At 41.8% G+C, this 72089-nt stretch overlaps 2 protein-coding genes across 2 annotated transcripts; one reads left to right on the forward strand and one right to left on the reverse strand.

The window, feature by feature from the left end:
* The first annotated feature begins 8910 nt into the window (after nt 1-8910).
* LOC142210583 (vomeronasal type-2 receptor 26-like) lies at nt 8911-23987 on the forward strand. The gene is made up of 5 exons (XM_075280274.1): nt 8911-9006; nt 13849-14649; nt 19357-19554; nt 20758-20881; nt 23248-23987. The coding sequence occupies exons 1-5, from the start codon at nt 8911-8913 to the stop codon at nt 23985-23987; spliced, it is 1959 nt and encodes a 652-aa protein (XP_075136375.1).
* A 44222-nt stretch (nt 23988-68209) lies between these two features.
* Nucleotides 68210-70758, reverse strand: LOC142211836 (vomeronasal type-2 receptor 26-like). The gene is made up of 3 exons (XM_075280450.1): nt 70681-70758; nt 69065-69117; nt 68210-68966 (listed from the first exon to the last, which is right to left on the reverse strand). The coding sequence occupies exons 1-3, from the start codon at nt 70756-70758 to the stop codon at nt 68210-68212; spliced, it is 888 nt and encodes a 295-aa protein (XP_075136551.1).
* Between the last annotated feature and the right edge of the window lie 1331 nt (nt 70759-72089).

Consider the following 72089-nt stretch of genomic DNA (forward strand, 5'->3'; position numbering starts at 1 on the left):
AAGATTTTTTTTTTTTGCATAATATATGGGACCTTTGTTCCTTTTTTTGTGAGAGCTTCTATGACAGATTCTCTATTTCTCCATGTGGTTCTAATATGACAGATGTGTCAGATAGTGGAGGTTTTCTCCATTGTGGTTTGGATCTCCGGTATAGACACTGGTCCTCTGATTCCTGTCCCTAGAGACTATGAGTCCGTAACTGCTCTAACGTTTCATGATGATTGGTGGAACTCCAGGTCTCCTTAGAATTACACCAGATTATATTGCCATGTGACCTATGTATGTTCCACACCCTGCAATATCTGTCTCATGTTAGTATATACAGCATGTTATGTTAATGATATTATATCTATGCGATATAGGTCTGACACACGTCTTGTAATGTTCATTTCATGCTGCTGCCTATGTTACATTATTTTACTGTTACTTTCTGGTTGAAAAAAAAAAAAAAATAAAATATATATATATATATATATATATATATATATATATATATATATATGAAACAAAAAAAAATGAATAAACGTTAACCATAATGAGAGCAGGAAAATCTCAGGATAGAAAAAAATTAAAGAGGACCTTTCACCACTTTTGGGCACATGCAGTGTTATATACTGCCAGAAAGCCGACAGTGCGCTGAATTCAGCGTACTGTCGGCTTTCCCGATCTGTTCCCGGTGTACAGAGCTTACGGTGCCGGTACCGTAGTGCTCTATGGTCAGAAGGACGTTTCTGACCATTAGCCAGAGACGTCCTTCTGCCTCGCGGCGCCTATCGCGCTGTGCTGTGGAGCCGGGAGGAACGCCCCCTCCCTCTGCTCACACAGCTCGTCCATAGACGAGTATTATCAGGGAGGGGAGGGGGCGTTCCTCCCCTCTCCACAGCACAGCGCGATTGGCGCCGCAAGGCAGAAGGACGTCTCTGGCTAATGGTCAGAAACGCCCTTCTGACCATAGAGCACTACGGTACCGGCACCGTAAGCTCTGTACACCGGGCACAGATCGGGAAAGCCGACAGTACGCTAAATTCAGCGCACTGTCGGCTTTCTGGCAGTATATAACACTGCATGTGCCCAAAAGTGGTGAAAGGTCCTCTTTAAGCCAAAAGCGAAACCAGGAAGAAAAATGATCCAGAAAGTGTCAGAGTAACCCGGGGACAGTAAGTAACAGGAAGGTACAGGCCGAATTAGAGTTAGAGTCTGATGGTGTAAACCTCCGGATGAGGGGGCAGTGAGCTGCGGGTACTGGGGGGATAATATGGAAAGTGAACTGTGGGGATAGAAATGTAACGGGAAGCAGGTGATGATATACGCAGTAACTGCATGGAGCCACGGAACAACGATATAACAGTTTAATAAAGAAAGGGGAAGGGAATGAGAACGGGAGAGAAGGTAAGAAATAAGTATACAGTAGCTAAACAAAACGTATAACTTCAATATGACAGTGCACACAACAGATTGTGGTAGTTACCCCTCTAGCGTCCTTAGTTAGAACCTGCATGCATTGACTAGGAGAGGCCTCTCTTAAAGTAAGTCAGTGCACCGTATCAATCTTCCAGGCAGGGGGCTGCTTTATCTTCCAGCACACAAAGCTGCTTTAAAACTTGACCGAGCTGTATGGCCCCTCACTCTACTCACACTCCCACATACCTCTGTTTATAAGCTGACACAAGGCAGGAATAGTGAAGTCTCTCAGGGCCCTTGTTTATCAAAGGAAAGTACTTAATGGGCACATCAGCCTGCAGCATGTCCTCCTAGCATGACATTTGTCTCCTTCTGCCTGCAGCTTCCTGTATTCACACGCTTTTCCTCTCTGGAACATACCATCTTTCTCTGAGCTGTAGGGGGGGGGGTTCTTTCGTGAATAGATTTGCCCTGCAATTTAGTCTTTCAGCAGTAGATGGCAGCAGAAGATCAGACAAATGACACAGTTATTCCATAAGCCCATTACAGAATTATGACTACTCCTCTATCCACCCTATACTAAGGTCTGAGGGTGTCAGGTAAATATATAACCCATAGGACAGAACAGGAGGGGAAGCCGTATCCGACTGTTAGATCCAGGTATCTGTAAGGGCCAGCAGGTTGGAAGACTTGTATGAAATAATTCATGACCAAATTCAAGTTTGTTACCTACTGACCTGGTGCTCTGGAGCACAGAGTTACTGTAAAAGAGACAGGAGAAAGAGAAGGGACACAGAGAATGTCAATGAGAGTAGTGGGCGGTGGGTAAGTGGGAATCAGCAGAAGGTGGACCATGGATAGGAGAGATGTTCCCCGCAGGGTAGTATCAGGAGAGGAGATAGAAACAAAAGATGATTCAGTGATTTATTAGAAATGTGTTGGTGTTCTCCAGTGGAAATAGAGGGGTTAAAGGGGCTCTATCACTGGATTGTCGCTATTTTAGATAAACATATGCCTATATAGCCTTTAAAAAGTCTATTCAGGTCCTGCTAATCGTTTGTTAAAAGACCCCCCCCCATTTTCATTAATTATCTTTTAAACGTATATATAAATGAGCTGTCCGTGCACTGTGGGCGTTCCCGTGCACCCCTCACGTCATACTTTGTTCTCGCCCCCCTCTGTGGTTCTTCTATGTAAGTCCCTCCTCCTGTTTTCGATTCACAGCCTCTAACTGTCTCTTCCCTGCTAGTGGTACAAGACCTGTGATGATGTCACTACTGCTGTGTGATTGGCTTGTCCCTGTGATGATGTCACTCACTACAAGGTCCTTCTAAGTAGTGATTATGCAGAGCAGGGGCTGCAGCTTTCTTCTATCATAGCATAGATCTACTGTACACATGGAGATCTATGATAGACACTGCATAATAACTACTTAGAAGACGACAAAGGACCTTGTAGTGTTGTCATCACAGGACAAGCCAATCACAGAGCAGTAGTGACATCATCGCAGGTCCTTTTCCAGAATCAGGGAAGAGACAATTAGAGTCAGTGAATTGAAAGCAGGAGGAGGGACTTACATAGAAGAACCGCTGAGGAGGGCGTGAACAGAGTATGACGTGAGGGGTGCACGAGAACACCCACAGTGCACGGACAGCTCATTTACATATATGTTTAAAAGGTAATTCATTAAAATGGGGGGGGGGCTTTTAACAAATGATTAGTAGTACTTGAATAGCCTTTGTAAAGACTATTCAGGCATGTGTCTATCTGTGATAGAGCCCCTTTAAGGTGGTCTAAGAAAGTGTAAGGTGATGGAAGGAGAGAGGACAGATGTGATAGAGGGACCTGGGGGAGTAGATGAGAAGTTTGCAGAAAAGTAACAGAAAATCTAAAATATGGAAAATGTGCTCCTGGTAAAATAATGGTGACATGTAGTTGGTGGTCCTATAGTTTACCTGCCAGGACATTGACATGATGCCAGAGATGTTTCCTACACAAATGTCCCTGCATAAAGTATTTTGTTATAAAGTTTCATAAATTCTAAAGATTCAGATTAGTTTTTTGCTTTTGACATCAGACAGATATAGATTTATTACATCTCTAAAGTCTACCGTTCCTGTTTCGTTGCCGGCTGCTCCCCGGTGGTTGTGACTTTTCTACCAGTGATAGGCATTTTAGTTATTTTAGTATAAACTCCATTGTATGTGGTTATATAAACCTCTCCCTGCTACAACCTCTGCAGCACAGCTGAAGGATCCCTCACGTTCTGTGCTGCTGCTGATACATTTGCTGATACATCTGCTGGGACACCTGAGGACATTCTGTACAAGCATCAGCTTTTCTCTTCTACAGGACATGTTCTTATTGTTATTGGCTCTTTATGTGATTTTCTGCACTTCTGAGACGCAGAACTCTGCAGCTCAATGTGATCTGGTAATGAAGGATTATACCTTTGAGTACAAATATTCTCAGGCAGGAGATATATCTATAGGAGGGATCTTCACTGTACATTCCTGGGTGACACTGTGGGACAATGGAGGCATTTTTCCTAATCGGGTGTGTACATAGTAAGTAGGAACCGTCATATATAAATCCAGGGGCTAAAAGGAAATACTGAGAACATTCTATATTTGCCAGAAAATAATGATTCTCATGATTTCTCAGGAAATAACACAATGGGATCTGATCTGCATTTCATCCTCTTTTGTCTTATTTGCTGTAAATGTGATTCCACAATAGGATTTTTGCCCACTGACCTGAGGAGTCTCCACTTATTCACTTGTCTCTATTCCTGAGGCTCTGGTGCTACATATTAAAGGGGTATTCCCACATCACATACTCACCAGTCTTCACTTCTGTAACATCTTCTTTCTTCCTGGTTTCTTGCGTCATTTGGTGGGCGGGGTTTCACGTGCAACCTGCCGTTTAGCTCCGCACCCAAATTAGTGTGTAGCTCCGCCCACCACATAGCGTGATCCTATGGGGTGGCTGAAGGGCCTGTGATGTCATCAAAGGTCCTCAAACAACACTATATGCACAATATTGGACTATGAAGTACAGGCAGGAGCAACTCCATTCTGTGTTACATACAGACACTGCCTGTCTCTGCCATAATGAACACAATTGAATTAGTTAGCCTGATAACTGGGAGAACAGAAGACGAGTTCAGAAATGAAAGCAGCTCCTCTCGCCTATCTGAGAGCAGGGACTAGGTCACGTGGTGTAGACACAGGAATAGAAACACAGGCTCGCTCCCTGCACTTAGCCCCTCCTCCCTCCCCTCTGAGAGCAGCAGATATATCACTTGACTTTTGAGCAGATAAGTCAGGGCTGTGGCCACAATGAATTGAATAAAGTAAGATAGTGGACATACAAAGCAGTTTTGCTGAAGCAGTGTATTTAGGAAAAGTGTTACATCCACATTAACAAGCAGTATACATAGGATCCTTGTGATGGGACAACCCCTTTAAGGATAGGACACAGAAAAGTGCAATATTTCTAGATACAATGGTCTCAATGTGCCGTTTCCAGGTCACAGACTAATGTTTTGAATGTTGGCACAGAAGTTCATGTTCAGTTTGCTTAAATGTTATTTCCTTCTTAGCCTTTTATGCCTGAGATTAGAATACCCATCTGTCTATCTGGTCTATAGACACTTCTTCACTATTCTGTAACTTCTATAGACATCCTGTGTCCCTAACTTGGAAGTTTCTATAACAATGTGGCTTGTTGTTCTCTGCGGCTTCTGTTACTCCTATTTCCTTCTATGGGGTGTACAGAGATATCAGTCTGTTTGGCTGTATCGGTATCTCCGCTCACCTCAGACATGTGCGTATTCTGATCTCAGCTATGATAGAGGTGAATATCTCTCTAATGTGTAACTGTCTTCACAACTTATTTATAATCATGTAGGTGAAGTAAATGTAAGTATTTTGGAATGTTCTTTATTAGGTTAGCTAGTAGAAGAAAACATGAGAGGAACATCCATTTTGGACCTAGTCCTAACCAACAAAGAGCACATGGTTAAGGGACTACGGGTAGCTGGGACCCTGGGATTCAGCGATCATGCTATACTTGAGTTTGGGGTTGCAAGAAGAAGAAGACCTGAGAAGACACAGACTTCAAGGCTCGACTTTAGCAGGGCAGACTTCAAGAGCCTGAAGGCAAGGGTTAGCAGAATTCCATGGTGCAAAATTCTTAAGCACAAAAATGCACATGAAGGGTGGGAAATCTTCCGTAGGGAAATCATTAAAGCACAGGAACTAACAATACCTAGAAGGAAGAAAAATGGGAAGCACCTAAAAATATCAGGATGGATCACCAAAAAATTACATAACCTGCTAAAAAGGAAAAAGGAAACATACAAAAAGTGGAAGATGGGAACTATACCTAAGGAAGAGTACACAGCAGTCTGCAGACTCTGCAAGACAAGCATCAAAGGAGCTAAGGCTGAACACGAATTGAAGCTTGCAAAAGAGGCAAAGAGTAAGGTAAAAGGATTTTGGGGATATGTTAAAAGCAAAAGAAAAGTGAAGGAGACCATTGGAGTCCTGAAGAATGACAAAGGAGAAACAGTTAACATGTTGGAACAGCAGGTGGAGCTACTAAATTCATATTTTGTATCCGTCTTCTCCCAAGAAACTAATGGAAATATCGACATTAATGGTTATGGAGATGAGGGGAAGGAGGACTCCAAGCTGACTATAAGCGAAGGTCTGGTAAGAGAGCACTTAGCCAAGTTACAGGAAACCAAGTCCCCAGGACCAGATGATTTACACCCTAGAGTCCTGAAAGAGATAGCAGAGGAAATAACAGAACCCCTTGCTATAATCTTCGGTAAGTCATGGGAAACAGGAGTGGTCCCTTTAGATTGGAAAAGGGCAAATGTTGTCCCCATCTACAAAAAGGGGAAAAGGGACGATCCAGGAAATTACAGGCCGGTAAGTCTGACCTCAATAGCAGAAAAAATCTTTGAGCAAATTGTCAAGGAACATTTACTTCGGTACCTGGATGGGAAGGCATTAATTAACCAGAGCCAGCACGGCTTTATGACCAATAAATCTTGTCAGACTAACCTGATTTCCTTCTACAACAAAATCACTGAATGGTTGGACCAAGGGAATGCCGTGGACATAGTATATCTTGACTTCAGTAAGGCATTTGATAAAGTATCACATAACCTTCTTATTGAAAAAATGATTAAGTATGGCTTTGACAAAAAATCAGTTAGGTGGATTCACAACTGGCTTAATGATCGGGCACAACGAGTAATACTAAATGGCTACACATCGAACTGGAAGAAAGTCAAAAGCGGGGTGCCGCAGGGCTCTGTTCTGGGCCCAGTACTTTTAATATCTTTATAAATGATCTGGACGATGGAATTATTGGGGAACTCATAAAATTTGCAGATGATACGAAGATAGGAGGAATAGCCAACACTAGAGAGGAGAGAGAGTGTATTCAAAAGGACTTAGACACACTGGAACAATGGGCGGAGGCGAACAAAATGGTATTTAACAGGGACAAATGCAAAGTTCTACATCTGGGTAACAGAAATGTAAAAAACATATATAGTATGGGAGGAATAGAACTAAGTGATAGCATAGGGGAAAAGGACTTGGGCATAATAGTAGATCACAAATTCAACATGAGCCAACAGTGCGGTGCTGCTGCAAAAAAGGCTAATAAAATTCTGGGATGTATTAAGACAAGCATTGAATCTAGATCAAGAGAGGTCATTATTCCGCTGTACTCTTCCCTGGTCAGACCACACCTGGAATACTGTGTACAGTTCTGGGCGCCTCAATTCAAGAAAGACATCGATATATTGGAGCAAGTCCAGAGAAGAGCAACCAAAATGGTGGAAGGTCTGCAAACCATGTCCTATGAGGAGCGGCTAAAAGAACTGGGATTGTTTAGTTTGCAGAAGAGAAGGCTGAGGGGAGATTTAATAGCAGTCTACAAATATCTGAGAGGTAGTCACAGTGCAGAGGGATCTCCCCTATTCTCATTAGCACAAGGAAGGACAAGAAGCAATGGGATGAAACTAAAGGGAAAGAGATACAGATTAGACATTAGGAAAAACTTTCTGACAGTGAGGGTAGTGAGAGAGTGGAATAGGCTGCCACGGGAGGTGGTGGGCGCTCCATCAATGGAAATCTTCAAGCGGAATCTGGATAAACATATAGCTGGGATGATTTAGGAAGACCTGCACTCACAGGGGGTTGGACCCGATGGCCCTTGAGGTCCCTTCCAACTCTACCATAAGGTTATTTTATTCACTTTTGTATAAAATCAGACTCTGAAATTTTCCTGTAAATCTGTAAATGAGGGTTACTAAGGGAAACTGTGTTCAGGGTGTAATATACACAATGGATATGTCTGTTACCTACTCTCCTTGACATTACCTATATACACTACATGGGGAACAGTATGGAGACACCTTCACATTACTCCTTCAGAAACTCCTTCAGACATTGTAAATCCCTAGGCCTTAATATGGAGTCTGTCCACCCTTTCCAGATAAAACTGCTCCCACTCTTCTGAGAAGTCTTTAGATTAGATTTTGGAGTAATTTTGTGAGAATTTTTACCCCTTCATCCATGAGAACATTTGTGATGTTAGACAGTGTTAGATGTTGGATGAGAGGGCCTGGATCACAATTTCCATTCTAGTTCATCTTAATGGTGTCCCAATGGGGTTGTGTTCAGAGTACTATGTGGGCCAGTCAAGTTCTTCTACACCAAACACTCCCAACCATGACTTTATGGACCTTGCTTTGTGCATTTGGACAGAATCTTGCTGGAATAGAAAGAGACTAACTAAGGGACTTAGAACAAGACTGGAGAACAAACAACAGGTTTGGGCTGATGTTAATGCACTATACACCTCAGTATTTGGTGCCAAGCTGTGGAGCTCTATGGGGTCTGCCAGCACTTCATGGCTGAGTTGCTGTGGTTCCTCAATGCTTCCAAATTTCAATAATATCGCTCACATTTGATCATTGAATATCTGGAGGGAAGAAATTTCAGAAACTGTCGATGACTCCTATTACAGGACCAGGCAGAATAGGTCCGGGCTATCAGCTAACAGTAAGTCTAGGCTGTGGACGCTGGATTTTACCTTTTTTTTACATTTTTCGCCTACTCAAGTCCTGTAGCTGTCCGCGCCTCCCGGGGTGTGGATCCTTTATAGTGGATATGGTGAGCTGTAGGATTCTACTTTTGTTATATGTCATACATGTCTGAGATGGGAATATCCCAATAAAAGCCCATTCATCTCTAGTTACATCATGTTTCTATATCGTCTCACAGTGCCGGTCCAAGAGAATATTTACATCTGGCGGCTTTTCTCTCGGCTATTGATGAAATTAATAATCGCTCAGATCTTCTGCCCAATATCACTCTGGGATATCATATATATGACTCTTGTGGACATGGGAATAAAGCTATAAAAGATGTTCTGCAGATACTGTCCGGACACACAGTAACAGCTCCAAACTACTCCTGTATGGAGAATGACGCAGTGGTCGGATTTATTGGAGATTTACAATCTAGCACGACTCTCCCCATGGCCCGGCTGTTAACCCTTTATGGATATACACAGGTGAGTACAGAATAGAAGAAAAACTGAATATTTTTATATCCGTATCTAATTATTGATATGAAAGTCACATTTTCCTTGACCACCGGTATACGTTTCAGTGCTCAGCATGTGCCAGCAAAGACATACATCAAATAAAGTGTAGGGCGACTTCTCTCGGGTACAGCAATGCCCTACATGTGGATGTTATCTACTGCTTGGGTACAAGGCAGGGAGCAGAATGGAAAGAGGTGACATGTGCCCGGAGATAAGCTGTGCGTCAAGGTAAAATAAAATCGGGGGATGTATAATATATCCTAAAACATTCTTCCATAAAGAGCTCTAATTTGTCAGGACATGTATCACATTGAACTATGAGATTTTTTGGGAGCGGGGCACTTGTTAGTGGCATGTTAGTATAATATAAGGCATATTGAGGTGGTAACCCTGGACCAGCAATCGATGCAACATATCCAATACAATTTTGGTGTTAACTCCTTGTATGGGGGGTGTAATGGGGGCTCAATTCTGGTCTCCTTCCATTCAGATATCTATCATCTGCAAGTATATGTTCATGTACTCTCACACAGCTTCAGCATCAATCTTCAATCTATATCTCGCCTCTTACACCGCAGGTACTAGCAGAATTGAAGCCTCCCTCCAAAACGAACTAGAGACTTCATGGTGGTGTATGTTTGGGCAAACTGGGCAATAAAATGGTCTTCTAGGAGCTACTCTTCAAACAAACAGTCAACAGTGGGGTCATTTCAGGGTGGATACGGTTCATTATCAATATAATATAAGAAGCAAAGTATGGCATCAGTATGATCCCGGGGAATTGTTGTTTGGTACAACAGGGTGTACTATAAGATGTCCCTCATGGACAGCTTCATCAGAAGATATATATTCAAGAGGAGCCTTCAGAATGTACCAAGCAAAATAGAAAAAATCAGGGCACCAACAGCGTCTTTAAAACCAGAAAATATTTATTCCTTTATCAATAAAAAATACACGCACATTTGGAGGATGATAGTACTAGATGAATAAGCAAGAACGTTTTGTGTTATACACACTTCCTCAGCCTTGTGTATCCTAATATATTTCTATTCAAAGTTTATTGTAATGATCAAAAAGTTTGAACAGGATTTATTACAAAGCATACATTGGAAGGTATATAGTACATTGTCTGGTAAAGGGAAGGAAAGATGAGGGGGATGAAGGGATGTTAGTAAAGGACAATAGAGGTCAGGGAAGGAGGAGGAAGAAGAGGAAGTAAATGATAGAAGAGAAGGGTAAGAGAGGGAAAGAAGGAAAAAGGAGAGAGAAGGAGAAAGGAGGCTTGAGAAAGAGCAGTGTATCCAGAGAGGGAGTAGGAGCTTTGATTGGAGCACCCACCAGACGTCTCATAGACCTTTTAATAGGGGATGAGACGTCAGTCTGGTTGGGGTCTTCATGTCCAGGAACCACAATGACTTCAGTGTGTCAGGTCCATGAGTTGTGAAAACAATGGTTGAAAGTGTGTTAGACTTCGATGGGAAAGCAATTTCTGTGTAAGAAAAATTACAGGTAAGCACATTATTATTTATTATTATTATTATTATTATTATTATTATTATTATTATTGTTTATTTATATAGCACCATTAATTCCATGGTGCTGTACATTATTATATTAATTCCATGCTGCTGTACATTATTATATTAATTCCATGGTGCTGTACATTATTATATTAATTCCATGCTGCTGTATATTATTATATTAATTCCATGGTGCTGTACATTATTATATTAATTCCATGCTGCTGTATATTATTATATTAATTCCATGGTGCTTTACATTTGGGGGTTACATACAGTACACAGAATATACAGGTAGATATAATGCTAACAATGACCGACTGGCACAGTGGGGTAGAGGGCCCTGCCTGCAAGGGCTTACAATCTATGAGGGAATGCTTGACATCTTTTTTTTTTTACATGTCACTTACTTTTATATAATGTCAGTTGTGTTTCCCTTAGAGAGATAGATATTGAATAGCTAGGTCCCCTAAGACCTCTAAGAGTATTCTATACTGTTTTATACACAAATTCCTAGGAGCCCTAAGAGTATTCTACACTATGTTTTATAGATAGGTTCCTAGGAGCCCTAAGAGTATTCTACACTATGTTTTATAGATAGGTTCCTAGGAGCCCTGACAGTGTTATACACTATGTTTTATAGATAGGTTCCTAGGAGCCCTAAGAGTGTTCTATACTATATTTTATAGACATGTTCCTAGGAGTCCTGACAGTTTTATACTCTGTGTTTAAAGCCAGTTTAAGCTCTGGTTCATACTGAACTTTTTTGACCTAAAACAAATCTTTAGACCGAACCACCTGAACTCAAACAAAACAAATCTTGAGAGTTTCGCCATCTCTAATACTAACTTATAATAGGCTTCTATCAGAAAGAGCGGCTATCACAGATCAAACACAAGACGAGGTGGAGATGGTTAGAAGTTATGCTGTAAGAGTACAGATCTGGTGGCAGATTTTCCAGCCTAAATTCTGACTGGTTCCTTTCAACCCTATACTGTCATGTAATATGGACACAGATTTTATTACTAGTGATGAGCGAGTAGTGAAATATTCGATATTCGTTTCGAGTAGCCCCTCAATATTCGACTATTTGACTGAATATCAAATCCCTTTATAGTCAATGGGGGAAAAATGCTTGTTTCAGAGGAATCCAAAATTCGACTAAGTAGAGTCACCAAGCCCACTATGGAAGAAAAGGACCAGCCTCCAAAGTAATAGCCAAGGACCAGCGCTCGCCCATACACAATAATAGACTTTATTAAGCACGACACGTTCCGGGCCTGAATGCCCTTTCTCAAGTGCAGATGAATCAGACACGAGACGAGACACTAGCAACATGACATGAAGAACCACTTATGTGTTTCGGGGAGAGACCCCTTAGTCATAGCTATGACTTCAAAAGGCAACAATGTTCTTATATAAACATATATATTAATAAAAATAGGTTAAATCCGTTCTAAGGTTGAGGCCATCTGGGTACCGCGTAGTCAATTCAAAAATCCAGAAGGCCTCACGCTTCAAGAGTTTCCTCTTCCAATCACCCCCTCTGATTGGTCTGGAGAACTGTTCTATAGCAAAAAAACAAAACGAAGATGTGTCACCATGATGGAAAGTGGCAAAATGTTTAGATGCACCAGATGCACTACTTATACCTCCTTTACTACAATCTCTAAGATGTTCAGTGAGGCATATTTTGAGTTGCCTTGTGGTGCACCCAACATAAAGCAAATTACATGTCGAACAAGATATGATATAAACTACATATCTGGTTCTACAGTTCAAAATGTTTTTTATACTGTAGTTTCTACCAGTTTTGTTACTCTGAAAAGAGGAAGTCTTAATAGCATACTGACATACTGAGCAACGGGAAGCCCCGCACCTATAGAAACCCGGAATGTGTAGCCAGGATTCCCTGTCTTCCGTTCTATATACTCCTAAGAGGCTTGGTGACAAAGTGTTACCCAGAGTTCTCCCCTTGCGGAAAACATCTAAATGTTGCACCTTTAATTGAGTTGAGCATTGCACCAGCAGAATGGTAGGCCCTTTGGGTGAGTTGAGCCTTTAACCAGCAGAATGTTAGGCCCTTTGGGTGAACTGAGCCTTGTAGCAGCAGAGCTTTAGTTTTTGGCCCTTTGGGTGGATTGGTCCTCTAACCAGCATAGTTTTTGGCCCTTTGGGTTTATTGATCCTCTAACCAGAATATTTTTTGCCCTTTGGGTGAGTTGAGCCTCTAACTAGCACAGTTTTTGGCCCTTGGGGTGAGTAGAGCCTTGCCCCAGCAGTGTTTTATTTTTTGGCCATTGGGGTGAATTGAGCCTTTAACCAGCAGAGTTTTAGTTTTTGGCCCTTGGGGTGAGCCCTAAAAAATTATTTTTCAGGCCCTTGGGGGTGAGTCTTAAAGCATGTTTTTTTTTTTTAAATATTTGTTAATGGTGATGATGGTGGTGTTGGAGGAGGAGGACAAGGAACTTGTGAGCTGGCACAGACACATGGAATTGCGTCTCGTCAGTACTGTAGATGAGACATGCTGGTTGCGGGTCCACAATACCTGCTATCCACCCTAGCATAGGTTCCTGATACTCAAGCCTCGTTAGCGGGGTACCCTGCACCCTGATTGATGTTGTGGTACTGCTGGCTGCTCCTCTCCAGTAGATAATTGGATCTGCAGTCGAGCTACTGTGGCCTGGATCCCCAGCTGGATTTCCTCGTCCATGTCCCCGTCCTCATCCCCTTGTGCTAATGATGAGGGGAACTGCTGGCAGCCCCTCTCCTGTAGCTGGACTGTGGACTGGATCCCCAGCTGGATTTCCACATCCACATCCTAGTCCCTTGATACTACCCTGACGCATATTTAGCAGGTCCAGTGTATGTATACTGTTCCTGCAGTGTAGCTTTGAAAAGGGCTGTTGAATTTTTCCTACCTAACAGTGGCTAAACTCTCTCTCACCCTCAATACAATGTCTCTCCCTATCTCACCAAAACATCTGATACAAATATGGCTGACACTATTCTTATAAATTTGAGTTCACCTGATTTCGCCAGCCAATGACTTTTTCCTATTTTTTTTGTTGAATGCCTACGTTTTCCTCTTTCCTGTCCCACCTTCCCTGCACAGTTATTGGTGCAAAAAAGCACCAGGGAAGGTGGGAGGGGATACGAATTTATACTGCATTTACTGCGTGGTATTCGATTGGAATCGAATATGTCGAATACCCTAATATTCTATTGAATACCTACTCGATCGAACGCTATTCGCTCATCTCTAGTTATTACCTTTTCTTTCTCCTAGATCAGTTATGGGGCAAGAGATCCTCTTCTAAGTGATAAAAGGCTTTACCCAAACTTCTTCCGAACAGTCCCAGATGACAAGATACAATTTTCAGCCCTTGTGAAGCTTCTGGAAAGATTCCAGTGGAATTGGGTTGGGATTATCACATCAGATGATGACAGTGGACGGAAGGAGTTACAGCAGATAATCCGACAATTTACATCTCATCAGATCTGTGTGGAGTTCACCATTTTTGTATCTACAGATAGTTATATGAATGTCCCTAAAGATTTACAGGAATCATCTACTGATGTGATTATTATATGCGGCACCTATAGTATGGTTTATATGACGTTTTTATACAATGTAGCTCCTGTCCTAAATAACAAGACTCTTATACTTCCAAGTTCATGGTCACTTGCAGAAGAGCTTATACTTTATGGAGAAAGTGGAGTTGCGGCTAATTGTAGTTTAGTGTTTTCCATCCCCAGATACAATATTACTGGGAAAGAGTTTCTGAATATTATTCATGTTCCCTACCGACCATCTGATGGGATAATGGAAGATATTTGGATGATTATATTCTATTGCTTTTCAGGAAATGAACTTAAGAACATTATTTTGTCATTAAGTAATGAAGGTCCATTCCATCAATGTCTAGATGAGAAGAAATATCAAATATATTTACATTTTCCTGAAGACCCAACTCCTTACCAAGTGTACACTGCTGTCTATATTATGGCTACGGCTTTACATGGACTGAATGTTTTACTTAATAATTGGAAGCAAAATCCCTTACAAATCTCTTACTATAAAAGCAGAGTGAGTATTGGAGTATTGGAGTGCAGGAGATTCAATTTCTAATAAAACACTTTACTGGAAGGAGAAGAATACAGAAAGAATAGGAAAGATGGTTTCTTGTATTATAGGCCAGACAGGGACATCGATAAGATAAGATAATCCTTTAATAGTCCCACATTGTGGAAATTTCAGCATGTTACAGCAGCATAGTAATACAGGTACAGGATAATACACAGTAATATAATACAGACGTAGACACACATATGCTGAGAAGAGAAGATATACTAGGAGTCCATAGCAGCTAAGGAAAAAACGGAAGAGAAAGAAGGAAGACTTCATGGTCATCGTCATAATCATTAGTTCTCTGTGCGGAGTGATCTTCGCTTGGTTTGATGTAGATTATACAGTCTGGTCGCAGTTGGAAGGAAGGACCTGCGATAGTGCTCCTTCTCGCACCTGGGGTGAGAGAAGGAGCAGAAGCAGACGGTCACTTACAGTGCTGCCAAGTCCCATCAAGGTCCCATACATGGGGTGGGATTTGTTCTCCCGCATGGAGGTCACCACAGACATTATCCTTCTGTCACCCACCACTGTACTGGGTCCAAGGGGCTCCCCAGGACAGAGCTGGCCCTGCTGATCAGCCTGTCAAGTCTATTTCTGTCCCTGGTTGATATACTGCTCCCCCAGCAGGCCACACCGAAAAAGATGGCTGAAGCAACCACAGAGTTGAAGAAGGCCCTAAGAAGTGACCCCTGGACTCTGAAGGCCCTCAGCTTCCTGAGCAGGTAGAGTCTGCTGTTGTCCTTTCTGTGCAGCGCCTGCAGGTGATCAGCCCAGTCTAGTTTATTATTGAGGTGCACACCCAGATACTTATAGGTCCTGACTATCTCAATACATGTTCCTTGGATCTCCACCGGGGTCGGAGCACCTCTCCATTTACTAAAGTCCACCACCATCTCCTTGGTCTTCCCAGCATTAATCCCGAGGTGGTTCTGCTGGCACCATTCAACAAAATCCCGGTTTAAGTCTCTGTATTCCCTATCATCAGTGATAAGGCCGACTATAGCAGAGTCATCGGAGTACCGTATTTTCCGGACTATAAGGCGCACATAAAATACTTTGATTTCCTCAGAAATCGAAAGTGCGCCTTATAGTCCGGTGCGCCTTATATAAGGCTTGAAGCGGCGGCACGCGAGGAGTTAAGCGGCGGCACGCGAGGAGTCAAGCGGCGGCCGCCGGCAAAGTCTGCATGCCGCTTCCATACATTGCAATGGGAGCGCGCTATTCAAATAGTATTCGTTCATCTCTAACTATTTGAATAGCGCGCTCTCATTGTAATGTATGGAAGCGGCATGCAGACTTTGCCGGCGGCCGCTGCTTAAAGAGATTCTACTAGAGATGAGCGAGTACTGTTCGGATCAGCCGATCCGAACAGTACTCGCTCAACTCTAGATTCTACCATTAAAAGAACCTCTTCCCCCTAAACACGTCGGAATAGCCTTAAAAGACTATTCGTCTCTTACCTTTCCCATAGCCAGCGCCGCCTTCTCCCTGAGCTGTGTTCGCGCCTTCCGTGTCGTCTTCTTTGGGCCTCATGGATGACGCATGCGCAGTCGGCTCTGGCTGCGAGAGCCTGTTAGAGCCGACTGCGCATGCGTCATCCATGAGGCCCAAAGAAGACAGAGACGGAGCTGCGGAAGAAGGCGGCGCTGGCTATGGTAAAAAGGTAAGGAGATTATTCCGACGTGATCAAGAAGGAAGTTCTTTAACTCCTCGTGTGCCGAGCGCTTCCATTCATTTCAATGGAAGCATACCATTGAAATGAATAGAAGTGGCTGGCACGCGGGGGGTTAAGCGGCCGCCGGCAAAGTTTGCCGGCCGCCGCTTTCAATCATATAAGGCGCACCGGACAGCGCTGCGCCTTGTAGTCCGGTGCGCCTTATATATGGACCTAGGCAGGACTATAAGGCGCTCATGGGTAATGCGCCTTATAGTCCGGTGCGCCTTATAGTCCGCAAAATACGGTACTTCTGTAAGTAACAGCTGGATGAGTTGTGCCTAAAGACAGCAGTGTACAGTGTGAAAAGAAATGGGGCAAGAACTGTACCTTGTGGTGCCCCTGTACTACAGATCACAGTGTCAGACACATAGTCCTGGGCTATCACATACTGAGGGCGGTTTGTCAGGTAGTCTAGGATCCAGTTGGACAGGTGATGGTGCAGACCACCAAGGTTCAGCTTCTCCCTCAGTAGTCCTGACTGAATGGTATTGAACGCACTGGAGAAGTCAAAGAACATTATTCTCACAGTGTTCCCGGGTTTCTCTAGGTGAAAAAGAGCTCTATGAAGAAGGAGGGTGATGGTGTCATCTACCCCAATGCCCGGCCGATAGGCAAACTGGAGGGGGTCCAGAGCGGAGCTCACTAGGGGGCGTAGGTGTGTCAGAACCAGTCTCTCTAGGACCTTCATCAGGTGGGATGTCAGTGCTACAGATCGGTAGTTATTGTAACCCATTGGGTTGGGTTTCTTTGGGACTGGTACCACACAAGATGTTTTCCACAGTCGAGGTACCACTCCCAGCTTTAGACTCATATTGTACATGTACGTAATAATGCCACCTAGCTGGTCACTGCACAATTTAAGAACTCTTGTGCTTATACTATCAGGTCCTCCAGCTTTGTCTGCTTTAATCCTCTTAATTTCCCTACACACATGAGGCTCCTGCAGGATCAGATAGTCAGATTGCAGTTGACTGCAGGACGGTGGGGGTTGGGTCTTGGTGTGTGAGGAGAGGGGGGTTGTCTGACATGCTGGTGGAGGGAGCATTGGCTTGGAGCCGAATATATTGAAGAATAGATTAAGCTCGTTAAGCCACTTCCTGTCTCTTCTTATCTGAGGACCAGCCTTTTGCTTGTGCCCAGATATCACCTTAAGGCTATCCCACACCTCTGAGATTCTACCCTCCCCCATTTGTAGTTCCATCTTCCTCCTGTAGTTGGCTTTCCCTTCTCTGATTAGTTGTCTTAGCTGTTTTTGCACCTCCCCCAGGCTATTTTTGTCCCCAGACCTAAAAATTATCTTTTTCTCCTTGAGAAGAGTTTTAATTTCAGAGTTGATCCATGGTTTGTTATTGGAGAAACACCTCACCTCACTTCTAGTTGGTACCGTGCTGTCCACACAGAAATTAATGTAGTCCGTTATGCAGTGTGTGAGTCCCTCAATGTCCTCTGGAAATGAGTCTTGAAACACTTCCCATAATGTTGTATTAAAACAGTCCCTTAGAGACTCGACACTTTCCTCTGACCAAATTTTCACTGTACGGGTAACCGCCGGTTCTCTGCGCACCAGTGGAATGTAAGTGGGTCGCAGATGTACCAGGTTTTGATCTGATCTGCCTAGGGGCAATAGGGCAGATGAGTTATATGCATCCCTTACATTGGCAAAGAGCAAATCCAGTGTTTTTTTGTCTCTTGTATGGCAGGTTACGTACTGTATAAGGCCTGGTAGAATGGATGCTGGAGAGACATGGTTGAAATCTCCCGACACTAGGAGCAGGGCATGGGGGTGAGATGATTGCAGCTCGCTCACAGCAGCATGGAGGACTTCACAGGCAGCATCAGTTTTTGCAGAGGGGGGGGCATACGCAGTTAGTACGATAACATGTGATAGTTCCCTTGGCAGGTAATAAGGTCTCATGCCCACGGCTAGTAGTTCAATGTCTTTTCCACACACTTGTTTCTTAACTACAATATGTCCTGGATTACACCATCTCTCATTCACAAATATTGCAAGCCCTCCTCCTTTTAGCTTACCGCTCTCCAGAGTCTTGTCCGCACAAAGAAGTTTGAAGCCCTCCATGGAGGCAAGTATGTCCGGAGTGATTTCAGTAAGCCAAGTCTCTGTAAACAGCATCAAGCTGCACTCACGAAACTCCTGTTGATGTCTGGTCAGTGCTGTCAGTTCATCCATCTTATTCACAATTGATCTCACATTCCCCATAATGATGGACGGAAACACATGCTTTTTGCATTTTTTTCCTTCGTGTTTCAGTATACCGGCTTGTTTTCCGCGTTTTCTAAGTTTTTTAAGTTTTCTTATTAGTTCATGGGGGATGGTGAGAGCATGCTGCTTGTCTTGTAGCATGCTTCCTGCAGGCATAAGCTGTACCAGTGTCTCCTTTCTGTACACCAGTCTTCCTTGTATGTGTGGAGGCATACTTCAGACAAAAGGCTCAAAAAGGATTTCTTTGAAAGTGTTTCTGCATCAAATTCCAGCCCACGGTAAGTTCTTATACTAATGTTCCTTATAGTAATAGAAAAAGGAGTGTAAGAAAGGACCGGATAGAGAAAGATCAGTTTAGTTTGTAGCAGCTGTAACACAGGCAGCCACACAAGGCGGCGCCAGGAAGTAGATATAATGATGTTATTATGTTTAGTGCTCTGTTTAGGGTATATTCAAAGAAATATAGGGGGTCCTAGAATGGTACAAAGATACAAGGGTATGTGAGTCACATATAATGTATCCGAGCTACTGGGGAAAGGAGGAAGGAGATCTGGTCCTTGTAACGTCACATCCAGAACTCACAAAACCTGTCCTTCTCCTGAACATTCCTATCTCTTCTCCTGTGGACTATAGATGGACCTAAAGATACTGTATGTTGTTTTATCCATGATCCATACATTGGAATCTCCTTGCTGCTGTTATTACAACCTTGGTTTATCTTTTATAGCTATCACGATATATAAAGGAAGAAAGTAATTTACTAGATGAGAATGGAGATTGGATAACACAACTAGAGATAATGAATTGGGTAACAGGAATGGATAATCCAAGGTCCACGATACCTGTGGGAAGATTTGATGCATCATTTCCAGAAGATAAACAACTGTATATTAATCCCCAGATAATAACATGGAGACAGGGCTCGGTAAGTTACTATGAAGACCTTTACCAATATTTATAATATGCTAGTTTCAGCCCTTGACTTCGTCTGTGTGTTGTTGGCATCGATGATCCTCCTATATTCATCAAATTGCTGCTGTTGATGGTTTTCTTGCTCCGGATTTTCGGCAGCTCTTAAGCTGTAATGCAGCTGAACTTTTTGCAGCTGGCCTGCCGCTGAACTCATTCCTCACGCTGTGCCTGTGAATGTTCCGACATCTCAGCAGCTCGCTGGGAAGCCATATAATGAGCATGTTTTTGGCATTGATAATCCGCCTGTTCCGGCATTTCGGCAGCTGTCAAGCTGATCTGCCACTAAACTCGTTCCTTGCACTGTGCCTGTGATTATTTCAGCATCTCAGCAGCTCGCTGTGACACCATATAATGAGCATGTTGTTGGCACTGATGATCCCCCTCAGCTCCGCTTGAGGAGAACTCTGTGACTTCTGGCTACCTTCATAGCTCTCATTGATTTAGAATTTTGCAACAAATTAGATTTTCTTTTTCCTGGCATGTTTAAAAGTAGCAATCTGTCAATTTGGATTAAAGGTGTTTTCCCATCCAGTGTTTCAGCATGTTGCCTGGAGCTGATCATATAATATGCAAATGTGTGTACACAATGGACTCAGGGTTAACGTGTGTTTACACAGAGAGATAACAGACCTGGCTGAGATAAGGCTGCTGAATGACAGTGTAATATAGTATGTGAACATAAATTCATAACAGTCATGAATCTTTGTCATTTACCGGGATAAAAAGTAGCCTATGTTTTATTCAAGGTTACAAACTATTTAAGTGCCAAATTTCATTCAAATCCGTTCATACATTTTTGCATGATTGAGTAACAAACATCCAAACCCACAAACATCCAGACTTTCACATTATAATATTAGTATGATTTAGAAGATCATATTGGTGACTTATCCTGCGGGCAGGTCATCAGTATGGAAAATCCATTTGGGAATTTTTGGTGCTGACGTCATGTCCTTTCCTATAACATGACTACTTATTACATGGTACACATGGATTTATATGGACACAGTTACTGACTCAGTATACAAGTTTCCCCTGGGGGATTTATCCTTACAATGGGATCTCCAGTTGGAATAACTGCTACAGCTTTGCTTTCTTCAATGTGTTCAGTGACAACCTATTGATTTATATCATTCATTTATTTACTCATTTCTAGATCCCTAAAGGTCGATGCAACGAACGTTGTCAGCCAGGAACCCAAAAAGTTGTCAGGGAAGGAAATCACATCTGCTGCTATGACTGTATCCCATGTCCAGAAGGAGAATTTACAAATCATTCTGGTAGATTATTTTATATTTATTTTATTAAGGACACTATTGCTATTAATCTGTTATACAGTATACATTATACAGGCATTATATATGATATACCCTACATACATTGTATATATTTGTTAATGGTATCACTGGCTCCTGGGATAGGACACCACGTACACAGTTCACTCTGGTCAAATGTTGTATAAGTGACTACAAAGTGACTCCATACAGTGTGATAACTTATCCCAGAGGAATACAAAAAATATGTAAAATCCATCTAAAAGCCGTCTCTGACCCAAAGTTACTAAAACAATGACAGTGGAAGGCAAGAACCAGAGGTTCAAGATGAAGTGGAAAAACTGCGCTCCCTGGTTGTTGATAGATAGTGACACAAAGACCAATTGTCCACGTATGGATTTATTGAGAAACAAAAGCACGACGCGTTTCGGACCTTCAAGGGTCCTTCTTCAAGTGCAAGAACAAAGCTTGACACGTCAGGCTAGATGCATAGCTGTCTGCTAAAACAATGAGAGACATGTTACACTCTGCTACATCTGGTCACTGTCTGGCCACCAAGTACATATAAAGATGCCAACTTGGTAGCCAAAGAGAGAAAGCCTATGATGTAACATTATAAAGAAAGTATACATATCTAACAATGGCTTTACCCAATTCTGACTATTGAGTCCCTGCAGTAATCTCTGTATAGGAGCTCAATGTCCAACCAAACAAAAACTATTCAGAAAATAGGAGAAGACATTGGTGGAGCCATAAAAGAGAAGAAGAATCTATTATGTCTGTACCTGCTGGGACCTGTCACTTGGGGTAACAACTGGGCGACCTTCCAGTTGAGGACATTGTCCAGCTTCTTGGCCAGGTCAGTCAGAGTAGGAGCAGCAGTATCCAGCCCTGGTCTGTTAGAAGTTTCCTTCTGCAACCCCTGGTAAAATAGTGGGGGACACGTCCAAATCATCATCACTTCATATAACATGGCTTTCATGCCCCTACCACCCGAGGCAGGTTCTATCTGGATCTGTGGCTCTTCTGCACCATAATTTATGGGAACAAATTGGTATTCATGTCCTGCAGTTCTCTGAAGGTAACTTGTAGAGACTAAGGGCTTCTTCACATGTTTTGTGATGTCTGATGTCTGGGTATGTCATGGCTAGCACATGACTCGGCTGGTTTTGGAGTTGTGCGTTGTCTTCAGTTGATCCATCTTTTCTATTCATGTAAAACTGTCCAACTTTTTAAAAAAATTTCTACAACTTTGGGTCCCTGAAAAACTAACAGCACACGGATGGCATCTGTACTGTCAATGATATTCATGGACCAAACTAGCGCATGTTTCTGTCCTTGTTCTACGGCTCAATGGTAAATTGAAAAAGTATGGACATCTGTATACGCCTAACGGATTTACCGTGTGAATAAGCCCTTAACAAACAATTAATTTTGTGCTGCTTAGTGTTAAAGGGGTTGTCTGGCCCCAAATCGAGTTTTCTTTCTGATGTCCTATCTATCCACAGTTGTGATCCCTTAGGATCCAACACCAGAACCCTGCAAAGGTCTCCTGTTCTAGCAGCTTCTGGGTGGTGCAAGTTTTAGTAAACAGACAGCACATATTGGACCGATCCTGTATAAGTAATAGGAATATTACTTGTATAAGAGTCGCGTCTGACCCCGAAAGCCCCTAGAACAGAGTGTCGGACGCCAACAGATCACATATGGTTTACTTATCCTGTAGTTAGGTCATCAGTATGAAAATATGGGACCAGAGAAGCCCCATAAGCTATTACTTGTTGCAGCTGGAATTTGTCCGGTATCAGCAGGTTCATGACTTCCTCCATGGTTGCAGTGTTTGGTTTCCATAGAGCAGCAGATATAAACACTCAACATAAAAAAGTGACAGTATAGTCCCACAGTTTATAATGAGAAGAGTTTGTGAGATCACTATTGAGCTGTATAAATGTATCTTCTGTAGCTATAACTGTATGCTAGATAGATAAGAGATAGATAGATAGATAGATAGATAGATAGATAGATAGATAGATAGATAGATGATAGATAGATAGGAGACAGATAGATAGATAGATAGATAGATAGATAGATAGATAGATAGATAGATAGGAGATAGATAGATAGATAGATAGGAGATAGATAGATAGATAGGAGATAGATAGATAGTCAAATGTTGAATTCTTGGCTCATTTTCTTTTCATTCACAGACAGTGAAAATTGCCAGAGATGTCCTGAAGATGAATGGCCGAATGAGGGAAAGAACAATTGTGTGCTCAGAGATTATGAGTTTTTCTCCTATGAGACTGATGTCCTTAGTTCAGTCTTTTCCACCATCTCCATATTACTCTCTCTTATAACTGTATCTATAATAGGAATATTCACTTTATTCCGGAACACTCCCATTGTCAGAGCCAATAACCGGAACCTCAGCTTCATCCTACTGAGCTCTCTCATCTTCAGCTTACTCTCTGTGTTTCTGTTCATCGGTCGTCCAGTGGATATAACCTGCATGGTGCGACAAATCTGCTTTGGGACCTTCTTCGCAGTAGCCGTGTCTTCTGTCCTGGCCAAGACCATCATAGTCTACATAGCATTCAAGGCCACCAGACCTGACAGCTCCTGGAGAAAGTGTGTGGGAGTTAAGCTTCCTTATTCAGTCGTGTTGGTCTGTTCATCTATTCAGATTGTGAATGCAGTTATTTGGTTGTCAGTGTCTCCTCCATACCAAGAGTATAACCTGGATTATCCTGGGAAGATCATCATCCAGTGTAATGAAGGTTCTGTCTTGGCCTTTTACCTCATGTTGGGTTATATGGGCTTTCTGGCGGTGCTGAGTTTTGTTCTAGCTTTTATGGTGAGGACATTACCTGATATCTATAATGAAGCCAAGTACATCACCTTCAGCATGCTGGTGTTCTGCAGTGTCTGGATCTGTGCCATCCCGGCCTATCTGAGCAGTACAGGGAAACACATGGTCATCGTAGAGATATTCGCCATATTGTGTTCCGGGGGAGGAATATTGAGCTGCATGTTCTTACCTAAATGTTACAATATCCTGATAGACCCTGAAGTGAACAGTAAAGGACACTCCTTACACAGACATGTTATGTGAATAGTTCTCTGAACTTAGTTACTTAGTTTGGTTGATGTGTTTGTTATTGTACAATGTATATATGTGTAATGTACCTGGAAATGTAGAAATCCTATTTATTATTCTGTAAATGTCTGTTCCTTTGTCAGTCCTTACTCTGATAATAAATCCCTATTGCAGATTGGTTAGTGCTGATATCTATGACTACAGCTATAATAATAAGTATTACTTCTGCTCCTTCTATTATTATTCCGACTATCAGAAAATAACCATAAAACAGACATTTAATAAACATTGCTAATAAAACACCAAGTAAACTAATACTCCTGATATGTTTCAGTATTACCCGTGAAAAGTGAGACCATTGGAGGTTTCTATAACACAATGTGGAGTGGTGCGGCAGCAAACATCATCCCCAAGACACCATAATGGTAGAATAACACTACATACCATCTATTACCTTGGGTAAGTCGTCGTGTGATTATTTGTTCATGGTATTATTTGTTATCTGTGAGATGTGTTGGGTGCTGTTCATTGTGCGATTCATGTCTGACACGGACTTGTATTATATTCATAGTTTTTTATGGTTTTTTTATGTTTATTATTATGTTTTTGATGATTTCCACTATACGATGTATCACATCTGTTGTTTCTTATACATCTTGGTCCTGTCCGTATGATTATATGAGTTCTATCTAGTCTATCATGTTTATGAAATATCGCAATCTTCAATCGCATGGTGTGAATATTTCTTAATCTTGACACATATATCCACAGTATCTGATTTCAATATACAGTATATATATATATATATATATATATATATATATATATATATATATATATATATATATATACACATATATACATCTTTCCTGCTCATTAAGGACATTTGCTATACTCATATTTACATTTGATAATTCTTGGTTGTCGTGCTAGTGCCTTCCAGTTTTTACATTCCATTTGATGCTGTAGTAGCGATTACGTGCTCTTAATAACATACATAGAGTTAACCATTTGGGGTGTGGTTCCAATTAGTAAATAGTTGGGTTTATTTGTTGGTATATTTTAGGCTGTGAGTATGGAAATGACCATGCATTCCTGAAACGCATAAGCTGTATCTTGTCTTTTCCTGTTTCCTGGGTTCATATTATAAGACTGTTTTACCTTAATATGAAGTAAAAGTTATTTTTTTTTTTTTTTTTTTTTTTACATGCTGAATTTTTAGTGCTTTTTGGAACTATATTTGACTCCAATTCATTCTGGAGTGATTTCCGTGCAGTCACATATATTCATTCTCACTATTTATTTTTTGTACGTATGGTTGAGCAATTCATTTGGCAAATTATTATATAATCTGTATATCCTCAGGTATAATATATTACTGTATATTCTTAGGTATATTATATTACTGTATATCCTCAGGTATAATATATTACTGTATATCCTCAGGTATAATATATTACTGTATATACTCAGGTATAATATATTACTGTATATCCTCAGGTATAATATATTACTGTATATCCTCAGGTATAATATATTACTGTATATTCTTAGGTGTACTATATTACTGTATATTCTCAGGTATAATATATTACTGTATATCCTCAGGTGTAATATATTACTGTATATCCTCAGGTATAATATATTCTTGCATATCCTCTGGTATAATATATTACTTTATATCCTCAGGTATAATATATTCTTGTATATCCTCAGGTATAATATATTACTGTATATCCTCAGGTATAATATATTACTGTATATCCTCAGGTATAATATATTACTGTATATCCTCAGGTATAATATATTCTTGTATATCCTCAGGTATAATATATTCTTGTATATCCTCAGGTATAATATATTACTGTATATTCTTAGGTGTAATATATTACTGTATATTCTCAGGTATAATATATTACTGTATATCCTCACTTGTAATATATTACTGTATATCCTCAGGTATATTATATCACTGTATATCCTCAGGTATAATATAGTACTGTATATCCTCAGGTATAATATATTACTGTCTATCCTCAGGTATAATATATTACTGTATATCCTCAGGTATATTATATCACTGTATATCCTCAGGTATAATATAGTACTGTATATCCTCAGGTATAATATATTACTGTCTATCCTCAGGTATAATATAGTACTGTATATCCTCAGGTATAATATAGTACTGTATATCCTCAGGTATATTACTGTATATCCTCAGGTATAATATATTACTGTATATACTCAGGTATATTATATTACTGTATATCCTCATGTATAATATATTACTGTATATCCTCAGGTATAATATAGTACTGTATATCTTCAGGTATAATATATTACTGTATATCCTCAGATATAATATATTACTGTCTATCCTCAGGTATAATATAGTACTGTATATCCTCAGGTATAATATATTACTGTATATCCTCTGGTATAATATATTACTGTATATCATCAGGTATAATATATTACTGTATAAACTCAGGTATAATATATTACTGTATATCCTCAGGTATAATATATTGCTGTATATCCTCAGGTATATTATATTACTGTATATCCTCAGGTTTACTATACTACGGTATGTCTTTTACTAAATCATATGGAAAAATGGAATATCTAGAAAATCTAACCTGATAAGAATATATCGCTGACTCCGTCATCTCCATACACTATAGAGAGTTCACCAGATTACATGAGTCACAGACGCGGCTCTACAATTATGAGATCTCTTTACAGAAAACATTTGGGATAAATTGTTGGGTCAGTGGATAAGAGTTTACATTGTGCAGAAAAATTCTGTATCAGGTTTCTACAAAATAATGAACACAGAACAATTAATCAGACAATGAGTCTAAGCAGAAAAACCTCCGGAGGCTGCAGCGAGCAGGTGAGGAATAGACAGGACTAGGGCAGGGGATTATGTCACAGCTCAGCAGATCTTCAGACCACTATGGAATATGCACCAGCAGGTGAGAACTACAATACATTTATATCCTGGGATTCTGAATAGAGATGAGCAAACAGTAAAATATTTGATATTCGTTTTGAATAGCCGCTCAATATTCGACTATTCGAATGAATGTCAAACCCCATTATAGTCTATGGGGAAAAATGCTTTGTTTCAGGGGATACCACCATTCGACTCAGGAGAGTTACCAAGTTATGACACCTCAGCAAATGATGCCAACACCCTGGAATGCAACTGGGACAGCAGGGGAAGCATGTCTGGGGCATATAACATGCCCAAGTCACAGTATTATGTCGGGATCCCTGTCAGCTTGCGATATGCGGGAGCTGACATTTTCCCATAGCAATGCATTGACCAGCGTTGATTGCCCGAATGCCATACAGACTACAGCATTTGGCCAATCAATGCTGGTTCTGCCGGAGGCTTTTCTGTGAGGAGGCGGAGTCTAATATCAGACCAGAATGGAGACTGCTGTGGACCGATCTTAGACTCCGCCTCCACTGGCAGAACCAGCGTTGATTGGCCGAATGCTATACTCTGTATACTCTGTATATTATTTAAACTAACAGAGTGTGCACAATTACAGAGTTCACTCATAGGTGGATCTTGAGCTCAACCTGGGGGCCTTTAGTAGGCAGAGCCTTACCCTTAGAAATAAAAGCAAGGTAAGGAATGTTATTATACCCCTTGTGAGGACAGTCAAGACAGGTTGTGAATGAGTTAAAGACAACTGCACACCTGGGCGATTCCACCATGAGCAGTGGTGGCTATACATAGAAATGCCTGGGCTATTGAACCTGCTGATACTAGTCTTACATACCATTACTGGGGCTAATATATAACATCCTAGTATTTGTTCCCAAATATTAAATGGAAGGGTAGACTTGGGGCTTCATATACCACAGTATAGTGAGGTATTCCAGAATCCAGGGATATCCTATAACCAGTGAGACGTTGATACATTTCTTGCGCATGTTATTGCATAGCAGTAGGTAGGGGCCGCATACTTACCTTAAGTGTTTTATAACATATTTATTAAAAGTTACATTTTAATAATATTTTCTTTCTCTTTGGGAGGGTACTTATTTTTTGTGAATAATCAGATATTAGTATTCCCTGATCCAGTGTCACATAAAGACTTCCCCGTACATATAATTGTAACAGAAAGTCCTCAGAGGAAAACTCAGTGAACTTTCTGTTCTATGCGCTGCGGGAAAAACCGCAATGTGTTCACACCTCAGTTGTTCCTGCAGCGCTTTAGTGCTGCATTTCCAGTCCATGCTTAAAAGTCATAGCTAATGCAAGACGGATTGGGAACTGCAGATACTTACACAGGTCAACAGCATTTTTGGGGCCAAAGATATTTCAACGAATTTAGGGTAACTTTGGGGTGCTGATTCTGAATATGTCATCAGTTTTGCCAGATTGGTTCAAGTTTTTGAGATTTGAGATTCCATGTTAGGATACTCCCATTTTCGTTTCTTATGCTTATTGAATCCTTGCACTTGCACTGCACAGAAATAACAGTCATCATGATGATTTTTTTGCTCTCTCCACACCATTGGAACATCAAATTTGAAGCTTTTTCTTTGTCCTTTGCTCCATTTTCGTAATAATTCGATACATGCTTTGCACACTATGTGTGGTGCCCAAGACTTGTCTTGGTCCCCAAGCATAACCTCAAAATAGGCCAAATACACTTTTTTTATGAAGTCTGTTATGTTTCTTCTATGTTTTTGCAGTGTATATTCACCACAAATGTAACAGAATGAGTCTGGATCGTTAAGACAACTTCTTCTTGATGAGTTCATGCTTTTCATTGGAAAACAGACAACAACATAAAGTTAGTGCAAAAATCAAGCTATGAACAAACTTTTAGAACACTAATTAATAGAGATGAGCGAACACTAAAATGTTCGAGGTTCGAAATTCGATTCGAACAGCCGCTCACTGTTCGAGTGTTCGAATGGGTTTCGAACCCCATTATAGTCTATGGGGAACATAAACTCATTAAGGGGGAAACCCAAATTCGTGTCTGGAGGGTCACCAAGTCCACTATGACACCCCAGGAAATGATACCAACACCCTGGAATGACACTGGGACAGCAGGGGAAGCATGTCTGGGGGCATAAAAGTCACTTTATTTCATGGAAATCCCTGTCAGTTTGCGATTTTCGCAAGCTAACTTTTCCCCATAGAAATGCATTGGCCAGTGCTGATTGGCCAGAGTACGGAACTCGACCAATCAGCGCTGGCTCTGCTGGAGGAGGCGGAGTCTAAGATCGCTCCACACCAGTCTCCATTCAGGTCCGACCTTAGACTCCGCCTCCTCCGGCAGAGCCAGCGCTGATTGGCCGAAGGCTGGCCAATGCATTCCTATGCGAATGCAGAGACTTAGCAGTGCTGAGTCAGTTTTGCTCAACTACACATCTGATGCACACTCGGCACTGCTACATCAGATGTAGCAATCTGATGTAGCAGAGCCGAGGGTGCACTAGAACCCCTGTGCAAACTCAGTTCACGCTAATAGAATGCATTGGCCAGCGCTGATTGGCCAATGCATTCTATTAGCCCGATGAAGTAGAGCTGAATGTGTGTGTTAAGCACACACATTCAGCACTGCTTCATCACGCCAATACAATGCATTAGCCAGTGCTGATTGGCCAGAGTACGGAATTCGGCCAATCAGCGCTGGCTCTGCTGGAGGAGGCGGAGTCTAAGGTCGGACCTGAATGGAGACTGGTGTGGAGCGATCTTAGACTCCGCCTCCTCCAGCAGAGCCAGCGCTGATTGGCCGAATTCCGTACTCTGGCCAATCAGCGCTGGCCAATGCATTCTATTAGCCCGATGAAGTAGAGTGTGCACAAGGGTTCAAGCGCACCCTCGGCTCTGATGTAGCAGAGCCGAGGGTGCACAAGGGTTCAAGTGCACCCTCGGCTCTCCTACATCAGAGCCGAGGGTGCGCTTGAACCCTTGTGCAGCCTCGGCTCTGCTACATCAGAGCCGAGGGTGCGCTTGAACCCTTGTGCACACTCTGCTTCATCGGGCTAATAGAATGCATTGGCCAGCACTGATTGGCCAGAGTACGGAATTCGGCCAATCAGCGCTGGCCAATGCATCCCTATGGGAAAAAGTTTATCTCACAAAAATCACAATTACACACCCGATAGAGCCCCAAAAAGTTATTTTTAATAACATTCCCCCCTAAATAAAGGTTATCCCTAGCTATCCCTGCCTGTACAGCTATCCCTGTCTCATAGTCACAAAGTTCACATTCTCATATGACCCGGATTTGAAATCCACTATTCGTCTAAAATGGAGGTCACCTGATTTCGGCAGCCAATGACTTTTTCCAATTTTTTTCAATGCCCCCGGTGTCGTAGTTCCTGTCCCACCTACCCTGCACTGTTATTGGTGCAAAAAAGGCGCCAGGGAAGGTGGGAGGGGAATCGAATTTTGGCGCACTTTACCACACGGTGTTCGATTCGATTCGAACATGGCGAACACCCTGATATCCGATCAAACATGTGTTCGATAGAACACTGTTCGCTCATCTCTACTAATTAACAAAAAACTATATTGAGAACTGCTCAGTTCAAGTACTAATCCAAAGAAATTAATGAGATGATGCGTCGCATTTACCAACAAGTGCTATAAATAAGATACCAAAAATCTCAAAAACTTGAGCCAATCTGGCAAAACTGATAGCATATTCGGAATCAGCACCCCAAAAATACCCCAAATTCATTAAAATATTTTGGACACCAGTAAATTTTTTTTTTTTTGTTGACCTGTGTTATAATTGAAGGTCATGTTGCTTGGTTGCAACACCTGACACTGATAAGAGATATAATAGGAGGAATAGTAATACAGAGCAGCCCTCACACAGTATAAGGGTCCATTCACACGAGGAAAACGACGCTGTATTTGGCGCTGATTTTCAGAGCTGAAAAAAGCCTCCCATTGATTTCAATTTTCTGCTAGCTGAAAATTCAGCGCCAAATACAGCGCCATTTTCCTTTTTTGGCACTGATTTTGACGCTGAATCCGCATCAGAATCCACGTGGAAAAAACGCCTCCCCATAGAGTTCTATGGATTCCACTCACTTTATATCTCCACTTGTGGAAAAAAAAAAAATTCCTAGAGGCGCATTCCACCTGCAAAAACCAACGCAGTCAATGGGTGGCGTAAAATCCACGTCACACATTTGGGCGCAGAATTGGCAAAAAACGCACGGAAAAAAAAAAAAACGCTAGCATTTTTTTCAAGGTCCATGCATTGTGCTGAAGGAAAAAAAAAAACTCAAAAAATGCTCCAAAAACCTCTTTAATAAACTATTTCTTAATTCCTGAAGCGGATTTTTTTCCTCGCCAAAATTATTGCCAAAAAAACTATTCTAGGAGAGAAAAGAAACTATTGAAGTCAATGGGAGGGTTTTTTTTTCAGTGCTGAAATTCCACACCAAATTTCTCACCCTTTTCCTCCGTGTGAATGGATCCTTACTATGACCTGGAGGAGCCGACATCTCAGTAATGAAACTCACAGGCCCATAGCAACCAATCAGAGCTCAGCTTTCACTTTACCTCAGAAGCTTCAGTGATTCGGCTCCTGTATAGTCAGCAATAATGACAATTTTACTATCTGGCAGATTTTGCCTGACCAATATGGCTGCTCAGTAAGGCGGCTTGCACACTACAGGAGTTTTCACGGGTCTCTGGGCTGTGGATTCTACTGCTCCATAGACTTCTATAGAGCTGCAAAATTCACAGCTTTGTGCACAAAGAAGTCTATGCAACCACCAAATCCATGACCCGGAGGCCCGTGAAGAATACTGCAGTGTGCAAGCAGCCACTAAGGATACCAGACATGTTTTGTCAGTGCATGCATGCATGTGTGTGTGTGTGTGTGTGTGCACATGTGTGGTCCGTGTTTGTATCTGTGCATGCATGTGATCCATGGGTATGTATGCACCTGTGCATGCATGTGTGTGGTCCATGTATATGTATGCGCGCATGTGATCCATGTGTTTGTGCGTGTGCAGTGCAAGTGTCTATGCGTGCAGTAGTTGTGTGTGCTCTGTTCATCCGTGTGTATAGTGTGTTTGCGTTCGTGCGTGCATGAGTGTGGTGGGAATGTGTTATTTATGGGGTGGTGTTGTGGTATTTGTGGGGTGGTGTTTGTGTTGTGTGTCTAGAGTGTTCTGGTGTTTATGTGGTGTTGTGCTTGTGGGGGTTGGTGTATGTGTGCTGTCTGTATGGTGTTTGTGTGTTGTGTGTGGTGGTGCGGCCCCTTTAGCAGTGACTCTTTGGCGCCGTCGCTATAATCCGTCCATGTCAGTCACAACTGTTGTTTTCCCCTCAGCACTTTCACTTTTCCCCATTATATGTATAGGGCCTAACTTTGGGGGCGCCAATCTCATGGCGGGGGGACGCTAGCGAGATGTAACGTGTGCAGTATTCTGCTCCTGTGGGTGGAGAGGGGACGTGCCAAATTTCACCCAAATTGGGCGAGAACTGTGGATTTGTATAGAGCAGATACTACAGGATTTGAGTTTTATATATATAGATAGTCGGTGCAATATGATTAGAATTGAGTAGTGCACTATATATTTATTATAGGGTACATTGTATACAATGGGCCTATTTTTGGGACACAGCTTTCCCATTCAGGGGTTGTGAAGTGCTCCAAAGAGTATTGGAGTCTAGCATTGGCCGCGGTTCCCATCTGCAATACTCAGTAAGCTGCATCTATAATACGATGAAGAAAATGGACTAAAACAAGTAAGTTCTCCTTCTGTACAATCACAGCGGCATGTGAGACATCTTTTATATTCTCTTACTTTATCATGTTTCCATCTGACTATATCTGGATTTATATTATCCATGACGTTCTCTTGTGTGTCATTAAAGACGGAACGTTGCAGGAACATAGCAATTTTGTTGTAGATTTTGCTGTGGTATTTTTACAAAACAAAAATTGGCTAATAACAGGAATCTGTTACAATTAAGACAATTGTTAAGACAATAGTGACATCAAATTAATCAATGAATTAATTAATATTGAAAATACAAGAAAGTATTCCAAGAAAAGAAACATAACCCACAATACAAGATCCCATACAAATTATAATAAAAATATACAATGTATCAAATGCCAAAAGATAAATAAATAAGTCAAGGTAACATATTATAAGGGGCAGACATACAAATATATCCACATCATCACCTTATGAGGATGACTTATCCAATAATAATAGACGATGAGATATAAATGTAGTAAAGGTACAAGGTTATAGATACGTTTGGTGCTATTTTATAACCAAACATAACCCTCTCAAAAAGAGGAAGAAAAAATATTGAAAATACAAGAAAGTATTCCAAGAAAAGAAACATAACCCACAATACAAGTACTGCAATAAAGGTAACTATGGGAGGGAAAAGGTATGAAAATTACCGCTAATAAGAATATCACAACTAGAGATGAGCAAAGTTTTAAAAAATTTGATTCCTCCGCTTCTCCGGATTTTTCAAAAATAGTATATAGTGATATAGAACACTGCGCCTTGTGGTAACACACATGGGGAGTTTGATGTGGTAGTGAAACAATACAATGAGTCAGTATGACACGCACATGACAGGCTTCTCTCTTAGAACCGCTGCACACCTCACTTATTTGGGGTCAAAACTGACCAAATAACTCAAGTGTGAACTCAGCCTTACACATCGATGTTAGTGCCAGGTATAAAGAACCGCACTCCTTTGACATCATTGTCTGCTGATTCCACATAGATGTCTATAGAACCTGTTCTAATAAAGACTTATACAAGTAGAGGCCCTATGACATAGTGGTGAGGGCGTCATAATGACATAATGCTGAGGTAGCAGCAGTAGGAGGAGGCCACAGAGTGGAAAGTTGATTTAATATGGAGGTAGCAGTAGCCTTAAAAGGCCATAAAGTGCCCAGTGAAAGAGCATGGAGGTGGCAGCAACATGAGAAGGGTACAAAGTGACAAGATGCTATAATGTGGACGTAGCAGCAGTGTTAAATGGCCATAAAGTACCCACTGACAGAGCGTGGTAGTGGCAACACAATGAAGAGACCACAGAGTGGCAAAGTGATATAATGTGGAGGCAGCAGCAGCCTTTAAAGGCCATACAGTGAACCGATAACAGAGTGTGGAGGTGACAGCAGTGTGGTGAGGTCACAGAATAGCAAGGTGATATAATGTAGAGTTTGAAGCAGCCTTAGGGGCCATACAGTACCCCAGTGACTAAGTGTGAAGGTTTCAGCAGTGTGGGAAGGCCATACAGTGCCCATTAACATAATGTTGAGGTAGCAGCAGCCTTAGGAGGCCATACAGAGCCCAGTGACAAAATGGGGGAGGTGGCAGCAGTGTGAGGAGGCCACAGATTGGCAAAGTCATATAATGTAAAGGTAGCAGTCTTAGGAGGCAATAGAGTGACTTGATGACAGAGTGGGGAGTTGGATGGCAAAAAAGTACTAGATGATGGTGGCTGTAAGAAGGAGCACTTGGCACCATATGTGTGGCAGCATCAGAATAGTAGCTGAGCCAGGTAGCCAGAAGAAACCGGTTTCTTTTATCAAGGTTTGGGAAAGGCAGCATGGATCATTTAATCTGATGCATCAGGCATTGGTGGGTGGAAATCCTGGCTGATCCACACCTGATTCATCTTCAAGTCTCTCCAAATTTTGGGTAGACAGGCGAGTTCTGCTTGAGGTAACTATGGCTCTCGCCGCAGTAAACACCCGCTCTGATGCCACACTACTGGCTGGGCATGACAGCTTTTACAGGGCAATTTTGGCCAGTTGCGACCACAAATCCAGTTTGGTTTTCAAGTAGTCCACTGGATCTTCCATGACAGGTATCAGGGTGCACTTTAAGTATGCCACCACCTGCTGTTTCAAGTTATTCTCTGCATCTAGCTGCTTTTGGACAGTTTTTTCACTGTGCGGGTGAAGAAAGCTACTCATCAGTGACTCCAGGCTCAGGCTGCTGCTGATGAAGCTGTTACTATTTCTGCCACTACCACCCACAACCCCCCAAAGCTGCAATGCCATTTTTGACCAGTAATAAGGGTCTAACATGGTGGACAGCCAGCCCTCTGCCAAATGTTAACAATTTGTAGACATCTCCAATACATACTGCTATGGTGTGCCTGGGTCATCTGCCTCATCCTCCTCATCTCCCTCTTGCTGTTCTGGTTGCTCCTGCTCCTCTGTTCTTTTCCAATTATGTAGAAAAACCACCCATTTGGCTACACATTGCTTGTGCTCCAATGTCCAATTCCTCCTCCTCCATCTCCTCCTCCTCCTCCAGTTCATCCTCCACAGGGATCATGTGACCATGAGATGTAGGCACTACATCTCCAGTCCCCTGACCAGACAGATTTAAAAGCATATTTTCCAGGATATGAATCAGGATATGAAACATGCTCCCCACTGCGATCTGCCCATTACACGGGGCTATTTAACCCCATGGCCCTTTGTACATCGCCAAGCACACCCTCCTTGAGCTTCAGTGGGAGAAGTGTAGGGTCACTGTAGGGCTACTGCCGCCTGCCCATTCTGCCACTGGGTCATTGTATGGCCTCCTAAAGCTAATACAACCTTCACACTCTGCCACTGGATCACTGTATGGCCTCATAAGGCTGCGGCAACCTCCACACTGACACTGTGTCCAAATAAGAGAGGTGTATAATGGTAAGAGCGAAGCCTGCCATGTCCGTGTCATACTCACACACTGTATATTTTGACTACCACAGCAGACTCCCCGTAGCTGGGGTTTTTTTTTACATTATTTGCCACAAATCAATTCGGAAAGAATCAATTTTTTTTTTTTTTTTTTTTTTTGTGAAATCTGTAGAAACAGCCAAATTGGATTTTCCAAAACTTTGCTCATCTCTACCAGTTACAATGGTATCATGAAATTGTGTTCTAGAAATAAGGACACCAAGTTCACACACTTTGTTATTCCTAATATTAATAAAACTCAGACGGAGCAGCATTTTATTTAACATAAGACATTTGGGATCTTTGTACCATCTTGGTGATGTTCTAGTCTCGCTGCTCTCCTATATATATCAGGTAACAGGTATATAAGCTGCAGCTCTCTCCTATCCTCGCACACTGCTGCTGAGATCTCGGGAGCTGCCGAGCTGTCGTATGTCATGTCTTTGTTTCCGGAGAATCCGACTTCATCCATGTTTACAGTCATTAAGTGGATAATAGTTCTGTATAATTCCTTTGGTGACCACCGGATCCTGATTTCATCTCCACAATGTAAACTATTTCCAATTGGTGCTTCGTATGAATACAAATATTATCAGAGAGGAGACGTCATCATCGGAGGACTCTTTACTGTCAATGATGTGATGAGATATAAGGTTTTTTACAATATGTTCCACAAAAGGCTCATCTGTGTGATGCAAGTATATTTCTATTAACACTCTCTTTTCTTTCTGTTTCCTACCAAATTTTTCTATCTGCAGAATAGTTAGGGATCTGATATTGTTGAAGAATTTTCTGCACCATTTTTTTTTCTTGCCATTGTGTTTCGCTCCATAGGGCTTTAACTTTAAGGGTGAGTTCACACGGAGTAAAGTGCCGCGTGATGTGGCACGTATACACCGCGTGAGATTTTGCGGGCCGTATACACTCCCATTGATTTCAATGGGAGCCGGGATCATATACGCGGCGCTATTTTGTGGCCGTGATTTTGTCTATATTAAAGGCCTATATACTGGAAACCCCCCCCCCCCCCACACACACACACACATAAATCTCTATATATTCAAAAGTGTACTTGTCTAATAATTTAAAACCACATTTGGGAAATTTGTGTTAGGGTAAGTTAACACGGACATTTTTGGTCAGGATTTTGAGGCCATATCTGCTTCAAAATCCTGACCAAATGACGGCTCAAATTGAAATGAGAGCTGGACAGGTCTTTTTTTCCAGGAGCAGGCTTGTTCTGGCTCCCGTAAAAAAGAAGCAAGATGATTGTTCTTCAGGCTGTTTCACTTCGTGATTCAATGGGCCTAATTCGGAGCAGTGTGACTTATGTGTGTGTGTGTGGGGAGGGGGGGGGGGTTCCAGTATATAGGCCTTTAATGTAGACAAAATCACGGCCACAAAATAGCGCCGCGTATATGATCCCAGCTCCCATTGAAATCAATGGGAGTGTATACGGCCCGCAAAATCAGTCGCGGCTACCCGTTTTTTGGACCGAAACCTGAAGCCAAGGCCGCTTCTGGTTCTGGCCAAAAAAAACCTGTGTGAACTTACCTTCTATGCTTTAAGTTTTTCTCAGGAATAGAAACAATTCGGAGGTGAAATTTAGACATGTCTTTCAGTAATATGTTCGTTTACACCTCATTGACAAGGAATGAGAAGAGGAAATGAAATACAAAATATGTTAAACAATTTCTCACGACTACAGTAATACCCCATGGTTGAGTGTAAACTGATATTTTGGCATACAGTAGCAGGCCAAAGAAAAGGAGCACCACTGGGTGTTTGAAAAACTGATTTTGCTGGAATAGTTTTCAGGTGCTGTATGTCATCTGCAGAGCCCCAAAAGTACAAGTACAGTGCAACCTCTCCAATAGTGACCCATTTTGGAATCTGTACCCCTCAATGAATTTATCAAGCAGTATAGTGAGCATTTTTACCTACTGCTGTTTAACAGATTGTATTAACATTGAGAAGGGAAATTGAAAAATTACTAAAATGTCACTGTATCCCCAAATTTTTAAGTTTCACAAGAAATTAAAAGAGAAAAAGCGCCCCACAATTCATTACACATTTTCTCATGAACACAGCAATACCACAAACACATACACAACTGAGCATAAAAGGGAAAGAGCGCTATTTGGTTTTTGGAGAACGATCTTTCTTGGATGTCATGTCACTTTTACAGAGCCTCTGAATTGCCAGTAAATTGGAATCCACAGATATGTGACCCCGTTTTGTTAAGTACATCTTTCACAGGATTTATCAAGCTGTGTAGCAGAGATTTTTAAATTAAATTAAAATTTTAAAATATTGTGTGTTGCATTGAATTAGTTTCCAGAATTGAAGGTGCAGCTGAAGATGAAAATTCTAATTTTTCAAGATATACGCTATACATTGCTTGATATATTGTGTGAATCTTGTGTCAGCAGAAACACACACTCTAAAAACTGTTAAAAAGTTATTCTCCCAGAAACAATAGTCTTTGGAGTGTTTGTCTCTAGTGCAAGCTGGGCACTGAAATTACATACTTCTAAAACTTTGCCATTTTCACTTTTCACCATGAGCTGCACATTCATTTCTGGAAAGTAAATGAATGAAACACTTGGGGGTTAACCCCTTAGCGACCCTTGACGTAACTGTACGTCATGGGTCGCATGGGGATGTATGGAGCGAGCTCACACGCTGAGCTCGCTCCATACACGGCAGATGCCGGCTGTATCATACAGCCAGGACCTGCCAATAACAGCAGCGGTCGGTGCCCGAGCCGATCGCTGCTGTTAACCCTTTACACACTGTGGTCAAACGTGACCACAGTGTGTAAACGGCGCCGGCGGCATGGGCGCCGCCATGTTTCGCCGATCGCCGCCCTCCTGAACGTCACATGAGGGCGGTGATCGGTTGCTATGACAGCCAGAAGCCTATTGAAGGCTTCCAGGCTTGTCTCTGCCCGAGATCTATTACAGGATGCCAGAGGCCAGAGGCATCGTCTAATAGAAGTGCTAGGGTTCTGCTATTCACTGCAATACTGTAGTATTGCAGTGAATAGTATGAGCGATCAGACCCCCTAGGTTTCAAGGTACCTAAGGGGTCTGATCATAAATGTAACAGAAGAAAAAAAAAAGTTTTTAAAAGTATTAAAAAAATAAAAAAAATATAAAAGTTCAAATCACCCCCTTTTCCCTAGATTAGCTATAAAAGTAATTAAAGAACATTAAACATAAACATATTAGGTATCCCCGCGCTCCAAAATGCCCGAACTATTAGAATATTAAAACATTTATCCCGTACTGCGAACGGCGTAGCGGCAAAAAAAATAAAAACCGCCAAAAAGCGTTTTTTTCAACACTTTGCCTCCTATAAAAAATTGAATAAAAAGTGATCAAACCATCAGATCTTTCCCCAAATGGTATCAATAGAAACGTCATCTTGTCCCGCATAAAAAGACACCACAACCAGCTCCATACATGGAAATATGAAAAAGTTACAGGTGTTAGAACATGATGACACAATTTTTTTTTTCTATTTTGCAAAGTTTATCATTTTTTTAAAAGTATCAAAACATTTCAAATACTATATAAATTTGGTATCACCGCGTTTGTACTGACACGTAGAACACAGGTAACATGTCATTTGTACCAAACAGTGAATGCTGTAAAAATTAAACCCATAAGAAAATGGTGCAAATGCATTTTTTCTCCAATTGCACCTCATTCTGAATTTTTTTTCCAGCTTCCCAGTACATTGTACAGCATATTGAATGATGCCATTACAAAGTACAATTTGTCCCGCAAACAGTAAGCCATCATGTGACTCTGTGAACTGAAAAATGAAAAAGTTATGGCTCTTGAAATGTGAGGAGGGAAAAACGAAAATGCGAAACCAAAAAATGGCCGGGTCCTTAAGGGGTTAAAATGTTCATTACACCTGGATAAATTCCTTCAGCAGTGTAGTTTCCAAGCTGTGATCACATGAAAAGGGAATTTTAACATCACTGCCCTTTTCAGTATGTTCAGCAAAAGTGTCATGGTGTCCAAAAAACAAACTGTCTAAGTCTGTGCGCCGGAAACCAAATATTGCTCCTACTATTCTGTGCCCGGCTGTGCCCAAACAACAGTTTATACCCACAAATGACATTAAGTACATTATCCTTGTTAGGCCAGTGTCATACATGTAGGCAAAAACTAAGTTGGGTATGAAACAGAGCCAAGGAGGGAAGGAGCGCTATGTGGGTTTTGTAGTGTAAATTTAGATGCTTGGTATCTGGATGGTGGAGATGCCAATAAAGTGAAATCCCCTGCAGAAAAATGCACCACTAAAATTATTTATCAAAAGGCATTAAATTTCCCAGATGTAAATGCACAGTGGATGGTGACAAGTGAATACATAAGCTGTGTGTTGTACATTGGGAACACCAAATTCCCAACTATTTTCCCAGTAGTTCCTATGATTGGGGGGAAGGGGTCACTCTGGGGGTCACTTCTGTTGTATTTTCCCTCGTAAGCTCTAAATCTGGTCTGTACCCTGATATACACTCACACAGCTTATACATTCCCTTCCTGCTGCAGACAGTTTTGTCCTAAAGATTTCGTGATTTTTGTGCTTTTAATTGTTGTACAGTCCTATGAAAAAGTTTGGGCACCCCTATTAATCTTAATCATTTTTAGTTCTAAATATTTTGGTGTTTATAACAGCCATTTCAGTTTGATATATCTAATAACTGATGGACACAGTAATATTTCAGGATTGAAATGAGGTTTATTGTACTAACAGAAAATGTGCAATATGCATTAAACCAAAATTTGACCGGTGCAAAAGTATGGGCACCTCAACAGAAAAGTGACATTAATATTTAGTACACCCTCCTTTTGCAAAGATAACAGCCTCTAGTCGCTTCCTGTAGCTTTTAATCAGTTCCTGGATCCTGGATAAAGGTATTTTGGACAATCAATTCAAGTTCAGTTAAGTTAGATGGTCGCCGAGCATGGACAGCCCGCTTCACATCATCCCACAGATGTTCAATGATATTCAGGTCTGGGGACTGGGATGGCCATTCCAGAACATTGTAATTGTTCCTCTGCATGAATGCCTGAGGATTTGGAGCGGTGTTTTGGATCATTGTCTTGCTGAAATATCCATCCCCGGCGTAACTTCAACTTCGTCACTGATTCTTGAACATTATTCTCAAGAATCTGCTGATACTGAGTGGAATCCATGCGACCCTCAACTTTAACAAGATTCCCGATGCCGGCATTGGCCACACAGCCCCAAAGCATGATGGAACCTCCACCAAATTTTACAGTGGGTAGCATGTGTTTTTCTTGGAATGCTGTTTCTTTTTGGACGCCATGCATAACGCCTTTTTTTATAACCAAACAACTCAATTTTTGTTTCCAAAATGAAGCTGCCTTGTCCAAATGTGCTTTTTCATACCTCAGGCAACTCTATTTGTGGCGTACGTGCAGAAACGGCTTCTTTCTCATCACTCTCCCATACAGCTTCTATTTGTGCAAAGTGCGCTGTATTGCTGACCGATGCACAGTGACACCATCTGCAGCAAGATGATGCTGCAGCTCTTTGGAGGTGGTCTGTGGATTGTCCTTGACTGTTCTCACCATTCTTCTTCTCTGCCTTTCTGATATTTTTCTTGGCCTGCCACTTCTGGGCTTAACAAGAACTGTCCCTGTGGTCTTCCATTTCCTTACTATGTTCCTCACAGTGGAAACTGACAGGTTAAATCTCTGAGACAACTTTTTGTATCCTTCCCCTGAACAACTATGTTGAACAATCTTTGTTTTCAGATCATTTGAGAGTTGTTTTGAGTAGCCCATGATGCCACTCTTCAGAGGAGATTCAAATAGTAGAACAACTTGCAATTGGCCACCTTAAATACCTTTTCTCATGATTGGATACACCTGGCTATGAAGTTCAAAGCTCACTGAGGTTACAAAACCAATTTTGTGCTTCAGTAATTCAGTAAAAAGTAGTTAGGGGAATTCAAATCAATAAAATGATAAGGGTGCCCATACTTTTGCACCGGTCAAATTTTGGTTTAATGCATATTGCACATTTTCTGTTAGTACAATAAACCTAATTTCAATCCTAAAATATTACTGTGTCCATCAGTTATTAGATATATCAAACTGAAATGGCTGCTGCAAACACCAAAATATTTAGAACAAAAAATGATTAAGATTAATAGGGGTGCCCAAACTTTTTCATAGGACTGTATCTTACAAGCTACAGGTTTTGTTTTTTTTTTTTTTTTACTTTTTCTCGTGATGTAAACATATGAGGGATTGTGATTCTATAAAACATGACAGCAAATCTGGAATGAATCCTGGAAATGGTTACTTGATAATCCAATAAATACAAATCTCGTCCCTCCCACACAGATTCTTCCATCTACAGTAGAGATGAGCGAGTAGTATTCGATCGAGTAGGTATTTGATCGAGTAGGTATTCGATCGAATATTACGGTATTTGAAATACTCGTACTCGATCGAGTATCACTCGCTATTCAAATGGAAAAGTTTGATGCAGAACCAGCATTGATTGGCTGAATGCTATACAGTTGGCCAATCAACGCTGGTTCTTCTCCTACCTTTAGAAGTCTTCTCTGTGCAGCTTCCCTGCGGTGTTTTCTTGTAGTGCGGGCATGTGCAGTCTGCTCTGCCCAGGCCCGATGCCTGGTAGAGTGAATTCAGAGCCAGAAGATGCCGTGGGGACGTGGTACGGAGACTTCTCGGAGGATCCAGACTGACCTTCACTCGTGGAATTGGTAAGTATAATTTGATTGAACGTTGCCTACCCCAGAAACGAGCATTTTCCCCCCATAGACTATAATACGATTCGATATTCGATTCGAGTAGTCGAATATTGAGCGACTACTCGAAACTAGAGATGAGCGAACACTAAAATGTTCGAGGTTCGAAATTCGATTCGAACAGCCGCTCACTGTTCGAGTGTTCAAATGGGTTTCGAACCCCATTATAGTCTATGGGGAACATAAACTCGTTAAGGGGGAAACCCAAATTCGTGTCTGGAGGGTCACCAAGTCCACTATGACACCCCAGGAAATGATGCCAACACCTCTGGAATGACACTGGGACAGCAGGGGAAGCATGTCTGGGGGCATAAAAGTCACTTTATTTCATGGAAATCCCTGTCAGTTTGCGATTTTCGCAAGCTAACTTTTCCCCATAGAAATGCATTGGCCAGTGCTGATTGGCCAGAGTACGGAACTCGACCAATCAGCGCTGGCTCTGCTGGAGGAGGCGGAGTCTAAGATAGCTCCACACCAGTCTCCATTCAGGTCCGACCTTAGACTCCGCCTCCTCCGGCAGAGCCAGCGCTGATTGGCCGAAGGCTGGCCAATGCATTCCTATGCGAATGCAGACTTAGCAGTGCTGAGTCAGTTTTGCTCAACTACACATCTGATGCACACTCGGCACTGCTACATCAGATGTAGCAATCTGATGTAGCAGAGCCGAGGGTGCACTAGAACCCCTGTGCAAACTCAGTTCACGCTAATAGAATGCATTGGCCAGCGCTGATTGGCCAATGCATTCTATTAGCCCGATGAAGTAGAGCTGAATGTGTGTGCTAAGCACACACATTCAGCACTGCTTCATCAAGCCAATACAATGCATTAGCCAGTGCTGATTGGCCAGAGTACGGAATTCGGCCAATCAGCGCTGGCTCTGCTGGAGGAGGCGGAGTCTAAGGTCGGACCTGAATGGAGACTGGTGTGGAGCGATCTTAGACTCCGCCTCCTCCAGCAGAGCCAGCGCTGATTGGTCGAGTTCCGTACTCTGGCCAATCAGCGCTGGCCAATGCATTCTATTAGCTTGATGAAGCAGAGTGTGCACAAGGGTTCAAGCGCACCCTCGGCTCTGATGTAGCAGAGCCGAGGCTGCACAAGGGTTCAAGCACACCCTCGGCTCTGATGTAGGAGAGCCGAGGGTGCACTTGAACCCTTGTGCACCCTCAGCTCTGCTACATCAGAGCCGAGGGTGCGCTTGAACCCTTGTGCACACTCTGCTTCATCAAGCTAATAGAATGCATTGGCCAGCGCTGATTGGCCAATGTATTCTATTAGCCTGATGAAGTAGAGCTGAATGTGTGTGCTAAGCACACACATTCAGCTCTACTTCATCGGGCTAATAGAATGCATTGGCCAGCGCTGATTGGCCAGAGTATGGAACTCGACCAATCAGCGCTGGCTCTGCTGGAGGAGGCAGAGTCTAAGATCGCTCCACACCAGTCTCCATTCAGGTCCGACATTAGACTCCGCCTCCTCCAGCAGAGCCAGCGCTGATTGGCCGAATTCCGTACTCTGGCCAATCAGCACTGGCTAATGCATTGTATTGGCGTGATGAAGCAGTGCTGAATGTGTGTGCTTAGCACACACATTCAGCTCTACTTCATCGGGCTAATAGAATGCATTGGCCAATCAGCGCTGGCCAATGCATTCTATTAGCGTGAACTGAGTTTGCACAGGGGTTCTAGTGCACCCTCGGCTCTGCTACATCAGATTGCTACATCTGATGTAGCAGTGCCGAGTGTGCATCAGATGTGTAGTTGAGCAAAACTGACTCAGCACTGCTAAGTCTGCATTCGCATAGGAATGCATTGGCCAGCCTTCGGCCAATCAGCGCTGGCTCTGCCGGAGGAGGCGGAGTCTAAGGTCGGACCTGAATGGAGACTGGTGTGGAGCGATCTTAGACTCCGCCTCCTCCAGCAGAGCCAGCGCTGATTGGTCGAGTTCCGTACTCTGGCCAATCAGCGCTGGCCAATGCATTCTATTAGCCCGATGAAGTAGAGCTGAATGTGTGTGCTTAGCACACACATTCAGCTCTACTTCATCAGGCTAATAGAATACATTGGCCAATCAGCGCTGGCCAATGCATTCTATTAGCTTGATGAAGCAGAGTGTGCACAAGGGTTCAAGCGCACCCTCGGCTCTGATGTAGCAGAGCTGAGGGTGCACAAGGGTTCAAGTGCACCCTCGGCTCTCCTACATCAGAGCCGAGGGTGCGCTTGAACCCTTGTGCAGCCTCGGCTCTGCTACATCAGAGCCGAGGGTGCGCTTGAACCCTTGTGCACACTCTGCTTCATCAAGCTAATAGAATGCATTGGCCAGCACTGATTGGCCAGAGTACGGAATTCGGCCAATCAGCGCTGGCCAATGCATCCCTATGGGAAAAAGTTTATCTCACAAAAATCACAATTACACACCCGATAGAGCCCCAAAAAGTTATTTTTAATAACATTCCCCCCTAAATAAAGGTTATCCCTAGCTATCCCTGCCTGTACAGCTATCCCTGTCTCATAGTCACAAAGTTCACATTCTCATATGACCCGGATTTGAAATCCACTATTCGTCTAAAATGGAGGTCACCTGATTTCGGCAGCCAATGACTTTTTCCAATTTTTTTCAATGCCCCCGGTGTCGTAGTTCCTGTCCCACCTCCCCTGCGCTGTTATTGGTGCAAAAAAGGCGCCAGGGAAGGTGGGAGGGGAATCGAATTTTGGCGCACTTTACCACGTGGTGTTCGATTCGATTCGAACATGGCGAACACCCTGATATCCGATCGAACATGTGTTCGATAGAACACTGTTCGCTCATCTCTATTCGAAACGAATATCAAATATCGAACATTTTACTGTTCGCTCATCTCTAATCTTCAGCTCTTCCTATAGATCAGCCACTCAGAGTTATTACTTTTCTTACCAGTTTATTTCATTGTTTAGTCAATATAGATTGGTCAAATTTTGCTCATTTTTATTCCCTCTTTCCTATATTTTTTGCACATTTTCTTCTTGGGAATTATATCCTATTACGATTAATAATAGATACATTATATTTCTACAGTCCATCTACAAGAGAATATATCGGCCTCCTTACTTTTATCTTTGCCATTAATGAAATTAACCAGGACCCGGATCTTCTGCCCAATGTTACTCTGGGTTATCACATATATGACACTTGTAAAGATGGCATTAAATCTATTCAAAATATCCTACAAATTTTGTCTGGGAATGAAATAGAAGCTCCAAATTATTCCTGTGGGGAACATGGAGACGTGGCTGGGCTTGTTGGACATTCGTATGAACAGGCACAATTTATGAATATATATGGCTACCCAATGGTAAGTGGAACCTGCAGACAATGAATAAAGAAAAAATAATGTACTGTATGAACAATGAAAGATAATAGCTGTAATAAGTTTAAGACCGAGGCCCCACATTGTTGAAACAGTTCTTTTTGTTGCAGATTTTGCATCAGTTTTTTGAGCCAAAATCAGGAGTGGTTTGAGTAGAAAGCAGCAACATAACAGCTTTTTATATATTTTCTATTCCTCCCGTCACCACTCTTAGCTTTGGCCAAAAAAAAAAAAAAAAAAAAAAAAAAGCGGCATTACTGCTTCGTGGGGCTTCAGCCTAAAGATGTCTTCCAGGCCCCCAGAAAATTTTCACACAGATGACTTAAAGGTGTTTCCCATCTCTCTGTTTCAGCAGCTTTGCCTGCTGTCTCTTCTCACTTTCGGTATGCTGAACGGATAATATGTAGAGATGAGCGAACACTGTTCGGAACAGCCGTTCCGAACAGCATGCTCTCATAGAAATGAATGGACATAGCCAGCACGAGGGGGGTTAAGCGACCGCCCACCGGCAAAGTGTACGTGCCAGCTACTTCCATTCATTTCTATGGGAGCGTGCTGTTCGGAACGGCTGATCCGAACAGTCTTTGCTCATCTCTAATAATATGCACTTGCTTCTAGAGAACAGACTCAGTGTTATCTGTGTTTTCACATAGAGAGATAACAGACCGGGCTTTATCAGAAAACTGCAATTTTTTGAAAGGCAGAGCTGTATATAACAGTGAGAGCAGTGAGTGATGTCACTTGTCCTGCTGATCACACAGGCCCAGCTCTATGGAAACACTGTGTAAACAATGGGAGATATAATTTGTCATAGCAGGAAGACAAAGCAGCGTTGCTAAAGCAATATATTTAGGAAAACTCTTCAATTTACATAAGCTAGCAGTATAGATAAGATCTTTGAGATGGGAATACCACTTTAGCATCTGTGAGACACCTGGTCCGATACTGCAGCAGAAGCTGCTATCCTACTGTAATTGTGTTTTAGTCTTAAGTTTATGACTAATTCCACTAATTCCTGCACTGAGACCCAGTTTCTGCCTCCTGTGTATCCCCCCCGCCCCTTTTTTTTTTTTTTTTTGTCAGTAGAAATTCTCATTGCGTCTGGCTGTAAGTATGGGATATTAGAGGTGTAATACAGAGAATCTGAAATGGGGAATGGGGGTTGACTTCAAACACTAATATCTCAGAAACATTAAAACCAAGAGCCTTACCTTTATTATTTCACTAGGTCTCCCCAGTAGTAGGTCTGGGAGAAGCTGTATATACATATAGGAATCCTGAATTCATTTGCAACTGGGGATATCTTTGTAAATAATATAGGAAGAATATGCAAATCTGTCTTCCATGATGTAATTAGGAAGTCAGGTGCCTCAGTGTTGCAAACCAATGGAGGACGCTCACTGGAATGTGCAAGCCTGTCTTCCCTGATGTAATTAGGAAAACAGATCTCAGTGATATAGCGCAATAGAGGCTACTCCCTTTAACATCATGCTCGACCTTCCAAGAGGCCTTTGTTTTGCAATGATTCTGGGATTATTACCAAATATAGTCTCTCAACCGAGGATGGCCGTTTTGATGTCAGCCTGGTGTAGAGAAGACTAACATGGCCTACATCACTGAGATTCTGTCTTCCTAATTACATCAGGGAAGACAGGCTTGCACATTCCAGTGAGCGCCCTCAATTGGTTTGCAACACTGAGGCACCTGACTTCCTAATTACATCATGGAAGACATATTTGCATATTCTTCCCATGGTCCCTTGCACAGTGGAGTGCTAAAGGCTTAATAAGTCTCCACACACCTAAATGTTGGTCTCTCTAAAAGGAGTAATGATATCCCCCTAATCCTGTCTAAGCCTCTCACCTCTACCAGGTTAGTCTTCTCTACACGGGGCTGATGAGGTGCAATAACATCGAAACGGCCGTCCTCGGTTGAGAGACTATACCTGGTAATAATCCCAGCATCATTGCAAAACAAAGGCCTCTTGGAAGGTCGATCATGATGTTAAAGGGAGCAGCCTCTATAGGGCCATATCACTGAGATTTTGTCTTCCTAATTACCTCAGGGAATACAGGCTTGCACATTCCAGTGAGCGCCCTCTATTGGTTTGCAACACTGAGGCACCTGACTTCCTAATTACATCATGGAAGACAGATTTGCATATTCTTCCCATGGTCCCTTGCACAGTGGAGTGCTAAAGGCTTAATAAGACTCCACACACCTAAATGGTGGTCTCTACCCAAGGAGTGACGATATTCCCCTAAATAATATAGGTAAAACTTTTGTATCATATGAAAGATGAGCATCTTACCAGAGGATCTCATCATTCATATGACACCAGACATCACAGCTCTAAGTTTTCTGCTGTCCAAGATATAACTGTTTGAAGTCACCCCCCCCCCCCCCCTCCTTCCAAGGCTCAACTTTTCTGCATTATATAAAAGCCCATTGCAGGAGTGAGAAAATTTAGAGAAAATTGGTACAAAATTTGTACAATCAAAAAAGATAATTTGCATGAAAATGGAGCTTCAATGTAGAACCAGAAAGGCATCTTTGGAAAGTGTGGTCATCCTACAAGGTACTGTCATTAGTCTGATACCGATTTTCCTGCTGACAGGATATATAATGCATATACTGTATTCTCAATAGTGACATATGATGGCAGGGGTCAATCTGATATAGTAACTGCATATATTGTTTCATTATTTGTTAGATCAGCCATACAGTTACTGCTTCACCTCCAAGGGGAAATAATGTGAGAAATTTATTCTATACAAGTCATAAAGATAACATGGCCGTCATAAGAGCTTTGGATTTATATCTGAAACATTTTGGATGGACCTGGGTTGGTCTTATTACATCAACTGACTTATATGGAGATACAGAACTGATGGAATTGATGGAATATTTTAAAAAAGAAGGAATTTGCTTTGAGTATATTATTACACTACCTGAAAAGCATTCCCGTCCAGTTCAGGAAAAACTAAGAATGATAGAAGACGCCATTTCCAGGGTCATCGTTGTTGCCAGTGAAATGTCAATTGAACTTATTTCTCTACTGAACAAGTCAGAATTCATCCAGCAATACATAACACTTCTTATATTAAATATGTGGCGTTATTATACCCTTACACAAGCCCCAACAGTCGTACAAGCGTGTAACTGTAGTATAAGTTTGTCATTGAAAGGTAAGATTGTTCCTGGCTTAAAGACATTTTTAAGCACAATCAACCCTAAAACTTCCCCGACGGATCCATTACTGGAGGATATCTGGTACTATGCTAAACAATGTAATATCTCAAATGAATATAGACTCCGGCTGCAACAATGGGTTAATAAATTTCGTCTACAAAACTGTACTGAGCGGGATCTTCAGATTCCAGAGGATTTTGTGAGCAAATATGTGGTCAGTCCCTACTATGTGTACAGTGCGGTATACAGCCTGGCTCACGCTCTTCATGACATGTATTTATATAGAAGAAGAGATGATAAAGAATCCAGATCTCACCAATATACACACAAGGTAAGAATATACAATAACGTGTGATCACTGACACCAATATAAGACAAGGCACATCGAGGGACCAGTGTTAGGACTGTACAGCAGGTGCGGCCATGATATCAGGGTCGCAGCCTCTTCCACTGTAACTGTTCAGTCCAGCATACATGGGGTTAATCCCCTTGCAGCTAATAGGCGTGGTCGGTCTGCTGACTGACACTTGTGTCAGCCTATCGGCATCTGGCATGAGCACCTGGGCTGGCTGATCGGTCCCGCCTTCCCTCCATTTAAGGAAGCTGTTTTGGGCCATCGGGTGCTCTAGCCTCAAATTCCACATGGTGCACGGCAGTGCAGTACTTTAGTTTGGCCGAATACTGTCTTAGCTAGGTAGGGCTTTAGTCAGTATTTTTGCCCTAGATTTGACCAGGGAATTCCCACCTAACTAGCCTCTAATCTCAATTGTTACATGTCTTGCGGCTCTGTGTTTAGCCACCCCCAAAAAAACAGAATACAGTCTTTCCAGACTCTGTCAGGACAGACCCTCACATCTCCTCTCGCTCCCAGGAACCGCCCTGTGGTGCAGGCTCTGCAGACTTTTATGGGCCAATAACGAACTTGGGACCTACACCTGGGATGAGGCCTACTCAAGATCCACACTGGATCACATATAGGTCAGAAATCTAGGGGAGATATACCAGGACTCCAGTACTCTGCCTGCCACCTTCTCACAAAGTATAAATGTTAGGGAATTGCTAGATGAAAAATCCCCAGTAGCTGTTGGAGAACCCTGGAGGAAGGGGCACAAGAGACAGTGAGCCCTAAGCTGAAGCCCCCCACTGTCCCTTCCTCTTGCCAGGCCCTGTCCTATGTAATTGGCGGCAACTTGGAGACGATCCCTTCCTATATACGTGAAACACAAAACGCAGACAAGACAAACAACAACAAAGGGAGGTCAGCTAGCCAGGGTTCGGTAACAGTCGAGCAATGCAGTGCCAAATCAAAGTCCAAAAGAATAGTCAATAGGAAAAGCCAAGGTCAGGATAAAGAATACAAGAAAATTAACAGAAAGAGAAGCCAGCAAGCACAAGGCAATAGCAAGCACAGTGTGAATGTGAGCCAAGACTAAATAGAGGAGGATGAACAAGCCCTGAACCTGACAGGAAGACAGGCTGTCAATGACAGGACAAGACCAAATTTAACTACTTCTTGGACAGACGCAGACAAGGGCAGAAGATGGGTGTGGTGCAAATTCAATTAAAGAACTAGAGCCGTGTTCACACAGTGCAACCAAAAACTCTAAGCAGGGCACTAAACTGCACACGCCTCCTGCACCGCCGCATGCGAGCAGAGGGTGGCGCAGTGACCTGAACAGGCAGAGATGTTACAGTAACAGATTTTTGTGTAAATGCAATGACCCAAGAAAAAATATATTATTTTAGAGACATTACACTGAGCCACATAAACCAGGCTTGTATGGGCACTTTACCACTTATATAAGTGTTTTTCTCACCTTTTGTTTCACTCGTCACCTTTTTTGTGTCAACAAAGGGATGCTGTACCCTTTTGGGACGCTTCCTGACGGTTGTCTGGGGATGAGGCCTGTAATGGGTCTCTCCCCTCTGTCAGTCGACCTGTCCTGGGGAACCGGGGCAGGCGCAGACCTCTTTGCCTGAGTCAAGGAGTATCTCTGGTGGTGGCAGCCCGGAGAGAAACTTGACGACTGGTAATCCTGAGTACCCTTGGTGGTGGCAGCCCGAGGGGAAAACGGATGTTGGTAGGACCTCCTGCTCCGGCAGATGGTCCATCGGTTACTCGACCCCACTCGGTCACCTTTTGGACCTTGTGGGGAAGAGTTTGGTCAGGAACCTCCCTCCCCTTTAGGGGAAGGGTGTGTTTTTTGGCAAGCATCCTGGGCACGTTTTTTTAGTGTGACACCCACACTTTTTTCGTTCACTTGGTGTTTTTGATTGGCACAGACGGAGACCTAAAAAAAAAAAACATAAACATAAAAATCTTTTGTTTTTCCTTATTTTATTGCTAAACAAGAATGGAAGTAAGTCAGGGATGGCAGCCGAATGTCCCCTGTATTTTACTGCCAATGTTTTATGGGACATAATACCAAGACCTGCATGAGCACATGCTCTTTATTGTGTGTCTGAGGTCTCTTACATACAGTAGGAACAAGTGGATTCTATGTTCCACCGCACGACATTGGGTTTCTATCTATAACTAATTGTAATATCTGTTTCCAGCTCTCCAGCTATTTGAGAAGAATTCAATACATGGACAGAACTGGGTCACAGGTTTCCTTTCAGGAGAATGGACAGATGATGTCTCTTCCTTCAGTCCTAATAGTCCACTGGGTGTCATCTGCTAATGAGACTCACTATCTGAGTAATACAGGCTGTGAGAACATCTGTGACGACAAAGGGTTAACGGACCAGATTGATGCAGAAAAATTTACCTGGAAGCAAGGAATTGTTAGTGACTATAGCTCAGAAATACAACTTACTAATATATGCAAATCACTATATCCATGCACTATAGAATATCATCGCTATAATAAGAATACTTTCTCATCTGTGATGGAGATCTATGGGCTCGTGCACACAGGTGTATTTTGACTCTGTACGACCTCCGTCTTACAACGTAACGTTATCCTGTGGCCATTACAATTACAGCGTCATCCCACAAAAATTATGAAAATTGCAGCATGTCCGTTGCGCCTATTTTACCAAAATGTGGGAATGGAATTGACTAGAATCCAATCCAGTTGCATTTTTTTTTCCCACGGAGTTTCCACCACAAACAAACCACATGGGGCCCCAGACGCAAGCTTTAGTTCTATGAACTGCAAAATCTTCTTTTTTTTTTTTAAACCATTTTGTAATGGATTGCTTTGTAAAGAACTTATTTTCTATGATTTTTTTTTTTTTTTTGGTAGAGTTGGAAGGGACCTCAAGGGCCATCGGGTGATTTAATGATTATATGGTAATGTGTAGAGATGAGCGAGTAGTATTCGATCGAGTAGGTGTTCGATCGAATACTACGGTATTTGAAATACTCGTACTCGATCGAATACTACTATTCGAATATGGAGGCGTCGCTGGAGTGAGCTCTTGGGCAGCAGTGGGGATGCCCCCATCACCGTTTGAGCGCTGGGGCCCACCCTCATTGCTGCGGTGAACCTATTTGCATACCGGTTAAAACTGGTATTTCTAAGGAACGGCGCCGTGGAGACCATGTCTAAAGGTAAGAGATGAATAGCCTTTCTTAAGGCTACTCCGACGTGATAATTAGAAAAAAAAATGTTGGTTTAGTGGTAGAATCCCTTTAAAGACAGGTGCACAATGGAACATCTTACTGCTTCCCTTAGGGGGCATTCACACGGAGGAAGTTGGCGTTGATTCTGCCATGATAACAAAATAATCAGCGCGGATAAAAAAAGACTCCCGTTGATTTCAAAGTGTTACGCACGTTAAGCGGAACCCATTGAACTCAATGGGAGTCTTTTTTTTTATCAGCGCTGATTCTTCCGCGAGTTGTCATGGCAGAATCAGTGCCAACTTCCTCGGTGTGAATGCCCCCTTAATGATACTTCGGGCCAGCCCTGCTTGGTCTCCTTGGATCTATGTGATGCCCACTGACGCCAATGACATACTGAAGGATAAATATATTTCATTAATCTGGCAAAGACTGTCTACTGTAGCCTAAGTTTGCACTGTCTAGATTTTTTTATTGATACATTTGCCCCTTTTTACTTAGAATTTCTGATTCGTTGTCATATTTTCATGCTATATATACAATATATATATATATATATATATATATATATATATATATATATTATGTTATATTATTATATTTTACAGTTTCCACAATCTCGCTGCAATGAGCCATGTTCCCCTGGATATAGGAAAGCTGAGGATGGACGACATCTGGTCTGCTGCTACGATTGTGTCTCGTGTTCAGAGGGAGAAATATCAAATCTATCAGGTGATTTAGGAAAATATAAAAACACCTAAAACATAGTTATATAAAGAAGAAAATATAATATTGAATCTTTTATCAATAAATTCTTTTATACATAGCCTCTGTATCCATGGGGTCCTATTTCCATGCACTTGTACATGTCTCCACTTCAAGTAACGGCATTTTACCCAAGTGTATACAAATTGGATCCTCACATCATAGTATATAATGCCTAAGGATGGATGAACCTCAGAAGATTTGTTTTGTTTCATGTTTGTGCAAATATTTGTATCGGGTCAAATCTGTTTGTCACCATTTGGGGTCCCGATCACAGGGCTTTGTTTATTGTGTGTACTAAGATATTCTATATTCTGAAGTCTCTCTGGACTGTATCCAATATCTTTCATACCAATAAACTGTAAGTGATCTCAAGGTGACAGCAATATATATGTATGGCTATATGTAAACATGCGTTAGTCATTGGTAATATTGTGCTGTAGCATATTTATGCTAAGTAGAGATGAGCGAGTAGTTAAATACTCGATATTCGATATTCGTTTCGAGTAGCCCCTCAATATTCGACTACTCAAATCGAATATCGAATCCTATTATACTCTATGGGGGAAAAATGCTTGTTTCAGGGGTAGGCAACATTCGATTAAACTGAACTTACCAAGTCCAGGAGTAAGGGTTGGGCTGGATTCTCCTAGAAGTCTTCTCTGCACAACGTTCCCGCGTCGTCATCCGGCAATGAATTCACTCTGCTAGGCATCGGACCTGGGCAGAGCCGACTGCGCATGCCCGCGCTACAAAATAATGGCTGATTACAGTCAAAGCGGCCATTTTCTTGTAGCGCGGGCATGTGCAGTCGGCTCTGCTCAGGCCCGATGCCTGGCAGAGTGAATTCAAAGCCGGAAGACGCCGCGGGGACGCAGTGAGGAGAAGACTTCTAAAGGTAGGAGAAGAACCAGCATTGATTGGCCGACTGTATAGCATTCAGACAATCAACGCTGGTTCTGGATCATATTTTTCCATTCGAACAGTGAGTGCTACTCGATCGATTACGAGTATTTTGAATACCATAGTATTCGAGTGAATACCTACTCGATCGAATACTACTTGCTCATCTCTAATGCTAAGTAAAGTAAAAAAATAAATAAATAAAAAACTCTACAAAAATTATCAGTTTTTGTTGGCAGCCATTTTGGGTGACTCATACAGAAGAATCCCAAAAGTTTCAGATTCACAAGAGTCCAAAATTTGTAATACATTTAATTAATGACAAATCTTTTTGATTATCTCTAATTATTACCATAGAAGTAATTGTGAAAATGAGGATATAATGAGAAATAGTTACAATAAATCCATTCATAGGGAAAAATAGTATAGTATTGTGCTAGCCTGAAAAAAAGCAAAAAAACAAAACATGGAATATTTGATAGTTGTCTGGCAAAAATATTGTAGTTATGACACATTTATTGGTTAACCAAAAAAATAAATTACCTTTGCAAGCTTTAAAATTACACGGCTCCTTCTTTGGGATTCTAAATGAGTGACTGAGAACACAACACATTAGCAAGATACAACACAAAGCCATAGTTCATGAGGTGATATAAGGCATAAGACAAGGCTATAAAACTGTGGTTATAAGGGTGAAGAGTTGGGGGGTTGGGAGTTTGAAGCCATCTGGAATCAGCCTGATAGAGAATGGTGTCCATGTAAGGGCTTCACATCACTGCAAAGCTGAACCCCTTGAAGTCATTTGGTGGGACAAAATGTAAGATCTTCAGATAGAACCTTTACTTCCACTTTACTTGGCTCTTACTGAGAGATGTTCATAACAGATGGTGGTATATCCAAATTATTCTGGGGCTTTCTATTTGGTCATTGAGACTTTCTCTGCCCCTAAGTCTATCCAACCCCCCCCCCCCTCCCAGAGCTCCTCACCCTATAATCTCAGTTTTATTACCCTCCGTTACCTGGCTAATGTATCACATCATGTACTATGACGTTGTGTAGTATCTCACTAATTGTGTGCTCTCTGTCATTCACTTAGAAATGCCTGATATTGGAGACTCTCTATGCTTTGTAAGATAAGATAAAATAAGATAATCCTTTAATAGTCCCACAATGGGGAAATTTCAGTGATACAGTTTCATAGATGGTACAGTAGTATATAACAAGAGAGGAAACACATACAAGCTCATGGCAGATAGAGAAATCCTAGGAATCATAGCCACTAAAAAGAAAGAAACACAGACACACTGCAGGATCATTTAGTTCTCTGTGTGAAGTGCTGTTAATAATACAGCCCGACTGTGGTTGGAGGACATGAGGAGGGGGTCACAGCGTGTAGATATAACAGACAGGAACGTTTTTTTTTTTTTTTTTTTTTTTTTTTTTTGCAGAGGTGGGGGACATATGCATCATAAGCATCATGATAACATGTGGCAGTTCCTTTGGTAGGTGGTGAGATGTCCTGCTCACAGCTGATAGTTCGGTATCTTGCATCAGCACTATTGTCCATTAAGCACAAAAAATGCCCCAATGTCCTTCATCACAAGCCCTCCTCCTCCTCCTTTCTTCTTACCATTGTGTTCTACTGCCCAAAGAAGCCTGAAGCCATCCAGGTAGACAGGGTGCTGCTCTCTTGCCAAGCTTCCACAAACTCATGGGGTAGGTGGGTGATGGTTCCCAGGCTGTAACAGAGTCCCATGTGTCCGCAGTAAAAGAAAGAAATACCAGTCAGCTGTAGCATCTTCACACATCAGCAATAGATGCTAAAAATCATCTTCTTGAAAGAAGAAGTCCACACTTCCATGTAGGTTTCTCCTCCATGCCATATGGTGTCCATGCTGTCCTTAACTCCTGGGGGATGGTAACAGGCACATGTGCAAACAGGAAAACTCCAGCTGCATCAGGTCCTGAGTCTTGTCCATGCTTAACAATCGAAACAAAAGGAAAAAAAAAGTACTCCACAGGGTCTTCCATTCGATTTATAGCTGCTAATTCATAGTGCTAGTTTGCTTGGTTAGAGGATTCTTGAATATACAGACAAAAAGAAAGAAAAGGAAGATAAAGGTTGTTCTCAGCTTGGAGCTCTGTATCAAGGCAGCCACTCAATGCAGCGCCATAAGCCTGTACTTGTAATTTTGCTGGTTATACCTCCAATTATTTTGACTAAAAAGTATGAAATCTTAAATAATTCCTTGTAAAATAGATCATAGTAACAGTTATTCAGGTTTCCCATTGACAACATTATTTTTCATTTTTCTTTTCCCTACAGACAGTGAAGACTGCCATAAGTGTCCCACCGATCACTGGCCAGATGAGAGAAAAGTGATATGTCTTCCGAAACCATATGAGTTTCTATCTTATAAATCAGACAGCCTAGCCCTAATATTTTCCACATTAGCTTTGTTATTTTCTGCGTTTACGTGTTTTATCCTGGTATTGTTTATTTTACACTGGGACACTCCTATTGTGAAAGCCAATAACCGGACTGTCAGCGTCACTCTCCTGGTCTCCATCCTGCTGAGCTTCCTTGGTGTCTTCTTGTTCCTTGGCCGTCCTGTGGATATAACCTGCATGCTGAGACAGACCTCATTTTCCTTCTTCTTCTCTATAGCTGTCTCTTCTGTACTCTCTAAGACTATCACGGTCTACATCGCTTTTAAAGCCACCAAACCCAGAAGTCCATGGAGAAAGCTGGTGGGACACAAACTGACTAATTACATTGTCCTGATATTTTCTGCAATCCAAGCTCTGATCTGTGTTATTTGGTTAGTCACTTCTCCTCCGTATCAGGAATTTGACCTCATTTCTTATGTTGGGAAGATCATCATCCAGTGTAATGAAGGCTCAGTCATTGCCTTCTACTCTGTAATAGGTTATCTGGGGTTCCTGGTCGCTGTCAGCTTTCTTCTGGCTTTCATGGTGAGGAAATTACCGGACATTTATAATGAGGCCAAGTACATCACCTTCAGCATGCTGCTGTTCTGTAGTGTCTGGATGTCCATGATCCCGGCTTATCTGAGCACCAGAGGGAAATACATGGTGGCCGTGGAGATATTCGCCATATTAGCATCATGTGCTGGAATATTAGTCTGTATTTTTTTACCAAAATGTTACATTATGATCCTAAAGCCTGAATTAAATAATAGAAAACAAGTTATGCAAAAAACAAGTTTCTAAAATAATGCAAATGTAGTTATGTAGTTAACTTAGGTTATGAAATATAAAAAAACAAATTTGAGTAGTTGATACTTTTTTTTAATGGCTAATAGAGATGAGCGAGTAGGTGTTCGATAGAATACTATGGTATTCTAAATACTCGTACTCGATCGAACACTACTAGCTGTTCAAAGTTTAATGTTCGATGCAGAACCAGCGTTGATTGGCAGAATGCTATACATTCTGCCAATCAACGCTGGTTCTTCTCTTACCTTTCCGAAGTCTTCTCCGCGCTGCATCCCCACGTCTTCTTCCGGGTGGAATTCACTCTGCCTAGGCATCGGCCTAAGCAGAGCCGACAGCACATGCGCGGGCATGCGCAGTCGGCTCTGCCTAGGCCGGATGCCTAGGCAAAGTGAACGTGGACGCGGGGACCCTGTGCCGGGAGAAGACTTCAAGCAGAATCCAGCCCGACCGTCACTCGTGGACTTGGTAAGTATGATTTTATCGAATGTTGCCTACACCTGAAACGAGCATTTCCCCCCCATAGTCTATAATGGGGTTCGAAATCCGTTCGAACAGTCGAACAGTGTGCGGCTGTTCGAATCGGATTTGGACCCTCGGACACTTTAGTGTTTGCTCATCTCTAATGGCTAACTAAAAATGATGACATGTTGCGAGCTTTAGGGATTACTAATAAGGTCCCTTCATCAGGCTGGTATAACACAATATCTGAAGGCAAGCACATTATACAGGAATAGAGTGTTAGATGCAAAGTTGATGGAAGGCAGAACAAGCAAATAAACAGTTAAAAAAAAACATATATATCAGTTCACAGGAAGGTTCTCTGAGTTTATGGTTCCTTTGATCAGCCACGTGGTGTCTCGTTGTTGTAAAACGACATGAAACCCTGTGATTGGTTTAGCCCCCTTTGGAGTGTGTCAGAGGTCATCATGAGTTTATATTCCCATATCCTTCTATGTTTTCTGCTTTTGAAATTCCCTCTTAGTACCAGGATCTTCATGTCATTGGTGATATTATGATTCTGATTGCAGAAGTGTTTTGGCACAGGGAGGTCCAGTCTCTGTTCTCTAATCATGTGACGGTGTGAGTTTATCCTCATCCTAAGTGTCTGTCCTGTTTTACCTACATAGAGGTCGCCCATATTACACTTGCTACATATTATTAAATACACCACATTAGGTGTGCTGCAGGTGAAGGTACCTGGGATCTTGTAGTCCTGATCGGAGTTGGAGATCTTTATTCTATATGTTTTTTTGAACTGTTTATTTGCTTGTACTGCTTTGACTCAATTTTGCATCTAACACTCTATTCCTGTATAATGTGCTTGTCTTCAGATATTGTGCTACACCAGCCTGATGAAGGGACCTTTTCAGTAGTTCCAAATAGAGATGAGCGAGTAGTACTCAATCGAGTAGGAATTCTATCAAATATTACGGTATTCTAAATATTCATACTCAATCGAATATCATGCGTTAAACACATGGAAAATTTGATTTCCCTCCCACCTTCCCTGGCGCTTTTTTTACACCAATAACTGTGCAGGGGAGGTGGGACAGGAACTAGGACAACGGAGGCATCGGAAAGAAAAAAGGAAAAAGTCATTGGCTGGCTAAATCAGGTGACCTCCACTCTATAAGAATAGTGGGTGTCAGATTTGGGTCAGATGTGACTGTGAATTAGACAGGGATAGACATTCTGCCAGGGATAGCTAAAAATTAGAGATGAGTAAGTACTATTTGAAAGTCCCGTTTCGAATAGCATGCACCCATAGGAATGAATGGACGCAGCCCGCACGCAGGGGGTTAAGTGGCCGGCTGCCGGCAAAGTCTGTGTGCCGGCCGCTACCATTCATTCCTATGGGTGCGTGCTATTAGAAACAGTCGTTTTGAATAGTACTCGCTCATCTCTACTAAAAATTAGAATTATTTAAGTAGGAATCTTACACTAACAACTCTTATAAGATCTAAACTTAGATCTACCACTGCTTGAAGATTGTATATACACCATATGTATATATACACCGTCTGTATATACACCATCACTATATACAATCTTTTTGCAACTAATTTTCCCAAAAGCTCTTGTTAGGACTCCAATTCCCTACCACCTTTTCCCCCAATCTACCTTTCCCATTTCTTGTTATATACCTGTTTTGAGCTCAGTATATACTTCTAACATACAGAAATTTCCCCCTTGCTATGCTATCTGTGGTTGTCATGGGCAATGTGATTTAAAGGGGTGCATGCTAATATTTCTTTAGCTTAACATTTGTCTTTCTGTCCATACTAATGTAGAGGAAAGAAGGTTTCCAAGTATTTTTCCACTTTCCATAGAGATTCTATTGAGTTTGGAGTGTCTAGTTGATAGGCTGTGATAGTGACGTAATACTAGGAATTCGGTGTGTTAGATGCCCCCAGACATGCTTCCCCTGCTGTCCCAGTTGCATTCCAGAGGTGTTGGCATCATTTCCTGAGGTGTCATAGTGGACTTGGTGACTCCAATTAGTTGAATTTTGATTTCCCTGAAACAAGCATTTTTTTTTTACCATAGACTATGATGAGATTCGATATTTGATCGAATAGTTGAATATTGAGGTTCTACTTGAAACGAATATTGAATATTTCACTACTCACTCATCTCCAGTTCCGAAAGCTTGCAACATGTCATCATTTTTAGTTAGCCATTTAAAAACGTATGAACAACTAGCTAGCACGGTACAAAGATAGAAAGATCGGATTCTGATCGGCGATCGAGAAAATTTCACTATCGCGATCGAAATTCCGAACACGATCTTTTTAGGTGGGATCGAGATCGGTGATTATTTCCCACAATGCTTTGCTACTGGCCAAGAATTGTGGGAAAAGCTAACAATGTTAGCCTTCACACTGAGTATACATTCCGTTCATTCTGAGTGAAGTGTATACTCAGTGTGAAGGTTCCGCTGCGGTTCCATAGGAATGAATGGAAGCAGCCGGCACACAGCCTTAACCCGCTGCGCGCCGGCTGCATCCATTCATTCTAATGGGAGACTAGCTAACATCTCTAGTAGCTAGTTACCTGCAGAGATGGCTGGTCCTGTGCCTGGTGCTCTCGTTCTTTTTTTGCCTCACTGCCCCCGCTTCCCAGGTTAGTGTTAAAGAGCTAGGAAGAAGGCGGGGCTTGTGGCTTAGGAGAGTGTGGGCAGGTACTGGGAGGGGAAACGTCACGTCTCCCCGCCCTGTACCCGCCAACAGGGGGCAGCGAGGCGAAGAAGAACGAGAACACCGGGCAACGGACCAGCCATCTCTGCAGGTAAGTGGACACCAGGGGAGACTAAGTAGTCAGAGGATTAAAAAAAAAAAAAATCCTCTGGCTACTTAGTGATTCACTACACAGCGTGGATTCTAACAATTAAAGCGTTCAATTGTTATATTCCATGCTGTATAGTGAATAGGATTGTTTTTCAAATCCAATCTCCGATTACTAAAAAAATCCCATTGACTTGCACTGGAATCGGAATTGGAATCAAGATCGGGTTTGAATGAAAAATGATCGGAAATCAGATTTCAAAATCGATCCTGAAAAGTCAAGATTGGCTCAACCCTACTTATGTTATGATAGCAATAGCTGTAAACCATTTAGGAACAGTGTTTTATGTGTCTATCGTCATTAATTATTAATTCATATAGTATATACAAATAATTACTTTGCCATATTTTTAAATTACATTTCTAATATTAATAAATTAAAATGACTTCAAAGACTTTCCTGCGTATGTATAAAGACCATGGTGCTATTTAGGTCCCAATATTGGTTCTCTTCCACCCTGTAAATATGTTATGAAGATATTTAAAGTTATTGGTTAATATATCATCTAAAACCTTGATAAAAATTATTTTTCTAGTATATGTACTGTCAGGGTTTGGGGTTGCTAGGTGGGGTGACATAGACACAAAAGTCCAGTTTCTTTAATCCAAACAGAGGTAGAGTTTATTTTCAATCAAAACAAAACGGTGCAGCAACAAAAGGAAACAATACAAAAATAAATCCCTGCCCGGCTAGGCTCTAACTAAGCAGAGAATAGGTCACCTCACCTAGAATAACAGAAATCCAAACGCCAGTAGAATCATTCAGGACACAGCTCCAAAAAACAACCTATCTGTTTTGCTCTCCAGCCAAGCTCTGCCAAAAGTCTGCTGCTGGATCTGGCTTCTTAAGCCTCTTTAGCGAGGAGACTCTCAACAGCTGAGTCGCTGCCAGAACATCCCCAAAGTGTGGACTGGAGGGGGGTGGAATGACAGGTCCCACTACCAACCTGTACCACAAAAAGAAATATTTGACAGCTCAAGGCTCATAAGTTCATGTGGATCAAATCAATAGGAGACACTGTATAGTGCACGGATACAACACCCTCCGGTCAAGTCAGACACAAGATAAATCCAAAATAGTAAAAATCCAGCACAGAGGTCTCCAAATACATAAAACTTAACCATTAATTGAAATAAAATGTCCATAAAATACAGCAATACCAGTGCAGGAAGTGAAAAACAAATTCATAGCATGATTGAAGCTCCTATGAACCTACCTAAAACATAGTATAGAATACTGTCAGGGCTCCTAGGAACCTATCTATAATATATAGTGTAGAACACCGTCAGGGCTCCTAGGAACCTATCTATAATACATAGTGTAGAACACTGTCAGGGCTCCTAGGAACCTATCTATAAAACATAGTGTAGAACACTGTCAGGGCTCCTAGGAACCTATCTATAAAACATAGTGTAGAACACTGTCAGGGCTCCTAGGAACCTATCTATAAAACATAGTGTAGGACACTGTCAGGGCTCCTAGGAACCTATCTATAAAATATAGTGTAGAACACTGTCAGGGCTCCTAGGAACCTATCTATAAAACATAGTGTAGGACACTGTCAGGGCTCCTAGGAACCTATCTATAAAACATAGTGTAGAACACTGTCAGGGCTCCTAGGAACCTATCTATAAAACAGTGTAGAACACTCTTAGGACTCCTAGGAACCTATCTATAAACATAGTGTAGAACACTCTTAGAGCTCCTAGGAACCTATCTATAAAACATAGTGTAGAACACTGTCAGGATTCCTAGGAACCTATCTATAAAACATAGTGTAGAACACTCGAACATTGAGCGGCTGTTCGAATCGAATTTCGAACCTCGAACATTTTAGTGTTCGCTCATCTCTAATTATGACAAGAGAGACAAAAGATTTATGCAAAAAAAAAAACAAACAAAAAAAAAAAACCCAATGCCTAATAGCGGTTATAGTTTGGTTATATATAAGTTTGTAACCTTTACTTGCCATTCCTTTTTTTCATAGATATACATGTCACATTCACTTTGAGATAACTTTGTTTGTGTTTGCCTTACCGATCTAGAAATTGGATAGATAGGTTTGTAGGAGCCCTGACAGTGTTCTACACTATGTTTTATAGATAGGTTCCTAGGAGCCCTAAGAATATTCTACACTATGTTTAATAGATAGGTTCCTAGGAGCCCTGAGAGTGTTCTACACTATGTTTTATAGATAGGTTCCTAGGAGCCCTAAGAGTATTCTACACTATGTTTTATAGATAGGTTCCTAGGAGCCCTGACAGTGTTCTACACTATGTTTTATAGATAGGTTCCTAGGAGCCCTAAGAATATTCTACACTATGTTTAATAGATAGGTTCCTAGGAGCCCTGAGAGTGTTCTACACTATGTTTTATAGATAGGTTCCTGGGAGCCCTAAGAGTATTCTACACTATGTTTTCTAGATAGGTTCCTAGGAGCCCTAAGAGTATTCTACACTATGTTTTATAGATAGGTTCCTAGGAGCCCTGACAGTGTTCTACACTATGTTTTATAGATAGGTTCCTAGGAGCCCTAAGAGTGTTCTACACTGTTTTATAGATAGGTTCCTAGGAGCCCTGACAGTGTTATACACTATGTATTATAGATAGGTTCCTAGGAGCCCTGACAGTATTCTACACTATGTTTTATAGATAGGTTCCTAAGCAATCGCTATTACAACATGTAGGTTAGTCTATCATCTAATCATGCTATGAATTTGTTTTTCACTTCCTGCACTGGTATTGCTGTATTTTATGGACATTTTATTTCAATTAATGGTTAAGTTTTATGTATTTGGAGACCTCTGTGCTGGATTTTTACTATTTTGGATTTATCTTGTGTCTGACTTGACCGGAGGGTGTTGTATCCGTGCACTATACAGTGTCTCCTATTGATTTGATCCACATGAACTTATGAGCCTTGAGCTGTCAAATATTTCTTTTTGTGGTACAGGTTGGTAGTGGGACCTGTCATTCCACCCCCCTCCAGTCCACACTTTGGGGATGTTCTGGCAGCGACTCAGCTGTTGAGAGTCTCCTCGCTAAAGAGGCTTAAGAAGCCAGATCCAGCAGCAGACTTTTGGCAGAGCTTGGCTGGAGAGCAAAACAGATAGGTTGTTTTTTGGAGCTGTGTCCTGAATGATTCTACTGGCGTTTGGATTTCTGTTATTCTAGGTGAGGTGACCTATTCTCTGCTTAGTTAGAGCCTAGCCGGGCAGGGATTTATTTTTGTATTGTTTCCTTTTGTTGCTGCACCATTTTGTTTTGATTGAAAATAAACTCTACCTCTGTTTGGATTAAAGAAACTGGACTTTTGTGTCTATGTCACCCCACCTAGCAACCCCAAACCCTGACAGTACATATACTAGAAAAATAATTTTTATCAAGGTTTTAGATGATATATTAACCAATAACTTTAAATATCTTCATAACATATTTACAGGGTGGAAGAGAACCAATATTGGGACCTAAATAGCACCATGGTCTTTATACATACGCAGGAAAGTCTTTGAAGTCATTTTAATTTATTAATATTAGAAATGTAATTTAAAAATATGGCAAAGTAATTATTTGTATATACTATATGAATTAATAATGACGATAGACACATAAAACACTGTTCCTAAATGGTTTACAGCTATTGCTATCATAACATAAGTAGGGTTGAGCCGATCTTGACTTTTCAGGATCGATTTTGAAATCTGATTTCCGATCATTTTTCATTCGAACCCGATCTTGATTCCAATTCCAATCCCAATGCAAGTCAATGGGATTTTTTTACTAATCGGAGATTGGATTTGAAAAACAATCCTATTCACTATACAGCATGGAATATAACAATTGAACGCTTTAATTGTTAGAATCCACGCTGTGTAGTGAATCACTAAGTAGCCAGAGGATTTTTTTTTTTTTTTTAATCCTCTGGTTACTTAGTCTCCCCTGGTGTCCACTTACCTGCAGAGATGGCTGGTCCGTTGCCCGGTGTTCTCGTTCTTCTTCGCCTCGCTGCCCCCTGTTGGCGGGTACAGGGCGGGGAGACGTGACGTTTCCCCTCCCAGTACCTGCCCACACTCTCCTAAGCCACAAGCCCCACCTTCTTCCTAGCTCTTTAACACTAACCTGGGAAGCGGGGGCAGTGAGGCAAAAAAGAACGAGAGCACCGGGCACAGGACCAGCCATCTCTGCAGGTAACTAGCTACTAGAGATGTTAGCTAGTCTCCCATTAGAATGAATGGATGCAGCCGGCGCGCAGCGGGTTAAGGCTGTGTGCCGGCTGCTTCCATTCATTCCTATGGAACCGCAGCGGAACCTTCACACTGAGTATACACTCCGCTCAGAATGAACGGAATGTATACTCAGTGTGAAGGCTAACATTGTTAGCTTTTCCCACAATTCTTGGCCAGTAGCAAAGCATTGTGGGAAATAATCACCGATCTCGATCCCACCTAAAAAGATCGTGTTCGGAATTTCGATCGCGATAGTGAAATTTTCTCGATCGCCGATCAGAATCCGATCTTTCTATCTTTGTACCGTGCTAGCTAGTTGTTCATACGTTTTTAAATGGCTAACTAAAAATGATGACATGTTGCAAGCTTTCGGAACTGGAGATGAGTGAGTAGTGAAATATTCAATATTCGTTTCAAGTAGAACCTCAATATTCGACTATTCGATCAAATATCGAATCTCATCATAGTCTATGGTAAAAAAAAAATGCTTGTTTCAGGGAAATCAAAATTCAACTAATTGGAGTCACCAAGTCCACTATGACACCTCAGGAAATGATGCCAACTCCTCTGAAATGCAACTGGGACAGCAGGGGAAGCATGTCTGGGGGCATCTAACACACCGAATTCCTAGTATTACGTCACTATCACAGCCTATCAACTAGACACTCCAAACTCAATAGAATCTCTATGGAAAGTGGAAAAATACTTGGAAACCTTCTTTCCTCTACATTAGTATGGACAGAAAGACAAATGTTAAGCTAAAGAAATATTAGCATGCACCCCTTTAAATCACATTGCCCATGACAACCACAGATAGCATAGCAAGGGGGAAATTTCTGTATGTTAGAAGTATATACTGAGCTCAAAACAGGTATATAACAAGAAATGGGAAAGGTAGATTGGGGGAAAAGGTGGTAGGGAATTGGAGTCCTAACAAGAGCTTTTGGGAAAATTAGTTGCAAAAAGATTGTATATAGTGATGGTGTATATACAGACGGTGTATATATACATATGGTGTATATACAATCTTCAAGCAGTGGTAGATCTAAGTTTAGATCTTATAAGAGTTGTTAGTGTAAGATTCCTACTTAAATAATTCTAATTTTTAGTCGAGATGAGCGAGTACTATTCAAAACGACTGTTTCTAATAGCACGCACCCATAGGAATGAATGGTAGCGGCCGGCACACAGACTTTGCCGGCGGCCGGCCACTTAACCCCCTGCGTGCGGGCTGCGTCCATTTATTCCTATGGGTGCATGCTATTCGAAACGGGACTTTCAAATAGTACTTACTCATCTCTAATTTTTAGCTATCCCTGGCAGAATGTCTATCCCTGTCTAATTCACAGTCACATCTGACCCAAATCTGACACCCACTATTCTTATAGAGTGGAGGTCACCTGATTTAGCCAGCCAATGACTTTTTTCTTTTTTCTTTGCAATGCCTACGTTGTCCTAGTTCCTGTCCCACCTCCCCTGGTACCAGGAAAGGTGGGAGGGGAATAACATTTTTACTGTGTTTACTGTGTGGTATTCAATTGAGTATGAATATTTAGAATACTGTAATATTTGATCAAATTCCTACTCGATTGAGTACTACTCGCTCATCTCTATTCGGAACTACTAAAAAGGTCCCTTCATCAGGCTGGTAAAACACAATATCTGAAGACAAGCACATTATACAGGACTAGAGTGTTAGATGCAAAATTGAGTCAAAGCAGTACAAGCAAATAAACAGTTCAAAAAAACATATAGAATAAAGATCTCCAACTCCGATCAGGACTACAAGATCCCAGGTACCTTCACCTGCAGCACACCTAATGTGGTGTATTTAATAATATGTAGCAAGTGTCCTGGGTCCTGTATGTGGGGGAGACAGGACAGACACTTAGGATGAGGATGGACTCACTCAGACATACGATTAGAGAACAGAGAATGGACCTCCCTGTGCCAAAACACTTCTGCAATGAAAATCATAATATGACCCAGGATATGAAGATCCTAATACTAAGAGGAAATTTCAAAAGCAGAAAACATAGAAGGATATGGGAATATAAACTCATGATGACCTTTGACACACTCCAAAGGGGGCTAAACCAATCACAGGGTTTCATGTCGTTTTACATCAACTAGACACCACGTGGCTGATCAAAGGAACCATAAACTCAGAGAACCTTCCTGTGAACTGATATATATGTTTTTTTTTAACTGTTTATTTGCTTGTACTGCCTTCCATCAACTTTGCATCTAACACTCTATTCCTGTATAATGTGCTTGCCTTCAGATATTGTGTTATACCAGCCTGATGAAGGGACCTTATTAGTAATCCCTAAAGCTCGCAACATGTCATCATTTTTAGTTAGCTATTAGAGATGAGCGAACACTAAAGTGTCCGAGGGTCCAAATCCGATTCGAACAGCCGCACACTGTTCGACTGTTCGAACGGATTTCGAACCCCATTATAGACTATGGGGGGAAATGCTCGTTTCAGGTGTAGGCAACATTCGATAAAATCATACTTACCAAGTCCACGAGTGACGGTCGGGCTGGATTCTGCTTGAAGTCTTCTCCCGGCGCAGGGTCCCCGCGTCCTCTTCCGGGTGGAATTCACTCTGCCTAGGCATCCGGCCTAGGCAGAGCCGACTGCGCATGCGTGGGCGGCTCTGCCCAGGCCCGACGCCTGAGCAGAGCAGACTGCGCATGCGCGTGTATGCGCGTGCATGCCCGTGCATGCACAGTCGGCTCTGCCTAGGCCGGATGCCTAGGCAGAGTGAATTCCACCCGGAAGAGGACGCGGGGACCCTGCGCCGGGAGAAGACTTCGGAAAGGTAAGAGAAGAACCAGCGTTGATTGGCAGAATGTATAGCATTCTACCAATCAACACTGGTTCTGCATCGAACATTAAACTTCGAACAGCTAGTAGTGTTCAATCGAGTACGAGTATTTCGAATTCCGTAGTATTCGATCGAACACCTACTCGCTCATCTCTATTAGCCATTAAAAAAAGGATCCACTACTGAAGACTCCTCAAATTTGTTTTTTTTTTATATTTCATAACATACGTTAACAACTACATAACTACATTTGCGCTATTTTAGAAACTTGTTTTTTGCATAACTTGTTTTCTATTATTTAATTCAGGCTTTAGGATCATAATGTAACATTTTGGTAAAAAAATACAGACTAATATTCCAGCACATGATGCTAATATGGCGAATATCTCCACGGCCACCATGTATTTCCCTCTGGTGCTCAGATAAGCCGGGATCATGGACATCCAGACACTACAGAACAGCAGCATGCTGAAGGTGATGTACTTGGCCTCATTAAAACTGTCCGGTAATGTCCTCACCATGAAAGCCAGAAGAAAGCTGACAGCGACCAGGAACCCCAGATAACCTATTACAGAGTAGAAGGCAATGACTGAGCCTTCATTACACTGGATGATGATCTTCCCAACATAAGAAATGAGGTCAAATTCCTGATATGGTGGAGAAGTGACTAACCAAATAACACAGATCAGAGCTTGGATAGCAGAAAATATCAGGACAATATAATTAGTCAGTTTGTGTCCCACCAGCTTTCTCCATGGACTTCTGGGTTTGGTGGCTTTAAAAGCGATGTAGACCGTGATAGTCTTAGAGAGTACAGAAGAGACAGCTATAGAAAAGAAGAAGGAAAATGAGGTCTGTCTCAGCATGCAGGTTATATCCACAGGACGGCCAAGGAACAAGAAGACACCAAGGAAGCTCAGCAGGATGGAGACCAGGAGAGTGACGCTGACAGTCCGGTTATTGGCTTTCACAATAGGAGAGTCCCAGTGTAAAATAAACAATATCAGGATAGAACACCTGAACGCAGAAAATAACAAAGCTAATGTGGAAAATATTAGGGCTAGGCTGTCTGATTTATAAGATAGAAACTCATATGGTTTCAGAAGACATTTCACTTTTCTCTCATCTGGCCAGTGATCGGTGGGACACTTATGGCAGACTTCACTGTCTGTAGGGAAAAGAAAAATAATGTTATCAATGGGAAACTTGAATGACTGTTACTATGATCGATTTTACAAGGAATTATTTAAGATTTCATACTTTTTAGTCAAAATAATTGGAGGTATAACCAGCAATATTACAAGTACAGGCTTATGGCGCTGCATTGAGTGGCTGCCTTGATACAGAGCTCCAAGCTGAGAACAACCTTTATCTTCCTTTTCATTCTTTTTGTCTGTATATTCAAGAATCCTCTAACCAAGCAAACTAGCACTATGAATTAGCAGCTATAAATCGAATGGAAGACCCTGTGGAATACTTTTTTTCCCTTTTGTTTCTATTGTTAAGCATGGACAAGACTCAGGACCTGATGCAGCTGGAGTTTTCCTGTGTGCACATGTGCCTGTTACCATCCCCCAGGAGTTAAGGACAGCATGGACACCATATGGCATGGAGGAGAAACCTACATGGAAGTGTGGACTTCTTCTTTCAAGGAGATGATTTTTAGCATCTATTGCTGATGTGTGTAGATGCTACAGCATGACTGGTATTTCTTTCTTTTACTGCGGACACATGGGACTCTGTTACAGCCTGGGAACCATCACCCACCTACCCCATGAGTTTGTGGAAGCTTGGAAAGAGAGCAGCACCCTGTCTACCTGGATGGCTTCAGGCTTCTTTGGGCAGTAGAACACAATGGAAAGAAGAAAGGAGGAGGAGGGCTTGTGATGAAGGACATTGGGGCATTTTTTGTGCTTAATGGACAATAGTGCTGATGCAAGATACCGAACTATCAGCTGTGAGCAGGAGATCTCACCACCTACCAAAGGAACTGCCACATGTTATCATGATGCTTATGATGCATATGTCCCCCACCTCTGCAAAAAAACAAAACAAAACAAAACAAAAAAAAAACGTTCCTGTCTGTTATATCTACACGCTGTGACCCCCTCCTCATGTCCTCCAACCACAGTCGGGCTGTATTATTAACAGCACTTCACACAGAGAACTAAATGATCCTGCAGTGTGTCTGTGTTTCTTTCTTTTTTTAGTTGCTATGATTCCTAGGATTTCTCTATCTGCCATGAGCTTGTATGTGTTTCCTCTCTTGTTATATACTACTGTACCATCTATGAAACTGTATCACTGAAATTTCCCCATTGGGGGACTATTAAAGGATTATCTTATTTTATCTTATCTTACAAAGCATAGAGAGTCTCCAATATCAGGCATTTCTAAGTGAATGACAAAGAGCACACAATTAGTGAGATACTACACAACGTCATAGTACATGATGTGATACATTAGCCAGGTAACGGAGGGTAATAAAACTGAGATTATAGGGTGAGGAGCTCTGGGGGGGGGGGGGGGGTTGGATAGACTTAGGGGCAGAGAAAGCCTCAATGACCAAATAGAAAGCCCCAGAATAATTTAGATATACCACCATCTGTTATGAACATCTCTCAGTAAGAGCCAAGTACAGTGGATGTAAGAGTTCTATCTAAAGATATTACATTTTGTCCCACCAAATGACTTCAAGGGGTTCAGCTTTGCAGTGATGTGAAGCCCTTACATGGACACCATTCTCTATCAGGCTGATTCCAGATGGCTTCAAACTCCCAACCCCCCAACTCTTCACCCTTATAACCATAGTTTTATAGCCTTGTCTTATGCCTTATATCACCTCATGAACTATGGCTTTGTGTTGTATCTTGCTAATGTGTTGTGTTCTCAGTCACTCATTTAGAATCCCAAAGAAGGAGCCGTGTAATTTTAAAGCTTGCAAAGGTAATTTATTTTTTTTGGTTAACCAATAAATGTGTCATAACTACAATATTTTTGCCAGACAACTATCAAATATTCCATGTTTTGTTTTTTTGCTTTTTTTCAGGCTAGCACAATACTATGCTATTTTTCCCTATGAATGGATTTATTGTAACTATTTCTCATTATATCCTCATTTTCACAATTACTTCTATGGTAAAAATTAGAGATAATCAAAAAGATTTGTCATTAATTAAATGTATTACAAATTTTGGACTCTTGTGAATCTGAAACTTTTGGGATTCTTCTGTATGTCACCCAAAATGGCTGCCAACAAAAACTGATAATTTTTGTAGAGGGTTTTTTTTTTTTTTTTTTTTACTTTACTTAGCATTAGAGATGAGCAAGTAGTATTCGATCGAGTAGGTATTCACTCGAATACTATGGTATTCAAAATACTCGTAATCGATCGAGTAGCACTCACTGTTCGAATGGAAAAATATGATCCAGAACCAGCGTTGATTGTCTGAATGCTATACAGTCGGCCAATCAATGCTGGTTCTTCTCCTACCTTGAGAAGTCTTCTCCTCGCTGTGTCCCCGCGGCGTCTTCCGGCTTTGAATTCACTCTGCCAGGCATCGGGCCTGGGCAGAGCCGACTGCACATGCCCGCGCTACAAGAAAATGGCCGCTTTGACTGTAAGCAGCCATTATTTTGTAGTGCGGGCATGCGCAGTCGGCTCTGCACAGGTCCGATGCCTGGCAGAGTGAATTCATTGCCGGATGACGACGCGGGGAACGTTGTGCAGAGAAGACTTCTAGGAGAATCCAGCCCAACCCTTACTCCTGGACTTGGTAAGTTCAGTTTAATCGAATGTTGCCTACCCCTGAAACAAGCATTTTTTCCCCCATAGAGTATAATAGGATTCGATATTCGATTTGAGTAGTCGAATATTGAGGGGCTACTCGAAAACGAATATCGAATATCGAGTATTTAACTACTCGCTCATCTCTACTTAGCATAAATATGCTACAGCACAATATTACCAATGACTACCACATGTTTACATATAGCCATACATATATATTGCTGTCACCTTGAGATCACTTACAGTTTATTGGTATGAAAGATATTGGATACAGTCCAGAGAGACTTCAGAATATAGAATATCTTAGTACACACAATAAACAAAGCCCTGTGATCGGGACCCCAAATGGT

Source organism: Leptodactylus fuscus, chromosome 1 (genome assembly GCF_031893055.1).
Source record: "Leptodactylus fuscus isolate aLepFus1 chromosome 1, aLepFus1.hap2, whole genome shotgun sequence".
Taxonomy (NCBI): domain Eukaryota; kingdom Metazoa; phylum Chordata; class Amphibia; order Anura; family Leptodactylidae; genus Leptodactylus; species Leptodactylus fuscus.

Bases quoted from the DNA above. Each gene is read 5' to 3' on its own strand.
- LOC142210583 (XM_075280274.1), top strand. From the start codon at position 8,911: ATGGAGAATGACGCAGTGGTCGGATTTATTGGAGATTTACAATCTAGC. The intron at 9,007-13,848 runs GTGAGTACAGAA...TCTTTCTCCTAG, and splicing joins CCCTTTATGGATATACACAG to ATCAGTTATGGGGCAAGAGA. The intron at 19,555-20,757 runs GTAAGTTACTAT...ACTCATTTCTAG, and splicing joins TAACATGGAGACAGGGCTCG to ATCCCTAAAGGTCGATGCAA.
- LOC142211836 (XM_075280450.1), bottom strand. From the start codon at position 70,758: ATGGTTATAAGGGTGAAGAGTTGGGGGGTTGGGAGTTTGAAGCCATCT. The intron at 69,118-70,680 runs GTAAGGGCTTCA...TTTTCCCTACAG, and splicing joins TGATAGAGAATGGTGTCCAT to ACAGTGAAGTCTGCCATAAG. The intron at 68,967-69,064 runs GTGAAATGTCTT...TTCTGCGTTCAG, and splicing joins ACTGGCCAGATGAGAGAAAA to GTGTTCTATCCTGATATTGT.